Source organism: Miscanthus floridulus, chromosome 3, assembly GCF_019320115.1.
Source record: "Miscanthus floridulus cultivar M001 chromosome 3, ASM1932011v1, whole genome shotgun sequence".
Classification (NCBI taxonomy): Eukaryota; Viridiplantae; Streptophyta; class Magnoliopsida; order Poales; family Poaceae; genus Miscanthus; species Miscanthus floridulus.
Genome location: NC_089582.1, coordinates 21939208 through 22011048, shown reverse-complemented (window position 1 = coordinate 22011048; position 71841 = coordinate 21939208). Strand labels below are relative to the sequence as shown.

The following is a 71841-nucleotide window of genomic DNA, read 5'->3' as shown; positions in this document are numbered from 1 at the left end:
TAAATCCAGGATCTATCAGAAATTGGGAGGACTTGCAAAGAGCTTTTTGTGAAAATTTTGCAGGAATCATTACACACCCAATCACTCATGCAGAACTGAAAGGACTCAAGCAAAAGGGAGGCAAAAGTCTCAGAAATTATTATCGACGATTCAGCGAACTACGGGCTCAAGTGCATGACATCACCGAACGAGAAGTAATTGAAGCTTTCTCTCATGGAATCATGGCTAGGTGGCAATTTCAAGATTTCTGCAAAGAAAATCCGAGAAATAATGAAGAATTCAGGCGAACAGTAGAAAAGATGATTACTGCAGAAGAAAAAACACGAGAGAGGTTTCCGGATAGAAGCAACCAGGACAGCCCGGACAAGCAAAATCATCGAAATAGCAGACATCAAGAAAGGAAACGTAGACCAGACAATACCGTGGTGATGGCCGACAAATCAAAGAAGTTTTCCAAACCCAGAAGATATGATGACATTGAAAACATACGTTGCCCATTGCACCCTAATGGGAGGCACACCATCGGAAATTGTTACACTTTCAATGATCGATACGCAAGAAAAGATAGTTAGGAGAACACCAAAGAGGACAATCAGAAAAAAGACGAAGACAACCACGAGGACAAAGGATTCCAAAAATCCAGGGGAACGGTAGCAGTGATCTTCTCAGGGGCTCCAGATTGCAGAAGCAAACATCAAGAAAAACTAGCACTACGGACTATCATGACAGCAGAACCAGCTACACCAAGATATCTCAATTGGTCACAGTATCCTATCCAATTTACCAGAGAAGACCAATGGACTAGCGTGGGAAACGCAGGCCATTATCCACTGGTTCTAGATCCAACTATTGCTGGTATGACTGTCACCAAAGTATTAATCGATGGGGGAGCCGGACTCAACATCATCTTTTCGGAAACACTAAGGAAGATGGGACTACAACTCGACGGGATGATCACACCAACAAGCACACCTTTTTACGGAATAGTACCCGGCAAAGCAGCCATGCCGCTCGAACAAATTACTCTACCAGTCACTTTTGGAACACCCTCAAACTACCGTACGGAATTCATCAAATTTGAGGTAGCGGACTTTGAGTCATCATACCACGCGATTCTTGGACGACCAGCACTAGCGAAATTCATGGCGATACCGCATTACCCGTATTTGCTGCTCAAGATGCCAGGGCCTAATGGAGTACTTTCCCTTCAAAGTGACCTGAAACGCGCCTTTGACTGCGATGTTCAAGCAATCCAGATTGTAGCCAGAGCACAAGATGACCAAAGTAGAAAAGAAATAGCCACAATTGCTGCAGAGATAAACCAAGAAGAATTAGAAATACCGGCTAAAAAGCCCAGCATCATCACGCCACCAAAAGAAGCCGACGTCAAGCAGATCGACCTGGGTACTGGCGATACCTCCAAAACAGCCACTATCAGTGCTCACCTCTCGGCAAAATAGGAACACGCGCTCACCAACTTTCTTCGGGACAACAAAGATATCTTCACTTGGAAGCCGGCCGACATGCCAGGTGTCCCAAGAGAGTTGGCTGAGCACAGAATTGATGTTAATGAAAGCTCCAAGCCTATAAAGCAACGACTACGACGATTCTCACCCGACAAAAAAAGCAGCGATTAAAAAGGAAATCACAAAACTGATGGCAGCCGGATTCATCAGAGAAATCCTTCATCCAGACTGGCTAGCAAACCCGGTCCTTGTGCAGAAGAAGAACACAAACGAGTGGCATATGTGCATCGACTACACAGATCTCAACAAACATTGCCCAAAAGATCCGTTCGGGCTGCCACGCATTGACCAGATAGTCGACTCAACAGCAGGGTCTGCACTATTATCCTTTCTCGATTGCTATTCAGGGTATCACCAGATCGCATTAAAAGAACAAGACCAGAGCAAGACATCTTTTATTACTCTGTTCGGTGCTTACTGTTACAAGACCATGTCGTTTGGACTAAAGAACGCCGGTGCCACATACCAAAGAGCTATCCAAACTTGCCTTGGGGATCAAATCGGTGAAAATGTGGAGGCATACATGGATGATGTAGTGGTGAAAACAAAGAACCCAGACACTATGATTGAAGATTTAGAGCAAACATTCGAAAACTTGAAGAGATGGAGATGGAAGTTGAACCTAAATAAATGTGTATTTGGAGTTCCTTCAGGACAACTACTCGGATTTTTGGTCAGTCAGCGCGGGATTGAAGCCAGCACCAAGCAAATTCAAGCTATAACAGAAATGGGTCCACCTAGAAGTATCAAAGATGTACAGAAACTAACAGGATACATGGCGGCCCTCAACCATTTCATATCAAGACTCAGCGAAAAGGGGTTATCTTTCTTTAAACTACTAAAGAAGACAGACAAGTTTGAATGGACAAAGGAGGCCGACGAAGCCTTCAAGAAACTTAAGGCATACCTCACATCCTCACCAATTCTCACACCCCCAAGGAAAGATGAAGACATGATGTTATACATTGCGGCGACTACTGCTGTGGTCAGCACGGCAGTAGTCGTAGAAAGAAAAGAAGAAGAAGAACGCGTGTATAAAGTACAATGACCTGTATATTACATCAGCGAAGTATTATCTGAATCAAAGATACGGTACCCGCATGTACAAAAACTACTCTACGCCCTATTGATCACTTCGCGCAAGCTTCACCACTATTTTGAAAGCCACCAGATCACAGTAGTGACAGACTTCCCGCTCGGAGACATCTTACACAACAGAGATGCAACGGGACGCATATCAAAGTGGGCAGTCGAACTCGGAGCTCTTAACATCAATTTCACCCCACGGAAGGCAATCAAATCTCAAGCCCTTGCCGATTTTGTGGCTGAGTGGACAGAGATTCAACAGCCTTTATCAGATACAATCCTTGACCACTGGAAGATGTACTTTGATGGGTCACTCAAACTAGGCGGAGCCGGCGCAGGCGTCCTCCTCATTTCCCTAGAAGGAAAACAACTCAAGTACGTCCTTTAGATATTATGGCAAGCTACAAATAACGAAGCAGAATATGAAGCCCTCATCCACGGGCTACGAGTGGCAATTACCCTCGGAATAAAAAGATTACTCGTATACGGTGATTCAGCAGTAGTCATCAACCAAGTCAACAAAGATTGGGATTGCACCAAAGAAAACATGGGTGCTTACTGTGCTGAAATACGGAAACTTGAAAAACATTTCCAAGGATTAGAAATTTTACACGTCCTACGCGATTTCAACATTGCAGCAGATGTCCTTGCCAAGCTCGGATCAGATAGAGCGAAGGTTCCACCCGGCGTATTCATAGAAGAGCTATCAGTTCCCTCTATCAAACAACCCGGTGAAACAACACATGAAATTCAGGCTAAAAGCATTCAGATCTTGGTAATCAACACTTCATGGAGCCAAGTTTTCATCGACTATATCAAAGAAAACAAATTGCCAGCAGATAAGGCAGAAGCCACCCAAGTTGTTCGCAGAAGCAAAAACTACGTTCTAGTAGGAGATAGACTTTACAGAAGAGCAGCATCATCAGGAGTACTCCTAAAATGTGTCTCATTTGAAGAAGGTAAAGAGATCCTAGACGAAATACACTCAGGTTGTTGTGGAAATCATGCCGCCTCTAGAACACTAGTTGGCAAAGCATTTCGCACCAGATTCTACTGGCCAACCGCTTTGAAAGACGCAGAAGAGCTTGTCAGAAAATGCAAAGGTTGCCAAATGTTTGCAAGACAAGCCCATGTACTAGCTCACAATCTTGTCTACATCCCACCCGCTTGGCCTTTTTCCTGCTGGGGGCTGGATCAAGTAGGACCCCTGAAGAAAGCAAAAGGCGGCTTCGAGTACATCTTTGTAGCAATCGACAAGTTCACCAAGTGGATTGAATACAAACCACTCGCGAAATACAGCGCAACCAAAGCAGTCGAGTTCATCCAAGACATTATGCACTGCTTCGGCATGCCCAATCGAATCATCACAGATCTAGGCTCCCCTTCACAGCTATAGAATTCAAGAGCTGGGCACAAGACTGTGGTTTCAGTATAGACTATGCGTCTGTTGCACATCCAGAAGCCAACGGACAAGTAGAAAGGGCTAATGGACTCATACTAGCCGGATTAAAACCAAGGTTATACGAAGAACTAGTGGACTATGGGTCCAAATGGATTGAAGAATTACCGAAAGTAGTATGGGGGCTACGAACTCAAATAAGCAGAGCAACAGGCTACTTACCCTTCTTCCTAGTTTACGGGTCAGAGGCCGTACTACCCGCCGACTTGATCTAGACATCACCAAAGATAGAACAATACAATGAAGGAGAAGCAGAACACACAAGAAGATTAGAACTCGACAGCTCAGAAGAAGTCAGAGTAAACACTACCCTCCAATCAGCTAGATACCTACAAGGTTTAAGACGGCACTACAACAAGAGTACCCATCCTCGATCACTACAAGTCGGAGACTTAGTGCTAAGAAGGATACAAAAGACTGACGGACGACATAAGCTACTCAGTCCATGGGAAGGTCCGTTCATTGTCACAAAAGTCACCGGACCAGGCACATACAAGTTAATAACCGAAGATAGAAAAGAAGTCAGCAATACATGGCACATCAGCCAGCTAAGAAGATTCTACGCGTAAAAACAACTCAAGAAAAAACAGACATGCAAGCCACAAGGGACCAACGTTCACAATCAACGAAGGACAATATTCTTCAACAACATATGTATTAGTTTATATTCATGATCAATAAAGATGATATTCATCCACAGCATGTCTTGTCATGACTTCCAACGAGTTGTTTTCCTGAAACAAAAAGCAAAATGGCTGAAAACATGCCTGAGCATCCCGGCCGAGAGCAAAATAGCTGAAAACACGCTTGAGCCCGCCGATGAGGGTAGCTAAAAGCTAACACCCGAAACAAAAAGCAAAATGGCTGAAAACATGCCTGAGCATCCCGGCCGAGAGCAAAATAGCTGAAAAGACGCTTGAGCCCGCCGATGAGGGTAGCTAAAAGCTAACACCCGAAACAAAAAGCAAAATGGCTGAAAACATGCCTGAGCATCCCGGCCGAGAGCAAAATAGCTAAAAAGACGCTTGAGCCTGCCGATGAGGGTAGCTAAAAGCTAACACCCGAAACAAAAAGCAAAATGGCTGAAAACATGCCTGAGCATCCCAGCCGAGAGCAAAATAGCTGAAAACACGCTTGAGCCCGCCGATGAGGGTAGCTAAAAGCTAACACCCGAAACAAAAAGCAAAATGGCTGAAAACATGCCTGAGCATCCCGGCCGACAGCAAAATAGCTGAAAAGACGCTTGAGCACACCGATGAGGGTAGCTAAAAGCTAACACCTAAAACTAGTCGACCAAAATTGAACTTCAAAAGACCCTCCAGCTCTTCGTTCCGAAAAGCAAGAGGCTCGGGGGCTACATCTAGATAGGAATACTTTTTTTCTCAAAAAAGCATTCGGATGTCGAAGTTCGTCAAGGTAACATTCTATGCCGAGTCGTTTTTACATAGCGTGGACGAAAGGTTATCAACACAAAGATTTACATCCAACAAGTCATAGCGCGGACAAAGCACTCGACGGATCACAAAAAAAGGAAGAAAAGAAAAGTACTCGACAAATCGAGGGGTCTCGTCAGGATAACGCACAGAGTTGTTTTGCGGAGCAGAGACGAAAACGGAACAAAGTACTCAGCAAGTCAAGTAACTTCGACCACGCCCAGGCAAAGAATACATCAACAAAAATAAAGAATCTTCATTTAAAGAGGAGTGTAATATTACAAGGGGATGGTCAATCGGATCAGGCATTGTCATCAGAAAGGGAAATGTCAATATTTAGACTGTCTACAACCCTACTGGCTAAACCTTCGACCTCAGGCTCCATCCTCTCAATGGCGTCAAGGTATTCTTGGCTTTCAGCTTCCTCTGCTATCTTGGACAGAGGCGCCTCTGGAGCAAGGACCCGGACCTAGGCCAGTACATTCTTGGTACATACTTGAGCACACTTCTTCGCGAACTCTTGGAAACGAGTCGGAATCCGGGGAATGAACTGCGCCCAAGATTGCCCATCATCCGCTGGAGTCCGGAGAACATCGGCTACTGAACGAAAAGATTTCCACAAAACGTTCCAATTTTCAGTAGCCGTCGCCAGCTTCCCGGACAAGCCTTCAATAGTTTTTTGGGCCTGCACAAGATCTCTGTCAGCTCCGCGCCTAATCAGCCTAGCAAGGGCGAGTTCTTCCTCAGCATGAGTAATTACCTCCTCAGCCTTATTATGACTAGAGCGGACAAGAGCCTTCATTTCATCGATACTCTCCGAGAGCTTCTGCTTCTCAACTCGGAGAACTAGACAAGACACCCAAGAACAAGTCAGCAAAAAAAGAAGTCAAAATACAAGAAGAAACAGGCAGAACCCGCAGCACCTTTGCATTCATTCTTCGCAGACTCCACCACAGCATCTCTCTGCTTCTCCATCTCCACAACCCGGGCACGAAGGGTCTTCTCCTCCTTTTGGTGCATTTGACGCTCTGTCTCCAACTTAGCCCAGAGAAGGTCGAGATCGGCTTTCAGAGCGTCCACCTCAGAAGACAACTTTCTCTCATTCTCGGATGAGAAAAAGAAGCCAGAATGATCACGAGAGAAAGACTGAGCAAAAAGAGGCAAAGAGAAACAAGACGTAAGGACAGAAGAAAAACAAGCACGCACAAAAGGAGTGGCAGTAAAACCTACCTGGAGCTTTTCACCAAAAGAAGTCGCGAGGGTCAACAAGCTCCCCCAAGCTGTGGTCAGCTCCGATAACCGATGGGTGGCATCGAACTGTTGCACCACATCACCGAAAAAAGAGGGACCGCCGGAAGCAAGAGAAGGGGAAGGAGAGGCCGGCTGGGGCGAAGAAGGAGCGACCAAAGCAACCTCCAGGGAAGCCGGAGCCAAACCCTCAGAAGGACCCGGCACGACGGCCACAGTCACCTCCGGAGCAGCCAAGTCCGCAACTTCGCCAGATAGCTCCAAAGCCCCCGCAGCAACTTCATCAACAGAATGTTGTGAGTCCTGAGGCTCAGAACTCGTTGGCACGGCGGGAGGCAGAGAAGAAGTCGATGAAGAAATGAGAGAAGACGAAACACTGAAAAGTGATAAAAGGAAGCACCGATAAGAACCAGAAGAAGGGAGATAGAAGCCAAAAAGATAAAGCTAGAATCTACTCACCCAACCACTTTCTTCTTCGTGAAGCCAAAAGAAGGCCTCGCAGGGGGAACCACGACGGCGAAAACGTCCCCGCCACCCGGCGACGGGAGCGGGATAGCCGACAACGGAGCCGCGGAAGAAGCCGGGGCTGGAGCCGTGGAAGAACTCCGCACTAAAGGAACGGTAGAGCTCGGTACCGAGGCTACCAAAGAACTCGACACCGGAGCTTCAGAAGAAGTCGGCACGGGAGCCTCGGAAGAACTCACACCCGACCTCCGATTACTTCAAAAAGTTCAAGACTAAAAGTCAAGACAAAGAGGAGAAATTCAATGCAACAGGAATATGAAAAACAACTCACCGCTGCATGATGAGGGGTACTTCATCATCCTCTTCTTCCTCAGCCAAGGAAACCAGAGCACCTGCTGAAAAGAGGATAAAAAGTACTCGGTTCAAGAGAGAAACAGGAAAATAAAGGAACAAAGAGTATTAAATGTGCTCACCTAAGAGCATGCTAGCAACAACTGGAGTACCTGAGGGAGTACTTGGTTTGCGAGGCTTCTTGGAGACAGGTAGGCCAGATGAAGACCCATCCGTTCGCCCCCTCTTCGGGACACTGCGAGGACCGCGAGGGACTAGACGAGGAAAATATTCTTCATATACGTCAACAAATCCGGAAGAAACCCTAGGAAGGGCGGTAGAGGTTTGGGACTTACTAATTGCAGAAGTTCCAGCAAGTTTATCCCCAGTCTCCGCCACGGCGGGGAGAACATCAAGAGGGATCGGGTTGACAAAGTTCCGCCCAAGCTCCTGCAAAAAAGGATAAAACACCGAGACAAAGAAAAGCTAAGCAAGAACGGATGCAGCAAGAGTACATAAAGTACTCAAACAAAAAGATAGACAACTCACAGCTGGGGGCGGGTTGTTGGCTGAGAACTCGGAGACAGCAGGAGGAATGATGCTCACTCCTTTCAGCATCTTCTGGAGACGCTCGAGTACCTCCTCACCGGTCAGCTCAAGAGCTGGGACCATGCGTGAAGGATCCTCGGCCCCAAAATACTCGAAGCCAAGGTGCTCCTGCTCTTTCAAAGGTTGAACCCGGCGATGAAGAAAGCTCGAAACAATACCGAAGCCGGTCAAACTCTGCTGTTTCAGCATACTAATCCTATCAAGGAGTGGCTGGATCACTTGAATCTCAGCAGGTGACTCAAGTTTCTTGTCCCATCGGTCATTTACCACAGGACCAGATCCAGAGTGGACGACAAGGGAAGGGATCAAATTAGCAGCGTAAAACCACTCGGCACGCCAATCTTTTACAGAATCGACCAGGTCATAGTCAAAAAACTTAATCTTGAGACCCTGACGAAACTGAATCCCGCAACCGCCAAGAACGCTGGTTTCTTCACGGCGGGGTTGAGGTTTTAGACGAAAGAAAAAGCGAAAAAGAGATAGAGAAGGAGGGATTCCAAGGAAAGCTTCACAAAGATGAATGAAAATAGAAAGATGGAGAATGGCATTAGGGGTTAGATGGTTCAGACTAACCCCAAAATAACCAAGAAACTGATGAAGGAAGGCGGAAGCAGGAAGGCAAAGTCCAGCGCGGACAAAGGAAACGAAGAGGACAATCTCACCAGGACCCAGAGCTAGAACCCGATGCTCACCCGGAACTCTCCATTCAGCGATGACTTTACTTTAGATCAAGCCGTCGCTAACGAGCTCACGTAGCTGGTCTTCGCTTGTTGTTGGAGCCGGCCAAACCTTCTAAGCAGCCCTCATGGCCACGAACTCCTGGTTTTCGATCAAAGAAAGGGATGACTCCTCGTCCACGAAGGTCGCCTGAGACTTGCTTGCGGTTTTCTTCTTTCCCATGAACTAGCGGAAGCAAAGAAGGCACTAAGGAAGATGAAGCTAGGATGATGGTGCTCGGGTAACAGCGACGATGACGGCGGCGGATTTCTGAAAGCTAGGGTTTAAAGGCAAGAGCTAGGCAGCAAGGGAAAGGAAGATAAAAGGTCTTTAAATAGATTTTTCAGTAATAAAAACGGCCCACAAGGCCCGTTAAAACATAGTGTGAGAACGCAATGGTCCATTTACCGACGCAGCTAAAACAACAGAGGGCACAAATCCACACAACGGTACAAACCAACGGGCAGATTTTAGACTTATCCGTCCGACACCACGGCAGGGCTATCAGATCGCTACAAGAACAACTCGTCGAACCAAGAAGAAAGAAAGGGCTACCTCACAAGGAACGAAGGAACCCGGTTATTTAAGAAAGAACTCGGTAATCCTATGAACAAACAGGGATCACAGCAGAAAAGTAAAAGACAACTCAGAAGACAAGATTCGTTCCATTACAAGTGGCTTCACAAATAGAAGATTACAAATCTTACAAGACCCAACAAACTCGGTACCACGAAAAGCAAAGTAGCAAAGAGGAACGCGGACACGGCTAGGCTCTGGAACGACTACGTGTCCCAAATTGCTACTCGGAAGGACAAACCGCCATCAGCTACACTGTTTTCTTCAAAGGATGGACGCAGTGCATCCAAGGCGGAAATCGGTAGCACGGCAGGGCAACATGGAGCAGAGAAGGCCGGCGGGCATCTGTCTACCCAAGACCGATGTGATGCTGGATATGGTGTTGATCTGCACCGGACAGTCTCAAGACAGGCGACGAGGATCAACCCAGAACTGCCAGATGAAGGAACGAAGCCCACATCACAAGACTTCCTCCAACTACCGCCACGAACATCCTAGCACAATGCTATCGCGGGATTAGCCTACCTCTAATCCCTATCACAAGACTTCCTCCAACTACGACAAGACGCAAAGGAACTACAAAATATGCCCGGGGGCTGCTCTACTTCACAAACTACCATATTCATGATCACGAAGGTTCAAACAGAATGTCCGATGGATGAAAACAAGCACTCCGGGACGGTATTTATAGATCAAAGGAGCGGCGCACATGGACTAGGAGTACCAACGAAATAAGCCTAACAAAGGGCACAGTAAAAAAAAGGGGGGGACTCAATAATGGATGACTCAGGCGAGAGGGAACAGTACTCGAAGACAGGCATATTCGGAAAAATATACCAGCACAGTACAACCCGTGAACAAAAGGCATTTACACTCAACCACCACCATACAACTACCTCTGACAATAGCAGACTATCAAAGAATACGCCAAGACCTCGCATCCGAGTTCTTCTGGAACAAAACAGCAAGGAAATAAGCTCGGAGGCTGCATGCTGCGAAACTACTCGGATGATGTTTTAATCCAAGACTAAAGGGTAGCTTCGAAAAGATGCCGCAAAACTACTCAAATGATGACATAACTCAACTCTCAGGAACTACTTCAGAACATAAATTTTCAAACAACATAAAGATTCAAGAACCTCCAACTTTTTGTTCCAAATAGCAAGAGGCTCGGGGGCTACACTCAGTGAGTGCACTTTTTCTTCGAAAAAGCGCACGTCACCAAAAGACTTCTTCAACGCGGACCACTTCAAGATATTACGACAAAAAGAACCCGGAACGAGCCATATTCGAGTTCAAACAGAGCAACTTCAAGACAAGATCCTCCAGCTACTTGTTCCAAATAGCAAGAGGCTCGGGGGCTACAACCAGACGGACATACTTTTTCTTTAAAAAAGCACTCACCACTCGAAGGTCCCAAGAAGCGCTACAAGGTTTCACTCCAGAAAGCACTCGGATGACGTTTGTTACTACTCATCAAGACCTGAAAAAGCAAAACGAGACTTTCAGAGCTCAACCATGAAGTGCTCGGGGGCTTGTCGATACGGGACCCACAGGATACCCCACAAAGGAAAAAGAAGATCTAGTCTAACTAGGATTCTTCCCTTGTAATCCTAGTAGTAGTACTATTCAGTAATCCTACTAGTAACTCTCATTATAAACCGACTAGGACTCTGACCTCCTGACTATATAAAGGAGGGCAGGGCTCCTGGACGAAAGGACGACAATTGTACAACACAACATATCACGATCAATCCAACGCAAAGGCTAACGCCGACTGGACATAAGGTTATTACTCGATCTACGATCGAGGGCCTGAACCAGGATAAATCGACTATCTCTTACGTTAACCATCGAGTTCAGCATACGCCGAAGCCCGAACATACTGCCCCGGGTACCCCCGTGGCAGGCTATCAGGTAAAGAATAAAGGCGAAGGCGTCAGACCTAGGACACACATCGACATCAATGAGTCACACCTTTTTAGGTGTGCACAAGGGTTTGCTGAGTTGGTTATCAAAACTAGGCACGTATGGATTGGGCCTCAAAACCACAGGCGATGGGTTTGAAAACAAAAATTGTTAGGTTCGGACCCTACCATCAAGAGGTCCTGTAGGCAGTGCACATGTAGGAGCGCATCCTCGGAGGGCAAGTGTATGGAGGGATGGAAAACAAAAAAGACAAAACTCATGGGGGCTAAGTGCATATATATACTTGATCTATATGATAGCACAACATATCTGTTTATAAAAAAATATATACATTACTACTCATGTATCCATACGTAGAAAGTTATGGACACATATTTATTGTTCTTTAAATTTTTCCATAATAGCATATGCCCCGGTAATTTGATGTAAATTTGAGAGAATAATTTACTTTAACTTTTTTTCACCCGTGCCGAGTCAAGGACTTGAACCTAGGTGGCAGGTTCTACCACAAGGAACCTATTCGCAATTTACTTTAACTTTAATAATGGGAGAACCGAGTAATATAGACTATTGTTATGTATCATAATGACCGTGTGAATAATTTAGATGCTAATTCAAGGGTATTTCAAATTATGTTTCATGATAGCAGATATGATGGCCGGTAAGGGTAACTTATATGCAAATTTGGGGTTACTTTATGTTATTTTACATAATGCCATAGATGGGTAATTCTCAATGTCTATTATTATCAATGGTTTCTAGGTAGGGTGCATTAAATTAATGACCATATCTTTCTGATTTTATTGATTAATCTGTAAAAAAAAAATTTGACGCGTCTGTTGACAATCATGTGGAGGCTCGTTGGAGCCTCCAAATAGTAATACTAACAAAATAAATTGCTAAAATCTAGCCATGGGCATGGTAACGTGAGGTATATCACTTCCCATTTCAAATTATAGTTCATTTTGATTTTATTTTTTCAGAAGTTAAATCTTGTTAAGTTTAATTTAGTTTATAGAAACATATACCAACACTTTTTTTTAATAATGGTTCTGAGGCATTGGCATCTCAGTTGACACCTTATATTTTAAATAATGGTTGCAAAATAATAGCACCCAGTTTGGCAAGATGTCAACTGGACAAGGTGGATCTTTTAATGTACTGCCTCTATCCAAATTCCAAAATATAAGCTACATTTAGAGTTCAAAATATGGATAGCTTATATTTTTCAAAATATGGACAAGGTGTCAACTGAGATGCCAACACCAACACTTATTTTTTAATAATGGTTGCAAAATTGGGTTTTATTATGCCTAAACGCTAATGGTTGTGTGCATGACGGAATAATAAAATTACTTCTTCCAAAGAAGTCAGTTTTACTTGCTATATACTCCCTTTGTCCCAAAATAAATGTCGTTCGCTTCTCGAGGAGTTAAACATTTTTAACTTTGAGCATATATATATACAAGAAAATGTTAATATTTATAGTGCATAATTATTATCATTAGATATGTCGTTGAATCTATTTTCATAACAAATTTATTTGAAGAGGCAAAAATTACTAATATTTATTATAAACCTAGTGAAATTAAAAAAATTTGATCGACACGGTACCATAAGGGATAAGAATCAGGATATAGAGATAACTATACACGTACGTAACGCTATTAACCGGCAAAAACAGCTATGGGTCCAAATCTTTTTTTTTTCAAACATAAAGCCAGCGAGAGCCAAACCATATATAGCAGCCCATGCCCCTTCGTGAGATCCCGAAACATCCCATTGAGCCATACAGGGTCGAGTGGAACCAGACAGGATGGCTGCCGCTGGTGCACGGGCGCTCCGCGCGCTGCTCGCAAGGTGCTCGACGGAATGCCGCCGCGGCACTTCCCCTTGCCCCTCCTCCTCTACCGCCGCCGCCTCGTTCTCCAGCCTCAGCCGTGCGGTCACATCTCCCTCCCCACACGCCGCTCGCTCCCGGCGCCTCCTACCCGCGCCGCGCGCGGCGGCGGCGCACGTGCGGGCGCAGACGCGCTTCCTGGCGAGCGAGGCCGCGCGGGGCGGCGTTGGCGGGCGCGAGGCAACAACGGACGAGGAGGAGGAGGAGGCGCAGGAGTGGACGGTGGAGTGGGAAGACAGCGAGGACGACGACTACGAGCCCGAGGTAGCTCCGTTTGGTTCGGCGACCCTGGCCAGGTCCCCCTTGCGGCTTGCGAAGTGGGGCTCTGACCATCAGCACTTTTCTCCAGATCGGCGACGGCGGGGACGGCGGCGGGGTCGCGCTTCGGGGCGTCGAGTGGGGCGAGCGTGCCCTCGTAGCGGCCAAGGAGGCTCTCGCCGACCATTTTGGGGATGACGTCGCCTTGTTCGCCTTCAAGGTGTCGCCCAAGGGATACGTCTACGTGCGCCTCGACAAGCTGACCAACATGTGAGTAACGTTTTTCTTTCTTTCTATTTTGGTTGTTGTGCAGGCATTTCTTGGTCTCGTTTGTTCATTAGTGTTGTGCTTGCCCTTGGATGATTCAGAAACTGTGTGAATGGGTTCCGTGTGAAACTGTGAACCAATGTAGTTGGCTAAAACTGAAGCCATGTCCTTAGTGACAACTCGCTGCTAGTTATCTCAAAATTCAGTGCCCAAATTTGATGCCTTAAAACACTCTGGGAATGACATATTTGATGATATTTTGGCTTGTTATGGTGATATCATGATTGTATCCAATTATCCATTGTTCTAGTATACTATTCTCTGCATATCTCAGTCTGTTTATTATTATTGGTTGGCGGTGTGCTTGTATCTTCTATTCATTTATGACTTCATGTGCCATGCATTCTGCATTATTGATCTTAAATGATGCAGAACTGCAGATCTCACCAGAATGTCTGTATCATTTAACCTGATCAAGGTAACATGGTATTGAAGTGTCAATCTTATTCTTTGCCCTTTTTTTAATGGGTATTGACAGGTATGGGTGCCCGGATATTGAGGAAATAGAGAATTTCAATAGGCTCTACAAGCAGAAGTTGGATGAGATCATTGAAAGAGGTGAAATATCCCTGGACCTGGCACTTGAGGCAAGCTACCTAACCGAATTGTAAACCAATGGATGCATCTGCCGCTCAGACCTACTTACAGAAAAGTTTTGGTCATTGCAGGTATCATCACCAGGTGCAGAGAGGCTTCTGAAGGTGCCCGAGGATTTGGACCGCTTCAAGGACATGGCTATGAGGGTGCAATACCTTGCTGAAGGTGATAATGACCTTATGTCGAAGCAGAACCAGGTGAAGGATGGCATCTTCTTGCTCGAGTCCGTTGACACTCAGGCTGAGCACTGTGTCTGGAAGCTGGCAGATGTCAAGGAAAACCGAGCAGAAGCTGGGAAAGGAAGGCCGCTGAACAGGAAGCAGAAAGACTGGAGGCTGCAGACTTCCTTCACAGCAGTGAAGAAGGTGACCTTGTACTTGGACTCAAACTAGTAAACCCGTGCCAGAAAGAATATGACTTATGAAAACTATCCTAACCCTAGTCAGACTCGTGTTTAAATCTTTTTGGTCTAAGACTAAAGTTGCCCACTGGCTGTGTCAGAATAGTGTGGTATATTTTTTGTGGACTCAAGTTACCTTGTAGTCTTGTACGGGATCACAATCTTATCTACTGAGGTTAACGAAGGTTGATCCAGCATCTGCACTGCTTGCAGCTCCAATATTTTGTGCATACTGTTTCACTTCTCATGCTTGATTATGCCTCAAGAATAAGGTTATGGTTGACATTTTTGGGAAAGGCTTGAAATCATGTTTTCCGGTGTCTGAATCATACAGATTATGTAGAATAGGAATGTTGGTTTTCTTTATAAAGCTAAGTTGATAGATATCAGAGATTGGATATTCATGAAATTACTTTGCTACACTGAAGCTTTCTTTTTGAAAGATTTACACTGAAGATTTCACATTTGTAGTATAGTGTCACTTTTTTGCCCCTTTTTTTCTCCCCCTTTTGTTAAGGTAGTAGAGTGTCACTTGACTTGACCACAAGGAAACATGAGGAGCTGCAGATGCAACAACTTGTTGAGCTCAACCTCAGCCAAATGAACATCTGATCATGGTGTTGGCATGTTGGGACCGTTTGTGGTGTATGTACAACAAGTACAGAACATCAAGTACTATATCTCCATGATTTATTAACTCAATACATGTTTTGCAACTCTCGTCACCAAGGAGTACGGCAAAAGGGAGAGTCAGAGTGTTTTTATTCAGTAGCAAGCTTGAATCTGAACATTCACACGAGGCACACCACAGAGTCAGGCTCCACGCCTGCTCCTCTTGAGAAACCTTGCCGGGCTGAAAGGATCAAGGTCAACGATCTTGGACTTGCCATCGAGGATGAGCTCTGCGAGGGCCGCGCCAGTGGCCGGACCATTGAGGATGCCCCAGCAGCTGTGCCCGGTGGCCACATAGCACCCCTTCACGCCCGGTATCTCCCCGATGACCGGCAGCCCGTCGGTGGTGCACGGCAGGTAGCACGCCTGCTCCGCCACCACCTCAGCGCCCTCTTCCTTCTTCAGCTGGCTGGACACTTTCCCTGCGATCTTATGCAGCATTGCAATCGAGTCTGGCTCGCCTGTTATCGTTGCTGGGTCATCCGGCGGGTTCTCGTCCTTGCTCATCCCGCATATGTACACCTCCCCTGAATGCGCAGAGACACGAGCAGGGAGAACAAGATGAGCGGATTGGGCAATTGAAGCTTAGTAGTTGTGCAAGACTTTCAGCAGGTACGTGGCAGGCAGCAATGGCGTACCGGTGGGCCGCGGGTACACCTCGGGGTCAAGCATCTTGGCGCCGGGCGCCGGCTGGTAGCTGAGGAAGAGGCAGTGCGGCGTGATCTTCTCGGGCTCGCGCGGCCGGAGCACGATGCTGTGCGCCTTGAGCCCGGACACGTCGAACACCTCGCGGACGACCTCGAGGCGGCCGGACCAGGGGCCAAGCGCGAGCACGACGGCGTCGGCGTCCACCACGGCGTCGCGCCCCTTCACGACGACGCCGGCGACGCGGCCGTCCCGGGCCACGACGCGCTCCACCTCGCCGATGACGACCTCGGCGCCCGACGCGGCGAGGACGGCCTTGGTGAAGAGGCCCGGGTGGACCTGCGCGGTGGTGTCGGGGGTCCCGAGCTCCCTCGGCGGGGCGGCGGACGCGGAGGGGTCGACCCAGGGCGGGAGCCGCGGGTGCGGCGAGGCGGGGGCGGGCCCGGGGTGCGTGGGCAGCAGGACGGAGAGCGTGTGGACGGGGCGGAAGCCGTACGCGTCGGCGCCGCCGAGGGCGTCGGCGAGGCGGCGGTGGAGCGCGAAGGAGGCCCGCGCGAGCCTGGAGAGCGCCGGGGTGGAGTCGCACCAGTCGAGCGCCAGGAAGCCGCCGGCTTTCCCCGAGGCGGCGCACGCCGGGGCGCACTTCTCGACGAGCGTCGGGACGGTGGGGGACGCGGCGTGGGTGGAGAGGAAGTAGGCCGTGCACGCGCCCACCACGCCGCCGCCGCAGATGACCACGCGGCGGGGCGGGGACGCGGCTGCCGGCGCGGCGGACATGGGCGGCGACGCGGCGTCAGGCTAGGTGTGCGGTGCGGCGGCGCGGGTGGGGCTCAGACGCTCTCACTGGAAGCGGAAGTGTTTGGAAGCAGGGGAAGAGTTGTGATTGTGCACGATAATGTGTGGTTGGTTCTGGGCCCAAGAAGGCGGCGCTGCCCGCTACACTCATGGCAGGCTGCGATCTGTGAACTGTAATCACTGGATCAGTCAGCTCGGATGATCCAATTTGCTACTCCTACTATTAAAGCCCATCCGTGCTTGACACAAATGCTGGTATATCCAGACATCCAGTAAACAATAATCCAATTTGCTGCTTGATTGTGTCAGTAATATACCCCTTTGAGTTTCAGACACCGACACTAAGCCAAAATGATATGCTAGTACTTATTCTTCCGTCCCCAAAAAATGACAATTTAGGATTTAAGATTGTTCCAGAGAACATGTTATTATTTGGATCCCGGAGAACATGTTGTTTTAGCATTTGGATAGACTGAGGTCAACAGAATTGATTGCCTTCCATATTTGCCAAAGTTGCATGCTGATATTTCTATCTCTGATTTTAAATCGATCTCATATGTGTGTGCGAGGAAAGAAAAAACTTCTTGTAATTTGCAAAACAAAAAAAGAGAAAACATTACAAGTTTTTTTTCCCTTTACGACGGAGACGCTTGAGGCCAGCGGTACTATCCTGAGACTGAAACTTCCAACCGTCTTAGGCCTTGTTCGGTTCCCACAAATCCTGGCCAGAACGATTCCTGGCATGCGGTTTTTTTCAATATTTTCTATAGAGCGGGAACTATTCCTAGCCAAGAACGGCCAGGAATGGCGTAACCGAACGCCGCCTTAAGGAGGACATATTTCTCTAAGATGTCATCCCCAGAGGACCAGACGCCTAAAAAACAAAGGTACACGTTCGTCCCCTACTTGTAGTGTTGTTCTCCGTTGGTCGCTTTCTTCATCTTTCCTCCTATTTGGTTAGAAGTGGGGCACGACACCGTGGTCGAGAGCAGGCAGAGGAGCAGGGTGCGGAACGTGGGCAAGGGCAGTCGGATTCGTTTGGTCAGGGTGCAGCACTATAGGCGAGGATGGCCGGAGCAACAAAGCCGACCAACGACCTCATATTACAAGCTCTACCTCTTGATGAACCTAGATGACGTCGAGCTCAAGTAATGTGACTGCATCATACCCTCACGTCCTGTCGCACACGGTTTTCAGAATAAAACAAGATGAACACCATATATAAGTCTAAAAAGTCAAATCTCACATAAAGCTACAAATAAGAATAATATCAATAGACAATGCTCAATATATAACGTACTTAGTATAAAAAATATAACCTTAGATAGCAAACAGCACAAAGACAACTCCGATCTTCGGATGAAGACTCCAATTCCATAGGGACAACTGACTGGTTGATCACAAGCCTAACTCCTTCAGACTAGCAATCTGGTACCCATCCAAAATTTTTATCTAAATATGTGAAAAATAAAGCAAGCGTAAGTACATGTCGTCCTCAACAAATATAACATAGGGTTCATGAGGCTCAAAAGGCTGACACTGGTTAACTGCGATTAGCTTTTAATGAGTTATGATTTTAGCAATTGAGTAGCAACAAGTTTATCACAAAACCCATATAAACACATGATTAGGTAAACATGAATAATGAATAGCATAAACAGTAATCATTAATGAGCATCTTCATCATCTATATCATTAGTGTTCATCATCTATTCCGTAAGGGTTTCAAGGCCGCTCATGACCGTGAGCATGGCTGATATACCAGTTTTACACTCTGCAGAGGTTGTACACTTTCACTATGAGTCGTGATTTACCCTTTCGCCTGAGGTAATCAGCCTCTTGACCCACTACCAAGGAAGGTCGGCATGGTTCACTATGAAACATTTCAAAGGTTCGTCTAAAGCTAAGTCGTGCTTTAATATTTTTCTAAATATTCTGCAATCTTCGTATATCGCCATAATGTTTCTCCGAGCTGTTTTGTTCAAGTTTGCTCTTCAAATGATTTTTCGAACCCCCGAACAGTCATGTTGACGCTCGGATGTCCCAAAGACGGCCATGTCTTCGGCTCCTCTCTACACGTGCATGAGCGTCTGCCCTCTGCGTTATGGGTGATCGGCAGCAACTCCTTAGTGACGCTTTGTTCTTCCTACACACACACGGGATCCACGCTTCGCGTTATGGTTAATGGGCTAGGTAGGGCTAGAGACTTAGCTACACACTAACTAGTCGGGCGGTTTATATTAAATATAAATACATATTCAAGTGTTCACACCAACTGATCACTGAGTTGCATACGCTATTTCATCACAATTGTTGATTCTTCTCCGGAGTTTATATATTTTACATCATGTACTACCCGTTCTACATATTTGTATTGCAGGATCATTGTCTAGGTTATCGAACCACCTGGTGCTCCGACTTCTCCACCGATCAACTAGTCGGACCACTAGGTTCATGGACTTCGTCGTCGACCAATTGATCGGACTATTCGCCGGTCGCTCCTATTCAATGCTTACTTCGCCGCCGACTAGCTACGCCGGGGACTCCTCGGTGCTCGAACATCGCTAGCTACGCCTGGGACTCCTCGGTGCTCGGACATCGTCAGCAACATCGAGGACTCCTCGGTGGTCGGACATCGCTAGCGACGTTGGGCACTTCTCGGTGCTCGGACATCGCTAGCTACGCTGGGGACTCCTCAATGCTCGGATTCTTCGTGCAAGCACTGCTAGCTAAGCTAAGGACTCCCTTAGTGGTCGGATCTGGCTACATCTCATTTATGTGCTATCAAGCTGCTCCATGTTGTTCGGATCAGGGTGCTGATATTGGGCAACACGTCTGGGATCTTGATATGCACATGTCAGATGATATCGGCAAGCTTTCAGACTTCTTTTCTCTGACCCTACTAGAAGATTCATTCTTCATCTTTCAGCAGGCTCAGGGACTAAGTGGCTACACTTTACCTGGCGGTGAATGTAGTGCTTATTTCTTGATTTACCCTCCTTATTAACGGAGTCTAAGTGGCTACACTTCTCCTAAGTGGAAGAATTTTCAGAATTTTCATATTTTGAACTTGAGCTCCTTACATCCTTATGGCAAGCCTTACTTGGGATATACTGCTCAGCGACGGTTCACAACTGCTCAGCGATGGTTCACACTGCTCGGCGATGATTCACAACTGGTCGACGATGGTTCACAACTGGTCGGCGACAGTGAAAGGTCCTAATATGGCTAGAGGGGGGTGAATAGCCTATTTAAAAATCTACAAACCGACTAGAGCAATTTGATTAGTATAACAAATAGCGAAATGCAAACTTACTCTAGCTCTAAAAGGGTTGCAAGCCACCTATCCAACAATTCTAGTTGTTATGATCACTAGGCACACAATTTACAAGGTCACTACTCACTAAGAGCTCTCACAATTGCTACACTAAAAAGCTCCACTAGATGAACTTAATCCACAAAGCAAGCTCTCAATTCTAGCTACACTAAAGAGCTTGTTATAGCTAGTTTGCAGAAATGTAAATGAGTAAGTGAGGTGATTATACCACCGTGTAGAGGAGTGAACCAATCACAAGATGAATACTTTATCAATCACTGGGAGAATACCAAAGGGCAAGAGACAACCAATTTTCTCCCGAGGTTCACGTGCTTGTCAACATGCTATATCCCCGTTGTGTCGACCAACCCTTGGTGGTTCAGCGGCTAAGAGGTGTTGCATGAACCTTGTCCACACAATTGGACACCGCAAGAACCCACCCACAAGTGAGGTAACTCAATGACACGAGCAATCCACTAGAGTTACCTTTCGGCACTCCATCGAGGAAGGTACAAATCCCCTCACAATCGTCGGAGATGGCCACGAACAATCACCAACTCGTGCCAATCCTCCTCCGCTGTTCCAAGCCGTCTAGGTGGTGGAAACCACCAAGAGAAACAAGTGAATCCCATAGCAGAACACAAATACCAAGTGCCTCTAGATGTAATCACTCAAGCAATGCACTTGGATTCTCTCTCAATCTCACAATGATGATGGATCAATGATGGAGATGAGTGGGAGGGCTTTTGCTAAGCTCACAAGGTTGCTATGTCAATACAAATGGCCAAGAGTGTGAGCTTGAGCCGGCCATGGGGCTTAAATAAAAGCCCCCACGAAATAGAGCCGTTGTACCCCTTCACTGGGCACAACACGGGGTGACCGGATGCTCCGATCAAAACAACTGGACGCTGGACCTCAGCGTCCGGTCATGCGATGTGTGCCACGTGTCCCATCTCTTCAAATGTTGATCGCCCAATCTCAACGGTCAAGTGATGACCGGACGCAACAGCTCAAAGTGACCAGACATTGAACCCCAGCGTCCGGTCGTTTCCAGTAAGCATCCAGAGATGACTTTTCACGACTAGACGTGTCCGGTCATGCTCGACCAGACACACCCAACGTCTGGTCACATGGCAACTCCCCTGTGCGCTGCCATGTCAGTAGGACCGGACGCAACCTTCCAGCGTCCGGCCACTAAGTGACCCAGCATCCGGTCAGAGACCGACGCCAGCGTCTTCATGCTTCACCTGACCAGACGCGCCGGTCCAACTGAGACCAGCGTCCGGTCACTTACAGTGACCTCTGTCTTTTCTGTTTAGGGCGCTGGTGGCACCTTCGGACTGTCCGCACTCTACGGGCGGACACTCCGCTGGTGAAGTTCCTAACCCTTGCACCAATGTGCCAACCACCAAGTGTGTCACCTTGTGCACATGTGTTAGCATATTTTCACAAACATTTTCAAGGGTGTTAGCACTCCACTAGATCCTAAATACATATGCAATAATTTAGAGCATCTAGTGGCACTTTGATAACCGCATTTCGATACGAGTTTCACCCCTCTTAATAGTACGGCTATCGATCCTAAATGTGATCACACTCGCTAAGTGTCTCGATCACTTAAAACAAAATAGCTCCTACTATTTATACCTTTGCCTTGAGTATTTTGTTTTTCTCTTTCTTCTTTTCCAAGTTCAAGCATTTGATCATCACCATGCCATCACCATCATCATGATCTTCATCATTGCTTCATTACTTGGAGTAGTGCTACCTATCTCATAATCACTTTGATATACTAGGTTAGCACTTAGGGTTTCATCAATTAACCAAAACCAAACTAGAGCTTTCAATCTCTCCCTTTTTGGTAATTGATGACAACCCTTTCACAAAGTTATGAATTGAAATTCAATTGAATCCATGTTGCTTGTCCAAACATATTTACCATGTGTAAAAGAATGTGGACAAGTTTCATGAATCCCATATGGTAGCGATTGCTCCCCCTACATATGTGCTAAGAGTTTTGATTGAAGCTTGCACATATGCTTAGATAGGAAATATAGGAGACAATGTCTACCTAATGGTGCTAAGGTATAAGAGATGGACCTTTGAAGCGTGATACCAATCGGAGATGCACCTTTAAGTTCATCCTTAGCACCATTGGTAACTAGACATACATAAAAACTAGAATACCCTATGAGATCAACATAACAAGCAAGGGTCTAGTTTTCATAGAATGACCATAAGTCTAGTTACTTTAGCCTATGCATGCTAGTTTCTCATTTCATCATTCAAGCCTATAACTAGCATACACCACACAAGCATGGATATTGAAATTTAAGACTCGTGCCATGCAAGCAAATATGCACATTCAAATACAACATTCAAGTTTATGAGCTTGCTCCCCCTACTTGTGTGCATTTTTGATTGATCCCCTGTCATTTCATTTGCTTGCTCCTCTTGCTCCTCCTATCTTACTATCTTTGTGAAATTTTCTCCTCCTTTGTCAACAATTAGCACAAAAGGTGAGCTCAAAGTATAGATAGGTTGAGGTGAAACCATGTGAAATGAGGATCATTTTCCCAATTTGGTTCAATCTATATCACTTGTAAAAGATATTTAACTCGGTTTGATCCAAGGACAAGCTTCTTCACACCTCTAAATAAGGGTTATCTTGTACCATGTTGAGTTAAACACTTATAGTTTATTTTCTAGATCAAACACTAGGTTTACAAGCCCACAAACATGTCATATGCTACCACTAGATCATTTCAAGTATACAAGCAATAGTGGTACCATACAAGCATCAAATTCATTTGATTTTCATGAATGAACCTAGGACATGATAGGAATAACTAGATGCACTAAACAAGTCCTTAGCAATGGATGGATGACATGTCAATCAACTTTACCTTGCTTTGCTCGAAGGAGAGGCATGTCATATAATGGGGGTGCATCAACACATATTTGAGAAGTCAAGTATGTTCAATTCATTCCTTATCTTACAAAACCTCTTTTCATCAAGTGGCTTGGTGAAGATATCGGCAAGTTGATCTTTGGTGTCCACACTCTCGATGCAAATATCCCTTTTTTGTTGATGATCTCTTATAAAATGATGGCGGACATCAATATGCTTTGTTCTTGAATGTTGAACCGGGTTGTTGGTGAGCTTTACGACACTTTCATTGTCACATAGCAATGGCACTTGCTTGAATTTGATTCCAAAATCACTCAAAGTAGCATTCATCCAAAGTAATTGAGCACAACAACTACCGGCTGAAATATACTCCGCTTCGGCGGTTGAAAGCGCTACACTATTTTACTTCTTTGATAACCAAGACACAAGTGATCTTCCCAATAGTTGACATGTTCCCGATGTGCTCTTTCTTTCAACTTTGCATCCTACGTAATCGGAGTCCGAATATCTAATCAACTCAAATCTTGCTCCTTTAGGATACCACAATCCAACATTTTGTGTATGCTTCAAGTACCTCAATATTCTCTTTGTTGCCTTCAAATAACTTTCTTTTGGTGAGGCTTGAAATCTAGCACACATACATACACTAAACATCACATCTGGCCTTGATGCGGTCACATAGAGTAGGCTTCCAATCATAGACCGATACATCTTTTGATCCACCATGTTGCCACTAGCATCACTATCCAAGCTTTCACTTGTTCCCATTGGTGTACTAATAGCTTTAGCATCATCCATTCCAAACTTCTTGAGCATGTCCTTAATGTACTTGCCTTAACTCACAAATATGCCATTCTTCATTTGCTTGATTTGAATACCAATGAAGTAACTAAGCTCTCCAATCATGGACATCTCAAACTCACTTGCCATCATCTTGCCAAACTCTTCACAAAAATCTTGATTTGTTGACCCAAATATGATATCATCAACATAGATTTGCATTACAAACAAGTCATTTTCAAGCTTCTTGGTGAAGAGAGTGGTGTCAACCTTTCCCATTTTGAATCCCTTAGAGAGTAGAAAATCCCTTAATCTCTTATACCATGGTCTTGGTGCTTGTTTCAATCCATACAAAGCATTTCTCAACTTGTAAACATAGTTGGGTTTCTTTTCATCTTTAAAACTGGAAGGTTGCTCAACATACACAAGCTCATTGATGTACCCATTGAGAAATGCACTCTTCACATCCATTTGATACAACTTGATGTTGTGGGCACAAGCATAGGCTAACAAGATCCTAATTGCTTTCAATCTTGCAACAGGGGCATATGTTTCTCCAAAGTCAAGACCTTCAACTTGAGTGTAACCTTGAGCCACTAATCTTGCTTTGTTCCTTATTACTATCCCATCTTGATCTTGCTTATTCCGAAAGACCCACTTGGTTCCAATCACATTATGATCCTTAGGCCTCTCAACTAACTTCCATACTTGGTTTCTTGTGAAGTTATTTAGTTCTTCATGCATAGCATTGACCCAATCAACATCCTTCAAAGCTTCATCTATCTTCTTAGGTTCAATGGATGACACAAATGAGAAATACTCACAAAATGAAGCCAACCTTGATCTAGTTTGCACACCTCTTGAAATATCACCAATGATAGTGTCCAATGGATGATCTCTTGCAACATTGGTTGGTTGAAGTACTTGCACTTGATTGCTTGCATTTGATTGATCACTTGGTTGAGATGATGAACTAGCCACTTGTTGTTGATCTTGCACTTTGTCATGACTAGCACTTGCTTGAACTTGATCATGAGAACCACTAGCTTGCACATTTGAGTTAGAGAGCACTTGATTCTTGTCATCTTCAACATCAATCACCTCTCTAGGCCTTATATCACCAATGTCCATATTCTTCATTGCATTGACCAATTGAGTGCCTCTTACATCATCTAAATTCTCATCTTCCTCTTAGGAACCATTTGTTTCATCAAATTCCACATCATGAACCTCCTCAAGAGTATCACTAGTCAAATTCCAAACTCTATATGCCTTGCTAGTAGTGGAGTAACCAAGAAAGAAGCCTTCATCACATTTCTTTTCAAACTTGGTCAATCTAGTGCCTTTCTTCAATATGTAGCATTTACAACCAAAAACGCGAAAGTATGCTATGTTGGGCTTTCTTCCTTTCAATAGCTCATATGGTGTCTTCTCCATCATGGGGTGACAATAGAGTCGGTTGCTATAACAGCAAGCCGTGTTTATTGCTTCGGCCCAAAATGAATGACTCACATTGTACTCACTCAACATTGATCTTGCCATGTCAATCAAAGTTCTATTCTTTCTTTCAACTAGGCCATTTGATTGCGGAGTGTACTTGGCCGAGAATTGATGTCTAATTCCAAATTCATCACACAACTCATCAATTCTAGTGTTCTTAAATGCACTACCATTATCACTTCTAACTTTCTTGATAGTTGTTTTAAACTCATTATGAATGCTCTTAACAAATGATTTGAATGTTGCAAATACATCACTCTTTTCAACAAGAAAGAACACCCATGTGTATCTAGTGAAAGCATCCACAATCACAAATCCATATTTGTTTCCACCAATGCTAGTGTATGTGGTTGGTCCAAACAAGTCCATGTACATCAACTCAAATGCCTTAGATGTGCTTATTATGCTCTTCTTAGGATGTGTGTTACCAACTTGCTTTCCGGCTTGACATGCACTACATAGCTTATCCTTTTTAAATGTGACATCTTTCAAGCCTCTAACTAAGTCATGCTTGATCAACTTGTTCAATTGTTTCATTCCAACATGACCAAGCCTTCTATGCCATAACCAACCCATGCTAGACTTAGTGATCAAACATGTTCTCAATTGAGCTTCTCTAGCATTGAAATCAACCAAGTACAGATTTTCATATCTAAATCCTTTGAAAATCAAGTTAGAGCCATCTACACTTATGATCTCTACATCATCCACACTAAATATGCACTTGAAACCAAGATCACACAATTGAGCTATCAATAATAGATTGAAGTTCAAGCTCTCTACTAGTAGCACATTGGAAATGCGTAAGTCATTGGATATTGCAATCTTACCAAGCCCTTTGACCTTGCCTTTGCCATTGTCACCAAATGTGATACTATCAATCACATTGCTCTTGTTTTCATTGATTGAATTGAACATTCTTGGATCACCGGTCATGTGTTGTGTGCACCCACTATCAAGCACCCAATGCCTTCCTCCAGCTTTATAATTGACCTGCAAAAGAAGATCAATTCTTTTTAGGTACCCAAACTTGCTTGGGTCCTTGAAGGTTAGTTACCAAAGTCTTTGGTACCCAAATGGCCTTCTTCTTTGGGCCCACAATTGGTGTACCAATGAATTTAGCCTTCACACCATTGGCACCCTTAACAAGCATGTAACAAGAATCAAATTTAATTGAGGATATATTAGGTAGTTTGTTCTTGCTAATCTTGTAATTTTGCTCTATATACCCAACTTGCTTGTATCTATTGCAAAATCGACCATTGCCCTTCACAAAGCTAGCTTTGGGAGTGACAAAGGCTGCCTTACCTTTCTTGAGGGTATAGCCTAATCCCTCTTTGTTGAGAGAAAACCTTTATCTACCCAAGCACTTTAGCAAGCGGACATCTCCACCATAGGCATTGCCTAAGGCACGAGTGAGCTCATTCACCTCCTTCTTGAGAGTCTCATTTTCCACCATTAGTGAGGCATCACAAGTGAGACCATCACTCAAAGGTGAAGTAGAAGTAGTAGTGCTACAAGAAGTGTTAGTGGGAGCAACTACAATGGGCTTATAAAAAGTTTCATCAATATGATCACATGTTAGTCCCACATCACAAGACATGATCACTTGCTCTTTCTTAGCCTCTTCCTTCTTGACTTGCTTGATGAGAGAGGAGTGAGCTTTTTCAATCTTAGAGTGAGCTTTGCCAAGCTTCTTATGGGCTTCCATTAGCCTCTCATGAGTGGCATTGAGCTCATCAAGAGATTGCTCAAGAAATTTGACTTTCTTGTTCAATTCTTTGTGCTCCTTTCTCTTCATCTCAAAGCAAGTGTGCACTTGCTCACACATGTCCTTGAGCTCCTCCTTAGAGTACTCTTCTTCATCATCATCACTCCTATAAGCATCACTTTCACATTCATCATCATTACTCATATCATATTTTACCTTGGTAGGCTTTGCCATGAGGCATGTTGATGAAGTGTCGAAGATGGAGGGCTTGTTGTTGATGGCGATGCTTGCTAGTGCTTTCTTGATAGATTTTTTGCCATCATCACTAGAGTCATCACTATCCAAAGAGCCATCACTATCCCAAGTGACCACATAGCCTCCACCCTTCTTCTTTTGGAAGGTCATATTTCTCTCCTTCTTCTCCTTCTTTTCTTTCTTGTCCTTCTTGTGCTTCTTCTTCTCGTCCTCATCATTGTCACTATTATAGGGACAATCTGCTACAACATGATCGGGGCTCTTGCAATTATAGCATCTTCTCACATATTCTTTGCTTTTGGTGTGATCTCTTCTCTTTCTTGCACCATACCCCTTCTTCTTCATGAATTTGCCCATCTTACGCACAAATAGAGCCATGGCCTCATCATTAATGTCACTAAGATCCTCATCATCACTTGATACTTTCTTGGACTTGCCCTTGTTCTTGGATGATGAGCTAGCCTTGAATGCTACACTCTTCTTCTTTTTGTCTTCTTCTTCCTTCTTGTCATCCTTGTTAACCCCTTCCCTTTCCACAAGGTATGTCTCTTGTGTCATGACATCACCAAGTACTTGGTTAGGGGTAATCTCCTTCAATCCTCCTCTTATGATAAGCAATCTCAATATCTCAAATCTTGGAGGTAGGCACATTAAGAAACGATGAGAGACATCATCATCCTTGATCTTTTTCCCAAAGCCTTCAAGTCATTGACAATTACTTGCAACCGATGGAACATCTCCGGAATGCTCTCATCATCCTTCATCTTAAAGCTTGTCAACTTATCCTTGAGGATGTACAACTTAGCACTCTTCACCGCCGGTGTGCTCTCATATGTTTCCTCCAATCTCTTCCACACCTCATTAGCTCTTTCACAATCCTTGATTTGCTCAAACACCTTGGAATCAATGGCATTGTATATGGTGTTGAGAACCATTGTATTGCATTGCTTGTTGGTCTTGTCTTGGTTGGTGGGATTGTCGGGATCAATGATAGCATAGTCATTCTCAATCACTTCCCATACATGATCATTGATTGAACCAAGATACATCCTCATCTTTCTCTTCCAATAATCATAGCATGTGCCATCAAAGAATAGTGGTTTGCCCCCCACATGGTTGAACACAACTTGAGCCATAATTTAACACCGAGGTTGTTAAGCCTTCAATCAAACGGTGACCATGGCTCTGATACCACTTGAAAGGTCCTAATATGGCTAGAGGGGAGTGAATAGCCTATTTAAAAATCTACAAATCGACTAGAGCAATTTGATTAGTATAACAAATAGCAAAATGCAAACTTGCTCTAGATCTAAAAGGATTGCAAGCCACCTATCCAACAATTCAAGTTGTTATGATCACTAGGCACACAATTTACAAGGTCACTATTTACACTAGAATTTAGAAGGAGGATCTCAAGAGCTCAAGAACTCCCAAAATCATGTCAGCAAGGAATCGATTATGTGCGGATCGGAACCAGCTGATTCGGATGCAGCGCTAGAATCGGTTTTCTTCAGGTAGCACCAGCAGATAAGGACAAAGTCTATGATCAGCGCCAGGACGGAATGTGATGGGCTCTCAAAAAGGGAAAGATTAGAGTCTAAGTTATCTTAAATTAGGAATGTTTCCTTTATACCTAGGATTGTAGCGAATTGTGATCGAGTAGGTTTCGTGTTTAGACTCCGGGTATAAATACCAAACCCTGGTTCTTGTAAAAGGACATCAATCAATCAAATACAAAGTTAATTACTTTTTTCAGCTCCGGCCACCCCTTAGGAGTAGGAGTAGAGTAGATCTCGGCGAGTTCTTCAGCGAGTACGGCTGCATTGATCTGGTCAACCTCCACTACTTATCTGTAAGTACCATCATGGTTTATACCTCTGTTCGTATGGCTTCATCGATCCGGTCGACCCCCACTACGACTCTGGTATAGGCTAGTTATCGATTCTTGTCTAATTCAAGTATGGCCTGTGTGATTCTGCCTCACACCCCACTGCTTGAATTAGATCAAGGTCAAGTTATCGGCTCTACCTTGGTATGGCAGTCTTTGGTAGATTCATTAAGTTACCGATATTGCTTATTACTTTCATTGTTTATCTAATTACATCAATATCACTCTGCCCGATTGAGATTGATCTGAATCGGCCTTATATCTTGTTTAACTCATCGTTTGCTAATCTAAAACTAATACAATCTACATCTTAAGCGATGAGTTATGTTTTTCATCAACTGTTTTGCATCAATCTTAATCGTGCATAGTGTGCGGTTAAGGCATGTCCGATCTTGAGTAGATCTATTAGTTAATGAAAACCGTTCTATGGCCCATCATCACGGCCTGTGGGATTCTGCCTCTCACCCCGCTGTTGACACCATGGAGTGGGGATCGTTAGTTAGTAGACCCGCTCCTAAGAAGGCATGACCTTAACTATGCGCTATACATGAATCGACTGTTTAGTCGATATCGAATGCTTTCACGAACAGTTCACATTATGAGATCATTGAAGTAGAGATAAGTTAAAAGATGTGTTAGCCCCATGATCTTGTTATGGTATTGTAAGGAAAATGGACCCCTGGCCCATTTACTTTGGATTTTGGTGTTTGATGACCAACACAACCAAATTGGACTAATGAATTTGCAAGTGTTTGTTTTGTAGTCCAATAGGGTGCAAGACGTGACTTGGACGAAGGCGACGTGATGATCCAATGGTCAACACCTCAAGCAAGACCTTAGAAGCACAAGTAAAGACCCAAGATATCAAGCAAAGTCCAAGCATGAAGATTGGAACCAAGCCGTACGCAAGATCGCGAAGAAACGAGCTCGCAGAGGTGACTGGACGCTGGACCGGACGCTGGAAGCGTGACCGGACGCTGGACCGGTGGCTCAGCAGATAGGCAACCGGACGCTAGACCGGACGCTCGTGGCAACCGACCGGACGCAGAAACACAGCGTCCGATCGAGTACAGAGAGGTTCCAGGCGCGCAAAACTACGACCGGACGCGTCTGGTGGCAGGCGACCGGACGCTGGCTGCGTCCGATCGGTAGTTCGTGGCTGCAACGGTCGGGATGACTGGACGCGTCCGGTCAGGATGATTCAGCGTCCGGTCAGTAGCAGAATTGCGGGAGTTCGACCCCAACGGCTACTTTCTCAGTGGGGCTTATAAATACAACCCCCAACCGGCCATTTGAGAAGTGTGGAGCTGAGGAAACATACCAAGGGTGTTGATACACCATTTTAGTGATCTCCACTTGCATAGTGCTTAGTGTTTCATCAGGTGATCAGCGTAGGTGCTTTGCAAAGTGCTTAGGTTGATTAGACCACCGCTTATGCGCTTGCTCTAGGTGTATGCCTAGTGTTTAGTGAGGTTTGCATACCTCTTACCACCCCGTGCTTGCGAGCACAAGAGTTGTACATCGGAGGGGCTTGAAGTCTTGCGAGATCGCACCAACCGCGTTTGTGGTGCGGCCGCCACCGTGTACCGAAGGGAACAAGGCCCGCGGCGTTTTGGCCGAAAGCTTGATAGTGAAGACAGCGGGGAGCATCCGGGAGAGGCTTGCCGGGAAGGCACATTGGAGACCCACTTGCGCGTGGGGAAGGCCCGAGGCTATCCACGGAGTTACCCGACCGGGAGCTTGGCCCTTGCGAGGGATTCCTTGCGAGGGGCTCCAATGAGGACTAGGAGGAAGCTTGCACGCTTCTCGATACCTTGGTAAAAATACCAGAGTCATCGACGGGAGTTTGCATATCTCTACCTTGCTCTTTAAGCTTCCGTATTTACATTGATCATATTATTATCATTTACGGTAGAGATAGCAACACACTAGCAAAACCGTAGTTGCACATCTAGATAGATTATCTTTTGCATAGGTTTTGCTAGAGGTAGAAAAAGAGGCCATAGCTTAGAGTTGGATTTTTAAGTTGCCTAATTCACCCCCCCTCTTAGGCGTCCACGTGTCCTACAAGTGGTATCAGAGCCAGTTGGCTCATATTTGGACCTTTGGCTTAACCGCCGTTGAGCCGACGCTAATTACAGTGGTTGGGATGGATACCACTAGACCTCCACAATTTGACGGCACTAACTTCCTCTAATAAGGCTAGAATGGCTTGCCATCTTGAGGCGGTTGATTTAGGTGTATGGAGAGTCACTCGCGATGGGATGAAATCCATTAAGAATCTCGAAAAACCCACGAAGAGTGATGAAAAAGAATTGCATTTTAATGCTAGAGCTAAAAATTGCTTGTTTGAATCTTTTAGCATGGATGTTTTTAACCAAGTATTTACTTTAAATACGGCACATGAAATTTGGTTAAAACTCCAAGAGCTCCATGACAGCACAAGTAATGTCCGTGAGCAAAAACATTGTCTAGCTAAGCAAAATTATGATTCCTTTACAGTGAATAAGATGAGCTTGTTCGTGATATGTATTCTTGATTGAATCTAATTATCAATGAGCTCCACTCTATAGGATTATTAAAGCTAGATGATGCGGACATCATGAGGAAGATCATCTCCGTGCTACCACAAAAGAAATATTCAAGCATCATCACCATCCTTCATAATATGGAGGACTTGAGCACCATGACCCCGGGCATTGTCATTGGCAAGATAGTGGCATTTGAAATGTCATGCAAGATGGGTCAAGAAGAAGCCTCTTCATCGAGCAAAGGCAAAGCTCTCGCATGTAGCGAGAAAAAGAAGATGAAGGGCAAGAAAGTTGAGACAAGCTCAAGCTCAAGTTCCTCAAGTGAAGATGAAGATGAGGATGATGATGATGAAGAAGAAGAATCAAGTGATGATCAATCTTCCTCCTCCACCTCCGACCTTGATGAAGAATCAATCAAACTTATCAATAAGGTGGAGAAGATGATCCAAAAGCTCAATGTCAAGGGTGTGCCCATCCAAATTCAAGACCTCATTTTCACCAATCAAAGAAACGAGCAAAGAAAGAGAGGATGCTATGGATGTGGCGAGGTGGGGCACTTTGTAGAAGTTTGTCCAAACAAGCCCACACCCAAGACAAAGAAGAAGGCGTGCAAGAACAAAGCCCTCACATCAGTAAAATCATGGGATGATTCTTCAAGTGAAGAAGACCATCACAAGAGGCCAGGGCGCAAACACTCATCATCAAGCTCTTCTCGTGTGTGCCTTATGGCACAAGGTAACGAAAGCTCATCCTCTAGTGAGAGTGATAGTGATGATGATTTGCCTTCTTACAATACAATTGTGCAACAAAATCTTAAATATGCTAAAGTTTGCACTAGTCAACAAAAGAAGCTCAAAACTTTAAAAGAAGAGCTAGGTAGTTCACAAGAAGCATACAAGAATTTGTTTGAACAATATGAAAACTTTGCAAATCTCAATGTTGAACTATCTACTAAAATTGAGCAACTTGAGGCTAGTGCAACAACAAGTGCATGCACAATTAATGATAAGCAACTTGAAAAGAAAAAAGAAAAATTAAAAGAAAAGTTAGCTAGCTCACAAAATGATTATCAAAGTTTGCTTGCTAAAATGGAAATCATGTGCAAACATTGTGATGAGCTAACAAATAAAGTTGCTAATCTTGAGGCCGTCAAAAATACCCCCACCAAGGCATCTAAAAGAAATGACATAATTAAAAAGGATGCATCTACCTCTTGCAATGATTTATGTTTAGACTCACCTTTGTGCAACCAAGCTTGTGTTGAGAAAGTGATTGTAGATACATGCACACAAGAGGTTGCAAAAGAGAATGAGCAACTCAAGCAAGAAGTAGCTCGCCTCACCAAGGACTTGACTCAAGTGAAAGGCAAGGCGAAGCAAACCCAACTTCATCAAGATAACACCGTCAAGGGAGTGAAGAAGCTTGATGAAGGACAAACCGTGGTTTGCTACGTGTGCCACAAAGAAGGCCACAAGTCCTATGAGTGCAAGGTGAAGAATGGGGGAGGAGCAAAGAAGAAGGAGAAAAAGCAAACAAGCAAGCTCTCCAACACCTACACCAACAAGGTGGACAAGAAGGCCTCCACACCTTATCTCTTGAAGAAGAAGAAAAATGACAAGGTGGTGGCCATCAAGGTGAACAAGCAAGCAAACAATGGGGTCAAAGCTTTTGGGTGCCAAAGGAAATCATTTCCAATATGAAGAGCACCAAGAAGGTTTGGATCCCAAAAGGGAAGTGAGAAGTCCGTCGGACCTCGGGGAATTTGGAGACTTGGCAAAGTATGGGTGCATTTCATGGGGTGCATCATGATGGACAAAATCATTGCCAAGTGGGTTAGTGAATACTATGGACCCAAATTCCCCTTCCCATGTTAGGTAACTAGATGTTATTACTTTTTAATTGGTACATCTTGCAATTAGATTTTCCTACAATTGGTATCTTTAAGCATCTAGTTACTCTTCATGCCTATGTTTGCATTTACATGTTTAAATCATTTGCCATGCATACAATAGGTATATCTTATGGTAGGATTGCTCGGTTTCTTTTTTAACTCTTGGAGCAAAACTACATGGTTTAAAATTGTTTAGAAGCAAGGCACATAGCTTGTCTTACAATTGTTCATTTAATATGTGCCAAAGTCCAAATTATAGATAATTTTCTCCCAAATATCATGTTCAAATGGTATTTTGATTCTAAAATCAATGTGCATGAGTACTACAAGTATTCCGCGCTTGCATGCACAAATTTAGGGGGAGGATCATCTACAAGATGGACGCTTTGAGACTAACACCTTTTTCAAGTTTATCATGTGTGTAGTAGTCTCATTGCAAGGAAAATGGAGTCCCCAGAGATAAGCATCATTCTTCATTTGGTATCATCATGTTGACTTCATTTTGATATTTATATGCTTTCTCCAGGCATTATATAGATTAAACTCCTTTGTGCAATAATTTGCCAATTATGCACATGCTTTGCCTTCTATCATATGTATGCATATATTTAGGGGGAGCTTAGTCTATATAATGTGAGAGTCAAATTTTTGTGTTCTATCCAATTCTACATACAAAGGATCATAAAGTTTGACCCTCCCTTGTGCTACTAATGTCTTCCTTTTCGGTGTTTGATGCCAAAGGGGGAGAATTTGGAGGACCAAAGACAAGCATTAAGTTAATGTTTACAAATAGTAATGGTCCGAGAAAGGGAGGTTAGTGGGTTATGGATTAGTCTAAGTAATGGGGAGAATTAATAAGAAACAAGGCTTAAATCCATAATACCACATGGGGACTTTTGCAAGGGCAAGATAAGGTTTAAATAGTTTTTCAATTGGCAATAGATTTCAATTGGTATCTGTTAGTCCTACCAGTTGTATCTTCAATTGGTATCAATTGATATCTTTTTAGTATCATATAACCTTGTCCTTTGTATTGCATCTTAGCAAGTAGATAATTTTTAAATTTCAAATTTCAAATTATTATTATTTGCTTGCTTTGGTCGTGTTGTCATCAATCACCAAAAAGGGGGACATTGTAAGGAAAATGGACCCCTAGCCCATTTACTTTGGATTTTGGTGTTTGATGACCAACACAACCAAATTGGACTAATGAATTTGCAAGTGTTTGTTTTGTAGTCCAATAGGGTGCAAGACGTGACTTGGACGAAGGCGACGTGATGATCCGATGATCAACACCTCAAGCAAGACCTTAGAAGCACAAGTAAAGACCCAAGATATCAAGCAAAGTCCAAGCATGAAGATTGGAACCAAGCCGTATGCAAGATCGCGAAGAAACGAGCTCACAGAGGCGACCGGACGCTGGACCGGATGCTGGAAGCTCGACTGGACGCTGGACCGGTGGCTCAGCAGATAGGCAACCGGACGCTAGCGGCAACCGACCGGACGCAGAAACACAGCGTCCGATCGAGTATAGAGAGGTTCCAGGCGCGCGAAACTGCGACCGAACACGTCCGGTGGCAGGCGACCGGACGCTGGCTGCGTCCGATCGGTAGTTCGCGGCTGCAACGGTCGGGACGACCGGACGTGTCCGGTCAGGACGATTCAGCGTTCGGTCAGTAGCAGAATTGCGGGAGTTCGACCCCAACGGCTACTTTCTCAGTGGGGCTTATAAATACAACCCCCAACCGGCCATTTGAGAAGTGTAGAGCTGAGGAAACATACCAAGGGTGTTGATACACCATTTTAGTGATCTCCACTTGCATAGTGCTTAGTGTTTCATCAGGTGATTAGCGTAGGTGCTTTGCGAAGTGCTTAGGTTGATTAGACCACCGCTTATGCGCTTGCTCTAGGTGTATGCCTAGTGTTTAGTGAGGTTTGCATACCTCTTGCCACCTCGTGCTTGCGAGCATAAGAGTTGTACATCGGAGGGGCTTGAAGTCTTGCGAGATCGCACCAACCGTGTTTGTGGTGCGGCCGCCACCGTGTACCAAAGGGAACAAGGCCCGCGGCGTTTTGGCCGAAAGCTTGATAGTGAAGACGGCGGGGAGCATCCGGGAGAGGCTTGTCGGGAAGGCACATCGGAGACCCACTTGCGCGTGGGGAAGGCCCGAGGCTATCCACAGAGTTACCCGACCGGGAGCTTGGCCCTTGCGAGGGATTCCTTGCGAGGGGCTCCAACGAGGACTAGGGAGAAGCTTGCGTGCTTCTCGATACCTCGGTAAAAATACCGGAGTCATCGACGGGAGTTTGCATATCTCTACCTTGCTCTTTAAGCTTCCGCATTTATATTGATCATATTATTATCATTTACGGTAGAGATAGCAACACACTAGCAAAACCGTAGTTGCACATCTAGATAGATTATCTTTTGCATAGGTTTTGCTAGAGGTAGAAAAAGAAGCCATAGCTTAGAGTTGGATTTTTAAGTTGCCTAATTCACCCCCCCTCTTAGGCGTCCACGTGTCCTACAGGTATTACAGCCTGCATGATTTTGCCTCATGCCGCACTGATATTAGTAATGAGTTAGGGTCGTCGAGTCTATTATTGTTTCTACGGCCTACATGATTTTGCCTCATGCCCCACTGGTCATGGCAATAGATGAGATCTAACATGTTCATTAGATTTACCTTTATTAAATGATTAAGAGGTGTTGAGTTGTTTCTTTAAATAAAAGGAGTTCGGTTACTTGTAATCATTGGCTCAGTATAAACCAATCATCATTGATATCTTATTGACATTGATTAATATTTGCTTAAATAACATTTATTCTGAATGATAACTGATCCTTCTTATACAACCCCATGAGCTTTAATCGATTCATTTTTGTGAATATGCTAGGATCGGCTATTTAGTCGATTTCCTCTCATATCGGCTCTCAGAGCCACACATTCGGGACTGTCTGGCAACATCGGCATGTTCCGCCCTTAATTACTGATAAGCTTTTCTCTCCTTGTCAATTGTAGGGTCAAATTGACTGGCACATCTCGGGAGGATTGCGCAGGATCGACCACCCTTGCGCTGAAGCCAGGCGGATCTGCTCCATCGAGCGGACCCTTCCAACTTGCTGCGTGTGTCCTCGGCATGGAGGCAAAAATTCTATGTTGACACACATTTCTGGCACGCCCGATGGGACCCCACAATCGTCATGGCGGCTCACAATAACGACAACATCCTTGTGGTACACTATGAAGACCTACCTGATGAGGATAGGGATACCATTGGCAAGGCTACAGAAGAATTTCAGAAGAAGTGTTTGTTGTCCTACACCAAAACACGTGACAGCAAAATTATTTAGAAATTTCCACTACCAAGAGTTCTACTACACGGGCAGATAGATACAGTTGAAGCTAAAGACAGACGTTTCTTTACAGAAGCCATAGACAAATCTGTTCGTGATGCCATATCAAGCCATAATGAAGCTTTCGTTGACGCATTTCACAACGCCATGAAAGAGGCGATTCATGGGATTCCAGTTGGTCAGGTTGGATCGACTTGTTACAACATTTCAGATCCATCGACTCAAGGGACTAATCAAGTCAATACCAACCATCAAGAAGCAGTACTAGCTGGTAATGGTGATGTCCAGACACTTCAAGGTTCATATGAACAAACTCCAGGCACTGCTACGAATCAGGTATAGTACAATCCTGGATCGTCAATACAACATGTACAATAGCCGATGGGGCAAAGTCAGAACCAGATGATCAATTTTGACACATCAGGCCATATACCGTTGTCGGCTCAAAAAATAGCACCATTAATTCAAAAGATCCGTAGAGATATAGATCCTTATGTCTATAATCAGAGACTTCAAGCAGCAAGCCAGCAAAGGACCCAATAGATTGAGATTCCACAAGGCTATCACTATGGCACGGATTATAACACCCTCCATATGATGACAAATCCAGGATATCAAGGCACGCGAGATTTCAATCCACAGATGGGTCAGCAAGTACTGAGAAATCCAAATCCATAAGCTGATGAGTTGCTGCTGAAGGTGACCGAGATGATGAAGAATCAGTTCGGTTTGAAGCCGAAGGGTCTGATCTTTTTATACAAACGTCCATATCCAGAATGGTATGATTTGGTCACTCTTCCTACAAATTACAAGCTCCCAGAGTTCGTCAAGTTCACTGGTCAAGACAGTACAAGCACAATAGAACATATCAGTCGGTATCTTATACAATTGGGTGAAGCATCAGTTGAGGATGCCCATCGGGTTCGTTTCTTCTCCTTATCCCTGTCAGGGCCAGCCTTCACTTGGTTCTCGTCACTACCAGTCAACTCCATTGCTAATTGGGCTGACCTAGAGAAGAAGTTTCATACATATTTTTACACTGGGACTGGAGAAAAGAAGATCACCGATCTGACGACCATGAGATAGAGGACTAATGATTCGGGCACTGAGTTTCTTTAGAGATTCCGAGAGACTAGGAATTTGTGCTTCTCATTGAGTTTGGCCGATGATTAGCTAGCTACTTTAGCTATCCAAGGAATGCTACCAATATGGAAGGAAAAGCTGCTAGGACAAGAATTTGACAACTTGGGTCAATTGGCTCAACAAGTAGCAGCGCTCAATAGCCAATTCCAGAGTATACGCAGAGACACTCGATTCCAGAAGAATATCACCATAGCCAAAGCTTATGATCCATACTCAGTAGATGATGGCTATGAAAATGAAGAAGAGGAGGTTGCTACAGCTGAATGGAATTGGAGCAAGAAGATAGTAATGGTGCCAAATCCTTAGGGAAGAGGAGTCGAGGAGAGCTATGACTTTGATATCACGAAATCGGACAAGCTCTTTGACTTTTTACTTGAGAAGGGCCAGATCAAATTGCCGGACAATCATGTTATGCTGCCCCCTGAACAGTTAAAGAGTAAGAAGTTCTGTAAGTTCTATAATGCTACTTCTCATTCCACTAATGAGTGTAGAATTTTCCGGTAGCATATACAGAGGGCTATTTAGCAAGGGAGGCTCAAGTTCGATACGCCTCGGAAGATGAAAGTTGATGATAATCCTTTCCTAGGAGATCAAATATATGGTTGATGTTGGGATATTCAAAGGAAAAACTAAGGTCCTAACATCGGCCAAATCAAGAAAAGATGGAACAGTCGATCCCAAGATGCAGATATCGGCTGATGAATACAGAGAGGTTAAAAAACATCATGATTAGCAGAAGAGCCGATATGAGTAGGGGGAACATCAAAGGATGGAGCGACGAGGCCGCGAGTCACATCATGGATCCTGTTGAATAAGTGGCGGCGGCAGAAGAAAAAAGATCATCAGCAATGGTTAGAGGATCAAGAATACCAACGTCAACTGGAAGAAGAAATGTATGAAAGGAAGCAAGCTGAATTGCACTGGAATTGTCCTTTCTTCCGATACTGCTAGAACGAAGGTTTGAAATTGCCTACCAGACATGACTGTCTAGAATGCAGTAATCAATATTAGGAGTTTAGGCAATCTCAAATCAACCACCGGTCTATCCATGCCCAGAATGCATATCATCATAATAACATGGATCAGCGCTTGAAAAATAAAAGTATTCATGATCGGCTGGGAAAGAGAGTTGTTGACCAAGACTGGGCTGATCATGAAGAAGGAAATAATCAGAGGGAACATGTTTGGCAGGAAGGCCAATGGTGCCTCGAAGGTTTAACAAGAAGCTAGAAGAGAAGAGTGCAATGCCTAAGGAATAAGGAGATGGAACAGGCTCAGCCATCCGGTAAAACTCAAGTGTGGCGTACCAAGCAAATAGCTGGTAAGAAGCAGCCATCGGCTAATATCCAAATGGCTTTTCTGTTGCCATCAGAATTCAGAGCTCCGGCGGATCAGGAAGTTTACTCAGACTTTGATGAATCAGAGTATGAAGAGATGGTTGCCAAGTTGACAGTTACGCACCAAGCGATATTTGATAAGCTAGTCAAACATCGGCACTTGAAGGCTTTATACATGAAAGGTTTTGTTGATGGGAAGCCGATGAACAAAATATTAGTGGATAGAGGTGCTTCTATCAATCTTATGCCTTACACTACTTTTCGTAAGCTTGGCAAGGGACCAGGAGATTTGCTTGAGACCGACATGATGCTTAGAGACTTCGAAGGGAATACGTCTAAGATCCGAGGGGCAATAAACGTTGAGTTAACAATCGGGAATAAAACTCTGCTCACCACGTTCTTTGTCATCGATGGAAAAGGCTCATACAGTTTACTCCTCGGTCGTGACTGGATTCACGCAAACTATTGCATGCCATCGACCATACATCAATGTTTGATTCAATGGCATGGGGATGATGTCGAGGTGGTTCGCGCTGATGAGTCTGTGAGCATCACAATAGCCGATCCAGTGTTTTGAGAATTAGGAGACTTCGAATGCCTTTCTAGCAAAACATGGGAAGGAGGCTTCATCAAGATTAATAATGAAGGCCAACAGCCGGATCAAGCAATCGGCTCTAAAAGTTTGTTTTAATCAGTAATCGTGGCGTCACGTCGGCCATTGAGTTAAGGGAAAATAAACATTGAGTCTTGGAAATGGGTTTAGGCCGACGCATGTGAATGCTGAATTAAAGTGTAAGTGCGATTCAGAGTTAATGGATTTCTTAAGAGAAGTTCTATTTCGCTTAATAGGATGCTTGACTCAGATTGATCGATCGTTTGATCTTTGGAATGAAAAATGCATGAAGAGATGTTATTCTGATATCTGAATTTGATAGCCGATTCGTTCTCGGCTCCAATAGCCGGTACTAGGAAGGTATCACCTCTAGTTCAAAAATAAAAGATCTTCAAAGATAGTAAGAGCCGATACGATATGTATCACCTATAGAGCAAAACAAAAGCAAAAAATGATCATACACAAGGACACTACATTGAAACATGTTCATGGAGGAATATGAGTCTTTGTTCATCAGGATTACCTAAGTACAAACTAATCAAAGACTTTGTTCACCACATCCTAAGTGGGGGTGATGTCCATAATGGCCTCTGCTGCTGCGGTGAAGTCTTCTATCAAATCTTCATGCCCCTCAGGGCCATCACCAGTCGGGAAGCCAATCTCCATGGCATGAAGATCGTGCCCGATTTGGACCTGCGCCGCGGTTAGTGCCATAGACGCGTCGTAGCGAATGCCATGAAGAGTAACCTCCTGGACATGGGCCGGAATGTCTTGAAGATGAGCATCAATAAGGGAACCCCGTGCATTAATGGCGTCCGTAGCCGCGTTCGTCGCCAGTTGGAGAGACTCCAACTGCACCGTATGAGCTGGTGATTACAGAAAACTATCAAGACGAAGATAATGAGAACCAAAATAGAAGCATTCCAAGAATTCATCTTACCTGCTACCGCGGCGTTAGACTCTGCCAGCCGTGCTCGGACGGCGCTGGTCTCCTCCTCAGCCACATTGAGGGCCGCTTGGAAAACCCCTAGACGAATCTCGAGCTGGCAGTTATTTCGGATCACCTCGAAATAGCGATCCTCGACTGACCTCCATTCCTGAAAGAAGCGCCGGGCATCATCGCCATCATACGAGTTAGACGAGCCCGACGATGAAGCCAGCGTGGAAGATGCATCATCAGCGGGTTTGCCGGTCCTAAAGAAAAGATGAAAGCTGTCATTCGCGACGAGCCTATAGGAGAGTCAGAACAGGTCATCATCAGGGACAGAAAAGTTAGCAGTTTTACCTTGTGCGTCGGAGACGCCTATTCGTCGGCATGTCCCCTTCGAGAATCTCCTCTGCCGTGCGCTTGCCTCGATTACCCTCACCAGCCATAAGAGATAGTTGGATCTATGGAAGGGAGGAAGAAAAACTGCTACAGGGTTTTTGGCAGGCGGAAGAGAGCAAAAGAACAGTTGTGAATGGATATGTGTTTGAGGCCGAAGCCCTCGCCTGGTATTTGAAGGCGCGAAGCGAAGAGGCGGACGCCTCGGGACACGCAAAAGGCAACTGTAGTTAATAGAAGGCGGAACGCTGCTTCGCCAATGCCAAAGAGAATACGACGTCAGGTGACTAAGGATAGGAGATCGAAGGTCTCTCTTAATGAAAGCCATGTTTTTCGGACCTAAGTGGGATTAAGATCGGGAGTCTGGAATTGGCTATTATCATAATCGGCCCTTTAGCCGAAGCAGAAGTGATCGATTGGATGTAATGGTTCTTTAGCCTCTTGCCTATTCGAGTCCCCCTAGCCAGAAGGGTTTCATGATCGAACAAACTCCTCTGATCCTATTTCATCTTGGAAAAAGGAGACAAGACTCTAGGGAAGACTAGGAATAGATTGCCCTTAATGACCAGGGGTAGAGGAGCTGATGTGATCGCCTTATGAACTTGTGCATAAAACATGATGCAGTCTGTCCTTGGGAAGTTCAAAATGGATCAAGGCGTGTTATGATGCAGAGTAATTTATCAGCCGAAGTCTACCAGGGTCTCATGATGGATGACTTAGAAGACTTGAGTTTCCTTCGGCTGTGTGCTCTTGAAAAGGCATTGAAACCAATAAACCGAAGGTCGCAAAATATTACGATTAAAAGGTTGAGAATGAGTAATCATCTGAGAAAGATTTGGACTGGAGAGTAAAATTGACGATCGAATCAAAGGGCAGCAAATCCGGCAAAAATGGTTGTCTGATTAAGAATGACCTTATTGAATCAAGCGCTATGTGCTAGGTAATACTTATATTTTGGAAATACTAAAAGAAGAAGAAGGATTCGGCAGAGCAATCAGATAGAGAATATTTGAAGGAATATTACCCTAACGTTTGGATTAATACTAGGCAACCAATTTGCTTGATTGACAGCCCTAATGGCCAGTACCACGAGGGTATCGCTTCCGGTGCAAAAATAAACCCAGAAAGGTAAAAGCTGGTACAACATGTGTTGCCCACAAGAGCAAAGCAAACATGAACAAAGTAATACACGTAGAATGGAGTATGGAACAAAAGAAGAAATCATCCAAGACAGAGGAATTGTTTGCTAATATCACATATTACAGACTACGGGCCGGGGAACACTTTGGCTATTATATATCATCGGCTTCGAGAAGTGATCGACGTCGAACCATGGCCTTAGCCAATTATGCAAGGGAGAGACATTCAACGAGATTCTGACCATGCCGATCAATTGAAGTGAGTCGTTTTTCAATCCCTAGCCGTGGCCTTACATATATAGCCCGCGGGGGTAGATCTCGCCAGCGGTATGAATTTGAAATCAGATACGGAAAAGGGTCGACGCTCTGAGGATTCAGGTAACAAAAAACAAAGAGATAACAGATTCAAACTCATTACTCTCCCAAGTTACAGAATGCCATGGGATAGATACAAAAGATTTATATTTACCAGCGATCAACATACCAAGGCCTCTTTGGATTGAAGGGAGTTTGAATCCCCACAAGACCAAAAGTCATCATGAACCAAGTCACATTGGCCCGTTGGTAAAATTGCAACAAGAAAAGGAAAAGGCCGCCTGACTAGCAGATACCCACAGGTTTCTGGGTGACTGGGGAAGCCGCTGGAAAGAAGCCTCCCGATAGGCATTTGATGGAACGAACAAGGGAAAAGTGTCCGCACATTCTAACCCTTGCAAACACTAGAACAGCTCTACGAGCATGGTGAGAAGACGCAGGTGTGTCACAAGACTTCTTCTAGCCGCAGCAGCTGATCCTCTTGGTCGACAAGGTGCTAGAATGGGCGACACAATCACCCTATGCACAAGAATTCTTCTAACCGCTCAAGATCTTTATCGCAAAGAGATAGGCCATGGAGGGTCTAGTGAGGTTGGGAGCACTCGAAAAGACAGATGGAAGAAAAACATAGCTGAAGTGTCGAGTTGCTCTCGCTAGGGTCAGACGAGCGTTTTATAGCCGATCCAGGAAGGTGAATCCAAATGCCCGTGAAACAGTGGTGCTCTTGCAAAGGTTTTGAGGCATGGGCTCGTGAATGGATGTAAGTGGCGACAAACGATGGAACCCAGATCAAGGTTCTCTACCCATGACTATGGACCAATCAAGGATGCAGACAGGATAATTTTGGAATAAAATTACTTTTATCCAAAAATTGGGGGGCATGTGTTTACACCAGAATTTGGAAGGAGGATCTCAAGAGCTTGAGAACTCCTAAAATCATGTCAGCAAGGAATCGATTGCGTGCGGATTGGAACCAGCTGATTCGGATGCAGCGCTAGAATCGGCTTTCTTCAGGTAGTGCCAGCAGAAAAGGACAAAGTCTACGATCAGCGCTAGGACGAAATGTGATGGGCTCTTAAAAAGGGAAAGATTAGAGTCTAAGTTATCTTAAATTAGGAATGTTTCCTTTATACCTAGGATTGTAGTGAATCGTGATCGAGTAGGTTTTGTGTTTAGACTCCGGGTATAAATACCAAACCCTGGTTATTGTAAAAGGACATCAATCAATCAAATACAAAGTCAATTACTTTTTTCGGCTCCGGCCACCCCTTAGGAGTAGGAGTAGAGTAGATCTCGGCGAGTTCTTCAGCGAGTACAGCTGCATCAATCCGGTCGACCTCCACTGCTTGTCTGTAAGTACCATCATGGTTTATACCTCTGTTCGTATGGCTGTATCGATCCGGTCGACCCCCACTGTGACTCTGGTATAGGCTAGTTATCGATTCTTGTCTAATTCAAGTATGGCCTGTGTGATTCTGCCTCACACCCCACTGCTTGAATTAGATCAAGGTCAAGTTATCAGCTCTACCTTGGTATGGCAGTCTTTGGTAGATTCATTAAGTTACCGATATTGCTTATTACTTTCATTGTTTATCTAATTACAACAATATCACTCTACCCGATTGAGATTGATCTGAATCGGCCTTATATCTTATTTAACTCATCGTTTGCTAATCTAAAACTAATTCAATCTACATCTTAAGCGATGAGTTATGTTTTTCATCGACTATTTTGCGTCAATCTTAATCATGCATAGCGTGCGGTTAAGGCATATCCGATCTTGAGTAGATCTATTAGTTAATGAAAACCATTCCATGGCCTATCATCATGGCCTAAGGGATTCTGCCTCTCACCCCACTATTGACACCGTGGAGTGGGGATCATTAGTTAGTAGACCTACTCCTAAGAAGGCATGACCTTAACTGTGCGCTATGCCTGAATCGGCTGTTTAGTCGATATCAAATGCTTTCACGAACAGTTCACATTACGAGATCATTAAAGTAGAGATAAGTTGAAAGATGTGTTAGCCCCATGATCTTGTTATGGTATTACGGCCTACATGATTCTGCCTCATGCCCCACTGATATTAGTAATGAGTTAGGGTCATCTAGTCTATTATTGTTTCTACGGCCTGCATGATTCTGCCTCATGCCCCACTGGTCATGGCGATAGATGAGATCTAACATGTTCATTAGATTTACCTTTATTAAATGATTAAGAGGTGTTGAGTTGTTTCTTTAAATAAAAGGAGTTCAGTTACTTGTAATCATTGGCTCAGTATAAACCAATCATCATTGATATATTATTGTTATTGATTAATATTTGCTTAAATAACATTTATTCTGAATGATAACCGATCCTTCTTATACAACCCCATGAGCTTTAATCGATTCATTTTTGTGAATATGCTGTGATCGGCTATTTAGTCGATTTCCTCTCATATCGGCTCTCACAGACGCACATTCGGGGCTGTCTGGCAACACTGGCATGTTCCACCCTTAATTACTGATAAGCTTTTCTCTCCTTATCAATTACAGGGTCAAATTGACTGGCACGTCTTGGAAGGATTGCGTAGGATCGACCACCCTTGCGCTGAAGCCAGGCGGATCTGCTTCATCGAGCGGACCCTTTCGGCTTGCTGCGTGTGCCCTCGGCACGGAGGCAAAAATTCTATGTCGACAGTCACTACTCACTAAGAGCTCTCATAATTGCTACACTAAAGAGCTCCACTAGATGAACTTAATCCACAAAGCAAGCTCTCAATTCTAGCTACACAAAAGAGCTTGTTATAGCTAGTTTGTGGAAATGTAAATGAGTAAGTGAGGTGATTATACCGCCGCGTAGAGGAGTGAACCAATCATAAGATGAATACTTTATCAAATACTGGGAGAATACCAAAGGGCAAGAGACAACCAATTTTCTCCCGAGGTTCACGTGCTTGCCAACACGCTACGTCCCCGTTGTGTCGACCAACCCTTGGTGGTTTGGTGGCTAAGAGGTGTTGCACGAACCTCGTCCACACAATTGGACACCACAAGAACCTACCCACAAGTGAGGTAACTCAATGACACAAGCAATCCACTAGAGTTACCTTTCGGCACTCCGCCGGGAAAGGTACAAATCCCCTCACAATCGTCGGAGATGGCCACGAACAATCACCAACTCGTGCCAATCCTCCTCCGTTGCTCCAAGCCGTCTAGGTGGTGGCAACCACCAAGGGAAACAAGTGAATCCCATAGTAGAACACAAATACCAAGTGCCTCTAGATGTAATCACTCAAGCAATGCACTTGGATTCTCTCCCAATCTCACAATGATGATGGATCAATGATGGAGATAAGTGGGAGAGCTTTTGCTAAGCTCACAAGGTTGCTATGTCAATACAATGGCCAAGAGTGTGAGCTTGAGCCGGCCATGGGGCTTAAATAGAAGCCCCCATGAAATAGAGCCGTTGTACCCCTTCACTAGGCACAACACGGGGTGACCGGACGCTCCGGTCAAAATGACCGGACGCTAGACCTCAGCGTCCGGTCACGCGATGCATGCCACGTGTCCCCTCTCTTCAAATGTTGATCGCCCAATCTCAACGATCAAGTGATGACCGGATACAGCAGCTCAAAGTGACCGGACGCTGAACCCTAGTGTCCGGTCGTTTCTAGTAACATCTAGAGACGACTTTTCACGACCGGACGCGTCCGGTCATGCTCAATCGGACACACCCAACGTCTAGTCACACAGCAACTCCCCTGTGCACTACCATGTTAGCAGGACCGGACACAACCTTCCAGCGTCTAGTCACTAAGTGACCCAACATCCGGTCAGAGACCGATGCCAGCGTCTTCATTCTTCACCTGACCAGACGTGCCGGTTCAACTGAGACCAGCGTCTGGTCACTTTCAGTGACCTCCGTCTTTTCTGTCTAGGGCGCTAGTGGCACCTTTGGACTGTCCGCACTCTACGAGCAGACACTCCACCAGAGAAGTTCCTAACCCTTGCACCAATGTGCTAACCACCAAGTTTGTCACCTTGTGCACATGTGTTAGCATATTTTCACAAACATTTTCAAGGGTGTTAGCACTCCACTAGATTCTAAATGCATATGCAATGAGTTAGAGCATCTAGTGGCACTTTGATAACCGCATTTCGATACAAGTTTCACCCCTCTTAATAGTACGACTATCGATCCTAAATGTGATCACACTCGCTAAGTGTCTCGATCACTTAAAACAAAATGGCTCCTACTATTCATACCTTTGCCTTGAGTCTTTTGTTTTTCTCTTTCTTCTTTTCCAAGTTTAAGCATTTGATCATCACCATGCCATCACCATCATCATGATCTTCATCATTGCTTCATTACTTGGAGTAGTGCTACCTATCTCATAATCACTTTGATATACTAGGTTAGCACTTAGGGTTTCATCAATTAACCAAAACCAAACTAGAGCTTTCAGACGGTTCACAACTGCTCGGCAACTCATTATGGTGGTTGGACAATGAGTCTAACTGCTCGGCTTTGTTCGCACCTGCTCGGACAAGCTAGAGACGGCGTTGCACAATGGATACAAGGTGCTCGGGGACTAGATGTGGGGGATATGACCCCCGATATCCATAAGACAAGACATGGACCGCACCATCAGAGGTGGCCCAGCCCATAAGATCAAGGCGTGCACAGCACTGGTCGACGTGCACCACAAGATATTATATAGTACCAAATAGTATACTTTTCTTGTAACCCTACCCCTCTAGAGTATATAAGGAGAGGCAGGGGTCCCTTAGTCGACATCTACATCATATCATACAATACACCAACAACATAGGACGTAGGGTATTACATTGATCAGACGGCCTGAATCTGTCTAAATCGCTGTCTCTGTGCCTTGAGTCATCATCAGGTTCCTATCATGCGCACCTCCACCGATCAATCTACCTTCGTGGGATACTCCTCGGACGACTGCTGAGCATCTTCTGTCGACAGGTTGCCTTGCTTTGCACTTCTGCATTGCATGGCGAGTTGTGTTCTCTAGACAATGAATGTGCAAAAAGTACAGGTGGGCAGAAGATATGTAGAGATGCATGCATATGCACTTGATGCATTTACTGCACAAACCTTGCACGTTGTACATAAGGTGTGTCTTGATTACCTCCCTAGCAGTGAAGAAACGTGCATGAGCTGCTTGCTATGGCGAGGATAGAGGCATGAGCCTAGCTTGCTTGGGAAGAGAGGCAGCAGCTGGCATGGACGCTGGTTCCCTGAGGTGGCTGGCCGGCGTGCAACATAGCAAGCAATGGTGACATGCAGAAGCTGATTTTTGGAGGCAGATGTACGTGCGGCAGATGAAACAATGGTGACTGTTCTGGTTGGAGGCCGGTCGGACTCCACGTCGGCAACAAACTCGATCGGGAGCCAAGGAGATGAGAACGATAGCTTGATGGTGCTTCTTCTCAACATGGTTTCCTTAGGCTTTGGTTTGGGCGTTGCTGCAGCAAGGTTCACGGTCAGCAACGAGAGAACATGGAGGCAAACATGAATACAGGCCCGAACAATAATATATGATCACTTTGAGCAGGACTAGCCTCACCTCGCCAGCAATGAACTACAGCGGCTTGGTCAGGGGCAGGGCTCGACTTGTTGCATGAAAGAGAGGATGGCCGGGCTTGGCAGCGCGGTGGCGACGGTGACGACGAGAGAAGAATGAGAAAAATCTATTTTTCTACGCGAGGGATTTCCCAAACTAGGGGCTCCCCTTATGATAGTTTTGGTGTGCTTTGCCCAAGGGGTTGGTACAAATATATAAGGAGAAAAACTTCCCACATCTATATCAACTAGCAATATGGTACTAATTGATGTTGCACCCTCCATATTTACTAATGGGCCAAAATAATCATTAAAGCCCATTAGTAAATAAATGCATGGGCCTTTAGGGTTTATTAGGATTATTGCACAAGGGCTTTGAGCGTTGGAAAAAAAATGAGAGATTTATTATTTTCAGAATTAATTAATTTCGTGGATAAAATAATTCTAGAAAAGTTTAGAATTATTATTTAAGCCACGAAAAATACTCCGAAAGCTCTAAAAATTCGGGAAAATTTTCTAGAGATATTGTGGAACATGAGAAACCCAAATAAAGTATTTAGAGACCATGATAATATAATTTGGAGCATCAAAAAATTAAATTATGCTCACAGACAAGTAGGAACAAGTTTCAGAAAAAACTGGAAAATTCCCGAGAAGTTTGTAGAGATTGATTGACGGATGGGGAACTAAAAGGAGTGATTTGTGTTATAAAGAAAAGATTTTAGGAAGCTCCCAATGAAAACTTGAGCCAAGAAACAAAGAATTTGATTATAGAAAAGATAAAGGCGTGCCAGAGAAGGAAAATCGACCTATTAACGCATTTTAAAGACTTTGCTCACTCTCAACACACAAAGAAGCAACAAGCAAACATCATACCATCCAAACACCCGTCAAAATTAGAAAACTTTGAAAAATCACATTTTTCCTATAACTAAATTTGCGCTAGCTCAAACTAAACTTGGTAAATGTTATCCAAATATTAAAATAATTCATTTTATTTAGTGTTTTCTATGCACAACCCAAAATCAGAAATTTTGGGGTGTGACACATCCCCCTTCTTTCCTCTCGATCTATCCTCCCATGGTTATCCCACACTGGCAAGTTCCTCCCCTATCGTAGTCTAGGGCTCTAGGCCCCCCACTTAGCAAGCCGCTAGACTCACCTATCTTATATATGGGCTCATGTGCCATGATATAATCTCATCTCTTCTACATTTGCTAATTGCCATGGACTTTCTTGGCTACCATGTTCTTTCTCTAGCATTGAATTGCTTCCTATGGTGTAGGGAGGCTCAATTTGGCCACATCGACGGGTATATTATCTGATCCTCTAAACGCCTATACCATCCTTACAAGGAAAGCAATAGTTTGTGACCTTTTTCATTCTAGAAATGCTCTTCTTAGGGTGTCTGGGCATCCAAACACTCCTCTTGTCATGGATCGTGATGGGTAGAATGGCCCACTGCGTCTGCCCTCAACAACTCCACTCTAGAAGTTTGTAAAAAAAGTCCACTCGGCTAGACGCAACCTCCACTCACCCGCATCGCCACAGATTCTGGCGTGGTCCACTATAACAGAACCGTCCAATTTATAAGAGCACAAGTACAATGGCAGCCCGCAAGTGGCCGCACTATCAGGCTTGAGCCCATATAAACCTGGTAGTCCATCGAGTACCACAAAGGGTCTCGATTCATCACCAACATACAACAAAGATCATACATAATTCACCATACATGCCACATGTTACATAGAGTTCATAAATACATTGCCATACATTAGAGTGCGATTAAAGTTATTACAAACCAAGTTCAAATAAAGTAGTAGCGGAAGCAAAGTAGTATTAAAACCAACATCTCACACCATTATTTAATATAAGCCAGTTTGTGATCACCACCCACTGATATATAAGTAGAAGCGCCTTGCCCAGGGCCTACTCCTCATCCATAGTAGGACAGAAGCAATTCTTACAATAGCCGTGAAAGACTGTGTTATCTGCAACAAGTGAGAAATAAACCTTGAGTACAAGAAGGTACTTAGCTAGACCTACCCATCATAAACCAAAAATAAAGTGACTCCAAGGATCATGCAAGGCTTTCTAAGTGGAGCTAGCTTGATAACATTTTGCATAACAAGCCACTAATTCAGCTATATATTTTATAATTCAGTCATCAAGTTAATTATAGCTATTCACCTCTAGATTAGCAACTAACCTATGTCAAACATGTGGTATATCAGTAGTGATAGAACAATAGTAACCATAGCAATTTATTATACCATTCTTAGAACCATTCCACTTGCCATTATCACTACGATAGAAGGAAGCTCAGTCAAGTTTCTTATTATCCGGGAGAGAAGGCGATTCGAATCGATTGTAACTAGTTGGGTAGTATTTCTAATACAAACCTAGGTAGACCAGATCAACGGTCACCTTAGATCACCTTTGGTACAACTCGGGTCCAATTCGCAGGTTCGATCAGCGCTGCACAATCGGGGGACACTACCGGATGCTAGGTCAATCAGGACTCTAACCTGCCCTTGGCCTCACATCAGCTCCCCGCACATCCTTACTACCTCCACTATGCACACTCTAACAGAAAGAGACCCGGTCTGAGTTGAGCTACTCGGCTTCACGGTCGGAATGAGTTATTCGGCCAGCTAAGTGAGAGGCGTGCATTCAAAATGACCGAGGACCAACAATAACGCGGTCCTTAATCGATGTAGATGGAATCACATGAGTCAACCCACAACATAGACTCCGTGTAGCCTCGATTTACAACATCCCATGATTCTTTTACACGATAGCAAATATAGCCAACCGTGGTTTAGTGTCCACCTATATCTCGCAAGTGACAGGAAATCACCCGACTTCTATCGAGCTAAGCATTGCTAAGCAATTATACGATCTTGGACCTACATTGGATTCAAGGTATATTTCTAGACAAGGTAGTTCTATGCATCAAGTGTTTTCAATCAACTCTTATAACCTAATGCATCAAACATAAAAAGGACTCAAGTGATATTTTATAAAACATAGGAGGCTTATACTGCTGGCTGTGGGTCGGTGGTCAGGGCACTCCGAAAGTTGCTCAGTAGCTGGCTCCTCATCTTCAGGAGCTACTGGCTGTGGTGTCTCCTAATTCTCATCCGTCTCTTCTTTGAATTCCAGTAGGGTTACTTCTTCGGACGATCCTATATGTATGAGCATGAAATAAGATATCATGTATGCATATATAATGACATGGATGATATGATATGATAAAATGCATACTCATAGTGTCCTTAACAGTAATGTATTAAAGTGATAACAAGATAAATTTTCTTTTACTGAGTAGGTGCATATCTCTTCTTTAGTAATTAAACAAACACCTATTTAAAACATTTTTTGGACTACAAGACAACAACTTGTTTTGACCCTAACTGGAGTTATACACATCCAAACAATATGGTTGTGGACTTTATGGAAAGCTTATAAAATTGCCTACAACTTTATTTTAATAATCTTAAGGTTATTCAGTAGATATCTAGGTCAAATAATTCAATCTTTTAGATCTGTCCAGAGACTAAGCAAATCTGAAAGCAAAACTTCTAGAAGCTATAAATCTTAAACCATTTATCCTATAATTATGAAATTTTAGTACAAGACATATGGGTATGTTATCTACAACTTTTTTATTAATAAGTTTCATAGAAAGGATCATTATCATCATGAAATTATCACTACAACAGAAACTACACATGCAACCATCTTGTTGAATTATAGAGCAATAATTAACTAGCTGCCTATAACCAATTTACTTTGAGCATAACTACCAATACCAACAGACCATGTGCATCATAGGCACCCTAGAAACACATCATGGTAAAACCCCAATAATTTACTTACATGCATTTATTAATTTCCTTATATAATAAGGTGATTTAGAGGATAATTATTTTCAATAGTCAATAAATTTGGAGACAATTAAAGTAGGTTACGTATGACCCCAATAGTCTACTTTACAAATTTCATGCCATTTGGATAAGTATAGTAACCTCTACAAAAATGACAAGTTGGATAGGCTTAATTTAGCAAAAATAGTTTAGCCTAGTGAAAAGTGTCAAACGATAGATTTCATATTTTTCTTACTTTCATCCTAGCATAAAACACTATGTAAAAATTTGCATGATCATGTGTTATGTATTTTTACCCCATTTATTTTCACTAGAAACTAGCAATTAATTAAGATTAAATAGAAAGACCATATTCCAAGTATGCCTACTGTAGGTTTAGTATTTTTTCTAGCTAGATCATGTCAACACAAGACTAATAAAATTAGAATCATAATTTTTGCACTTCCCTGGCTCAAGATATGCATTTTACAAGATGGAAACAAATTTAAAAGCACTTATTTAGCTCAATTTAATTCTCCCAGAAAAATATCTCCAACAGTAGGTTTCATATTTTTATCAAATAGTACACTTCATGATGAATCTAACAAAATTTAGTTCACATAATCTGGACACTTTTAACTCAAGGTATCAATTTTTGAAGTTTACATTCAAATCTGTGAAAATAAATAAAGAAAATCCAATTTCAAATCAGGCCCAGCAGCTAGGTGCACACGGTCCAGTGCATCCAGAGGCGCTGATAGTGGGAGCCCGTGGTCAACGTGACCCCACGCGACAGACACACAGAGTAGGGGCGTGGCTTGACCGGCGACAAACTCATCGACGACGAGGTCACTGGCCTTGTGTTCCTCACTCTTGCTCATCGACTGATACCATTGGTTAGCCCGGTAGATCACTAGAGCTACCTCGTCGGCGATAATGGGGCACAACGGAGGTGCTCTGTGGTGGGCTCGTCGTCTTCGGTGATGATACGATCAGGCGAGCGTGGCTATAGTGTTAGGAGGTCCTAGCAGAGCTCTAGGGTTAGGTCTAGGTTACGGTGAAGCGGCGGTGTGCTCCGTCCGCGTGCATGGCGGCGGGCGACGCACAGCGCACGACGGCGAGGTCACCGTTCTGACAAGACGGCGGCCGAAGGTAGGTCTCCAACTTCGGGAAAGATGCAGAAGTTCTAGACGACATGGTACGGGCACTAGAGGGAGCTAAAGGTGGCCGGTGAGGTCGGGGCGACGAGCTCGTGCGCGTGGCCATGACGGACGCGCACGGCGAGGTCACGCGTTCCGGTGTGGTGGCAGCGGTAATAGTTAAACTAGCTTCGGCCTTAGCATCTAGACCCTACAATGACGGCCAGATGAGGGAGAGAGAGGTCAAAGGTGGACGGGTTGTGGCTGGCCACGGGCGAGCTTGAGCTCGACGGTGCACCACGGCCATGGCGGCGATGGCGGCGGTGCAATGCGGCCTTACCCTTGCATGAACGATGGCGTTAGCGGCTCGGGGAAGTGGAGCAAGTCATGGCGGAGCTATGCGCGTGACGAATTGAATGACAGGGCTACGGTGGTGGCGTGCGAGCACGGCGGAGGCACGGCGGCGATGGCGATGGCGGTTCAGCTCGACTACACGAGAGTGAGAGCGAGAGCGAGTGAGTGAGAGTGGGAGAGAGTGAGCGTCCGAGGCGCCCCTTTTCTCCTCCTCGGCATGGCATCATAGGGCAGGCTACGGCGTACGACGCCATGCAGCAGCCAGCGCCTACACGTGGTCGGCCACCATGGCCGATTCAAATTGGCCATCAGGGCCTGATGCTGATGACTGACAGAGCTACTTCATCCACGTGTAACTTCTAATCTGTGGTGAATTAGTGAAAATGGTATTAGTGAAAGTTGTAGAGCTACATGCACTCTCCAACTTTGCTTTAGAAAGCTTCCTCTAATTCGCCATGGTTTTCAAGTTACAATGCCCCAAAGTTGGTCACTTGCAACTATAAACAACTTTAGACTTAGCAAAATTTTTAAGTCTCAAAACAACATTTTGTTGATTCTTGTGGGCCCTATTTGACCATGTTAGGCATTGAATTAGCTCATGACCCTTAAACAAAGTTTATTCCACATAAGATAATCTACAACTTTTATTAAGGGTGCACTGTCATGCAAATAATCTATGCTATAGTTCAACTTTGATCAAAGTAGGATAATGAAAAAGGCATTTCACAGTAAACCAACACTTAGAAGCAAAATTGGCCCATGTCATGAATACAAACATTGTTCCATTTACCATCCTAGATGTGTCTAAGGCGTTTTTTGACCTCACAACCATCTCTTGCATTGGTCACACATGACCACAAGCATACGCATGTATATAATCAACATCACATGTGATAATATGTAAAGAATAAGATAAAATTACATATGCTCATGCTCATGAATACTTAAATGATGCTTGTGCTCATGAAATGCAAGTGCCCAATACAATGCTTAACACTAGGGTGTTACATCCACGGCAGCCGCTGCGGCGTGCCCGGGCCCCTCCCTGGCGCCATTCCTCTCCACCGGACCTCCCTTCGTCGTTGCTCCTGCTCCGCCGCTCGCCTCGCCTGACGGCGCGGGCACCACCGCGCCACGCGTGGGGATTGCTTCCTTGGCCACGAGCTGGCCACCCGATGACGCTGATAGGCCCTCGACTCTTGCTACGGCTGTAGTGCCCCGATGTAGACGGCGGCGGAGGCCGCACTGGGAAACGATGCATGTTGCAAGCGTACATTCAAATGTTTCAGAGAGATATGTTGCAAGAGTTTTACGCGGATGTTATAAAAGTAGATTGAGATGTTGCATATGTTGCAATGGTTATACACGTATGTTGCAAACGTCTATCCCCAATGTTTCATCTGTTTTTTCGAGCGTATATTGCAAGTTTGTTTATCTAAATGTTGCATATGTTCTATACACATGTTTCAAGTGTTTTTATCTAGTTGTTGTGTACGTTTGTAATAATTTTTAAGTGTTTTATCTATCTTCACACATATATCGTAAATGTTACCTATAGATATTTTAAAAGTATACAGGAGTGTGTACATAGGATGCACGTGGGCATCGGGAGGGGCATGAACTTGGTTCCGTTTTCGTTCAGCAGCGAATATGAATAGGAGGCCTGTGGGTCAGTGGGTGGGTTGGATTAGTCTGACGACTTCCGCTGATATCATTGGCCCATGTGAGACCACACGGACCCACCTGCCATTGAGATTGTTCTGCGATCCTCCGTGCGGGTATCGGCGCAGCTCCCCGTGGCGCCAAAATTTCATTTCCCCCAAACCCATCCCAAAATTCCCCAAACCCCTCTGTCCCTGTGTCTTCTCGAAGAAGACATACAGTATCTCGTCTTCGCTGCGGCGATCGGCGGCGGCGATGGTGTTCCTGCAGCGCAGCCGCCCCATCAACCCCCGCAAGCGCCCGTCCCCGCCGCTCGAGCCCGAGCCCGAGCCCCCCAGGGCCGCCGACCCCGACGCTTCCTCCGACGTCGACGCGGCGGCGGCGCTGCTCGCCGACGCGGGCTGCACGCTCCTCGTCCCGCCGCACCAGCCCCCGTCCCTCTCCTCGCCGCACACGTTCGCGGCCCGCCTCTCGCGCAAGCTCTCCGCGGGCGGGGACGCTTCCTCCCCTTCGGCCCCCGCGCGGCGCCTCCTCGAGGGCCTCGCCGCCTTCGCGGCCTCCTCCCCTGCGCGGCTCCGCCAGCTGCTCCTCCCGACGGCGCCGCACGCGCAGAGCCTCGCGCGGGCTCTCCTCTCCGTCCCCGCGCTCCAGCCGGGCCTACTCGCGCTGCTCCTCGAGAAGCTGCCCGAGCACTTCGACGATGGCGGCGACGGATTGCCGCTGCAGGACGACGTGGGGAGGCTCATCGTGTCGCAGTTCCGCTGGCTGGATTTCCTCGTCGATGCCGACGCCTTCGTTGACAAGCTCGTGGAGGTGCTCTCCGTGGCCCCGCCCCGCCTGAAGAAGGAGATCATCGGCTCGCTCCCGGAGATTGTTGGCGACCAGAGCCACGCCGCCGTGGTTGCTGCGCTCGAGAAGCTCCTGCAGGAGGACTCCGAGATCGTGGTCGCTGTGCTTGATGTGCTGTCGGATCTTAACCTCAACGAGGAATTGCAGGAGCAGGTGATGTAGACACATTTTCTCCTCTGTTTTGTGTGTCTGTCAGTGAACTTTGTTTTGTATATGTCTGTATGATGAGGAGCAGGTGATGTGGATACATTTTCTTCTCTGTTTTGTGTCTGTCAGTGAACTTTGTTTTGTATGTCTGCATGATGAGGAGCAGGCTATGTATACACATTTTCTTCTCTGTTTTGTGTGTCTGTCAGTGAACTTTGTTTTGTATGTCTGTATGATGTTATGATCTGATGACGTGGCTCTCCTGCAGGCAGTGACTGTTGCGATATCATGCATCCGGACAATTGCTCCAGACCAGATGCCTCATTTGCTCAGGTTCTTGCTTTTGTCGGCTACGCCAGTCAATGCTGGGAGGATTATATTGCAGATACGTGAGCAGCTCAAGTTTGTTGGTGTGGTGGATCCACGGGCTGCACGAAATAAGAAGCTTAAAGGGAAGGCATCGGCTAAAAGCACTGATGGGGCAATACTTGATACACTGAGATCAGGCCTGCGGTTTAAGAATGTAAACTGTTTGAATCTTCAGTTTATTTTGCAGCAAAGTACTGTAGATTGGGGAAGCTCTCCCCTGGAACTTTCCGAAATCCTTTTTGTAGCTATGTTCAAGCTTCTTGGCTGTGCTTTGTTGTGAATGCAGATGCTTTGTGAGGCTTTCTTGAAGGAGCTGAAGTCAGTTGACCACCCGAGGGATCACAAAGTGATTGATGTTTGGCTCATCATGCTTATCTATGCCAATGGTGGTGCTCTACAGAAGAGTGCAGAGAAAATATTGAAGTCCAAGATCTTACAGGAGTGCATAAGAGAGACGCTGTTTGATCAATGCATTCATGGAAACACTGAACTGGTGAAGGTTAGTTCTTCATTATACTGCAACGATTGTATACATGCAGCATACATGTAAATGTCCATGCTAATTTTGAGTCTAAATGCGACATGATTTTACTTGAATCAGGAACATTTCATGTCATACCTCTCAGTTAGCAATTACTTGTTGGCTTGCAAGGAAGAGAAAGCTAGAGAGTTTGCGGCTTATTTGTTCATAGCACTATTTGAAGAGTTCATTGATACATATTCCAGGCAAGAGGTACTGCTTGGCTTCCGACACTTCTGGTTGTCATGATCCACAGGCTAAAAAGTTGAGGATGTCTTATATATGCTGATGGCACGATATAATCTTTGTGATTTCTGAAAAATTCAATTTTGTAACACTTTCATACACTTTGGTTGTTTAAGTGCGAATACATAATAAATGGATATGTACTCTGTGAATTAGTACTGAATTACCATTTATCTTCGATTACAAATTATCTGTTCTGTTTTGTGCATTTTATCTGTTCATCATTTCCTAATAGTTTGTCCCTTTTTTTGGCAGCTTGTGGGTTCATTGGTCGCTCATATAGGTTCTGGTGTTAGCTATGAAGTTTCATCTGCTCTGGATATCATGATTTCTCTAACATCCAACAATTCGGAGGAACTGATTCCTATATCTTCACATATAACTGGTAAGGTACTTTCCTATGCTGGTAGTTGGTCTTTAGTCCACCCTTTGTATTCTTCTTCTGATATATAATGCAATGATATGCAGAGCTCCTGCATATTTGAGAAAAAGAAACTTTCCTTTGTATTTAGTGCTTTTCATTTGCTGAACAGACTTATTGACCTTTTCAATACAGGAATATTGGATTACTTGGAGAGTTTTCATGAAGATAATCTTCGGAAGGTTTGTGATACATTGCTCATTTCTCTCCTAATTTGTGTCTCCATAAATAATACCTGATCAAGAACCATATAGGTTTACGATATCTTCTGTCGTTTGGCACTGGCTGCTGGCTTCAATACTGGTTCAGGTGGCTCTAAAGTAGCTAATGAGCTTCTAATGGTGGTGAGAAAGCAGGTATGACCACATTTCTTACATGGGTAGCACATTCTTCTCGGAAAGACATCTTTCACTTGCAAATTACAATTCGTTATTGCTCTCTGTGCCTGCTTCTTGCCTTGTAGGTTGGTAATCCAGACATGAAGTATAGACGGATGGGAATAATTGGGGTTTTAAGGATAGTTTCTACTATCGCTTCCACTGATGTCAATGCTGTTGTGAACTGTTCATCATCTCAGGTTTGTTTTAAGCACAATGCCACAATGTAAATTTAGGATAAGTGGCAATATTTTGTTGAAACAACACGCCAAGTTCATATGTTATGTCTGACCATGGCATTCCTTCAGATGCCCAAGTGAATGCCAGCTCTCATCTGAGCACAACTATCATAACAAATTTATTGCTGAATTATTTAAACACCTTGAATACCTCAGGTATAAACCATCTATCATGACAAATCTTGATAGATAAGATAATAACAAATTTGTATGAATAATTAAACTACTCATTGTTAGTTGGTGATTCTGTTTGTTGCAAAGCATCATGAATGACTGATAAAATAGTATACCACATATCTTATACACATGCTGAAATGAAGGATAACATGTTAGGAATGCATATACTGTACAGTAAAATTGCTAAAGTTCCTTTTCTAGGACACAACTGCACTTATTGCACAAACTGCACTTACTTTATCAACCTTTTTTTAGCATTCATGAAATCCTAATGCTAATTTTATTTGGCTGGTTTGGTAGCAACCAAATTGTGAGGAGGCCCTGGAATTGCTGAAGATGTCTGTTAACTCATGCAAATTTGTGACATTACCCTTGATTTTTCTATATGATGAATTAGCTGCTTTGCTGGATAGCAAAGTTATTCACTCTTCAATTCATGAGTGGTAGGTACAAAATGATGGTATATGTTCAGTATTTCGTCATATGTATTTTCTGCTGGTTGTGCTCATGCAAGATGGTTTATTTTACCAATTGGTCTATTCAGGGTAGGAGAGCATGCTGCAGAATTATTTGAGACACCTTTTCTTGCTGATCTAGAAAATGGCGAAGTACTGGAGAAATGTGTATGTGATGACATAGAAGGTTAGCTAAATGATGTCATAGTTATTTTTTGTATTATGGACTCCATTTCTTTTGAACATTAGGATGTCAATACTTACAATTAACAAGTGCAAATGTAATTGTTGACACCTTGGTTACAGGAGAATTATGGATGAAGTTGGATGGAAATATCTCTCCAGTATGTGTAAATATTATGCCTCTAGCCTCCACTGCTCCCCAAAAGTAAAATACCATAAGTTATTGATGGTGTCATTATTTGGTACTCCCTCCATTCCAAATTATAAGTCGTTTTGGCTTTTCTGGATGCATAACTTTATCTGTGCACCTAGATATATACTATGTCAAAACAGTGTATCTAAAAAAGCCAGATCGAATTATAGTTTGGAATGGAAGGAGTAGGTAATTAGTTTCAAAGAACCTGCACTAGCCAAATTTACTGATATTTTTCACTTTTTGCAGATCTCAATCCTGCTTGCAGATCCTTATGTCCCAATTTTCACTTTTAACAACAGTAAGTGCAATAACTACGCAGTTTTATATGTCTTAATTGCTGAGCTTACATTCTTCTTGCTTTATATCAAAGATTGAGCGTTTAGTAAATGAAGGCTCACTTGGTGGAATAAATGCACTACTTGGCTGTCCTTTGCACCTTCCCTCTACCAAGGTTATATACATTTCTCTGTTCAATTATATTGCTATCTACTTTCTTGGTGTAGTTCTAAATTGCTTCGGTGAGGAATACTTCTAACTCGCTATTACACTCAAATAGTTTCTAGTGGCGAATCACAAATTATTTACTTCCTCTGGTCAGAAACATGTCGTTTCAGACAAGATTTAGTCAAACCTTAAAAACTACGTAGTTTGAAAAATGCAAGCTACATGTATAGAATTGTATTGAAAAACACTTGCAAAATCTTATAAATTTGAAGGATTTTAAAAATATATTGTTAAAGGAATTAGTGGTCAAATATATGCATTGAAGACTGTGCAAACTCAAATGTGAAGTATTTTTGACTGAAGAGAGTAATTCTTAAGGTAGTTTGCAAAATATTTCCAAACAGAAGTGCCAATGGGGAAACTTGTCAGGAGTAGCTATTTTTTCTTAAGTGTTTACCTATAGGTTGTTTGCAGATCTCTTCACTCTTGTACAAAAGTACAAGGACTTCACTGCTTCCACTATATAGATGTCACTTCTGCAGTGTATAAATTGTCAAAATTTTGAGAGATGCTATTTAATGATCAAGCAAAATAATAACTTCTAATATGTACCACTGACAGCACTTGGATGGAGCTAAATGGGGAAACTTGTCAGGATTGCAGAAAAAAACAGTGTGCTATTCCCTGTACTATGCAATAAACTGGATCAGGGAGTTGGTGAGTGGTTTTGTATGTTATAGTTTTCAAACTGTGATTTTCATCTCTATTGTCTAAACTAGAGAATCAATGCAGCTCAATGCTTTCGGCACACAAGTTGAAAGTAGGGTTGATAATGTTTCACAGAAAGCAAGGGATGAGACAGCAGTAAAACTTATGAAGCGTGTAAGAAATCTGATGTGAGTATACACCCATCGTTATTGTGCTTTTATACTGATAATGATCACATTCATAGTTAGGCCCACTTCAGGAGACATCTATAAATGTAATAGAACCATTTAGATCCTAGTGTTCATTGGATATTGTTTGCTCTGCCATCATCATTCCTGGGCCCTGGGCACTGGAAATTTTGTGGTATTCTTATTTCTGATTCCAAGTGTGTGGGCAGTGAATTTCCATCAGTATTGTCCAGTTGATTAATCTAAATCTGAGAAGTTAGTAGATTCCAAACTTTTTATGTATTCATGTATGGCATATGCCTATGAGTAATGACAAATTTGTGCAATTCAGATTACTTGAAGGCTTGCTGAATGCATTTCTCAAAAATTATCCATTATCTCTGCCTGAGCTGCGATATCTTGGGGATTGTTCTGGATCAACAAGCACCAGCAAATTCAACATTCCAAAGAACATGAGAGAACAGAGCATAACTGGTGCTTCCAGCAAAAGACAGAAGGGTTGCAAGGGCAAAGCCTCAGAAAAAATGAATCCTGATGATAAACTCAAGCAACCTACAATATTGGATACTTTCAAAAGAGCAGGAGTAACAGTCAGTCAAGCGACAAACAAAGCTTCTTCACAACCATTGTCAAGTGGAATGATGTCAAAGGATATTGCACAAGATGCTAATGATCCTGGTGAACTTGGGCTTATAGATTTAATGGCAGCACCAATTAAACTGGATATGCAAAGATTCAAATTCAGAACTCTCCATACAACATGCTTGTCTTTGTTGAACTACTCAGAGGTATGGATTTCTTCAGTTTAAATTGACTAGTGGATCAGAAAATCTTTTCTTCCTATCTTAATTGTCATCTTATGTTCATTAAAACAATTGGTATGCTTTTTTTTTGCAGTGTCAAGATTCATCTTCTTACCTTGAAACTGAGGTACTTTATTCCTACTAGATAATTACTGCTAAAATGTGGTTAAATTATTAACATCTGGCTATTTTTTCACGCAGCTACCAACATATCTATATCTTCTCCGTGATCTGCATAACAAATTAGATAATCTAAATCCTTCAACCAAGACTTTTCTTAGTACTTCTCAAGCAAAATATACTCGTACTCACTGCCATAAGAGCACACAAGAATTTCTTGACAAAATCCAGCCTCTATTCTTAGTTTTAAGGAGGCATCTGGATGGAGCAGTTTCAATGATCAAAGATGGTAAACTTCTATTTCATAATTTCTGCTTCTTGTTACTTTTACATTGTTTGAATTACTAGATAATTAATGGGCCGAGTTGGTTTCTTTATGGTTGGGGCTGTATGTGCTGGTAGGATTAACCCCCACTCTCCTCCTTTATGTACCTTTTGATCTTAATGCATGGACACGCAGCTCTCCTGCATTGTTCGAGGGGGAAAATCAGTGTTTGAATTTTGTATAATCCTTCATTGGCTCTCCTTACTTTCGGTTGATAACACGATACGCTACTATTCTTCAGTATCAGAGAGCTGCCCAGATAACTGGAGTTCACATTCATCTTCTGCTGGCAACCCAGACATACCATATGTGGTGGTCTCCAAATCATCAATTGTGACTGCTGTATGCAAGGAGATTCTTGGCTGCTACAGGAAGGTTGTTCTATGGATGTATTTTCTTTCATCTGAAAATAGACGAGAGGTCTAGAAACTGAAGCTGCTTGCTAACAAGTCTGGTGCCTTTTGCAGTTACTTGCCATTCCTGATCTGTTGAATCAACCAAACATGTCAATTCTGAAGCAACTTTTGCAGACTTTGCAGCCAACTGAAAATTTTGATGATGTTCTTTCTGAGTTCCAACCATCTCTTGCTCCTTGCAATGTTGATTACCTATATTGTGGAGCATGTAAAATGTTGGAGGATATTATGGATCCAGGTAACTAGCTGTTAGTGCCCACAGTGCTTGGACATTATGTAATCTTTTTGCCAAATTTTAGTGTTCTAATCTTTTTGCAGTGTCCTTGTTCTCATACCTTTTGTCTTCTGATGTGTTAATTACTATACAATCAATTGTAAATTCTGTTGTTGTATTGTTGGAAAAATCTGGGGAACCAAATGGGAAAAATATACACATGGGATGCTCCAAAGCGATCATTCCCTTTCTGCGAAAGCGTCTTGGATACTCAGCTCATAAGCTGCTAAGCGCTGATTTCCCTAGCGAAGATGCTGAAAAAGGATGGCAGAGTAAAGTAAGCTTAAGTTCCATCCAACTACCTTTTTAATGTGCTAGCTGATATGTGATAAGCTTGTTGCTCCTACTATGTTCCCTGCTTTTTGTCTGTCAGGGTGATCTTATACAGAAGATATTGCAAATATACCTCAGGAATAGTGACTCTACTTCAGATCTACTTGCTGAGATATTGCCTAAGGTGGGCCATCTCTACTTCTTGAGTGTGCTCTGAGAGACACCTCACTTAGCGTATAGTTGTAGATATGAACTACATGATCCTTTTCTTTTTGCCCGAGAATACTCCTTATAGCTTCTTATTCCATGTTTTAAGGAACCTTCGCTCAAAACAAAAGATACCCAAGATGTATCGTATGGTTTTCCAACATTGTGTTCCTCCACTATTCCCTCTTGGTACCGTGTGCTTGTAAGTATGGCATTTGATGCATTTATGAACTATCCCATGCTTGTCTTGTCTTCTAACATTTCGGTCACTAATGCAGCATGAGGAGAACACTGGGAGTTTAAACAAGACGGTGAGCAATTTAAATCAGCATATATGCGCTTGAATTGCTCCTTTTTTCCCTATTGCTGTGTCCTTTAATCTAAAGCTGTAGCGATGCCTGATGTTTGAGTAATTTCCATCCTACTATAGATCAAACAAGCACTGAAGGCTAGAGCATCACCTGAAAGAGGATCAGTTGATACTATTCTGCAAGAAATTCAGAAATCAGTGGAGGCATTTGTCTCTCTAATAGGATTGTGCAAGGCTCACGAAAAGGTTAGTTGTACCATAGCGACTCAAGCTCAAATCCCTCAAACAGTACCTTGTGCGGTTGTTTAAGTATCGGGCTGCTGGATGAAAGAGACACTATTTACAAGATTCTTAAATTACAGGTTTCTATGCATGCAATGGCAGTTAAACATGGGGGGAAGTTTATCGACACATTTCTGAAAGGTGAGGAATTGTGGTTCTATAAGTTCACTATGTATACATGCCTTTAACCTTTTAACATCTTGTTGGTAACACCAATTTTGGTGTATCTTGGTCTTGACCTTGACAAAATAAAATGTTCAATTTACTATTACCCTTTTGCAGCCTTCAGCTTTCTAGAGACACATTTCGAGCAACATAATGGCACCATAGTCAAAATGGTAAGGGCTGTAGGTTACACTTATGTTCCTTTTGGTATCACTGATGAATTACAATGGCTGATCAGTGTCGCTGATGAATTGTGTTGATACAGCTAAGACTACTTCAGAAAGCGACAAGAATAATCCAATCCATATGTTCAGATGCTAAGGTACAGTACAGCTGATGATTCTGTGTATGTACGACGTTCATACCATAAGCCTTGTGCTCCGTGCTTACAGCAGTAATGTAGGGTAACAAGCGGACAATGATCACAAGCAAAGTACCTCCTGCAAAGAGATCCATGGAGCGGTTCTTGTTCCAAGTTAAGGCGCTGCTACACAACTGCTCCACCGAGAAGGAATTCCAGATGGGTAAATTTTGCAATCTCATTCACAGTTTCTCCAGCACCATGCCTAGTCATGCACAAACTGCAAGTTGGGAGACGCGGCATCTCAACCTAGACCTGTGGCTTTGTGAATTGTGATAGGCAATTTGAAGCTGTGCCTACCTCCTGCTCTAATGCCCTCCACTTTGTGAATTCTGAACTGTGACAGGCAATTTGAAGCACAAGGACTTGCAAGGCCATGTGGTGAGCTCTCAAGCCTATGGGAGCGTGGACGAGGAAGATGAGGAGCAGATGGAGACTGACTCTGAGGCTCCGGATGAGGAGAACGATAACGACAACGCAATGGACGAGGATGCAGTGGAAGGGAGTAACGAGACGCCAATGGAGGAGGAAGAGGAATAGTGGCATAGGTACTAATCTGTACATCTCTCTCTAACCTGACCAAAAATTGTCCCCAAAATTAACAGTTGCGTGTGTGTGCATTTGGTGTAGAAATATAGGATCCACATCAGAATCTGGGTTGTAAGGCTATCCGCACTCATCCACCTCTATTTTCATCTCTAAAAAGGAATATTCTATCCTAATCATCGAGATTCTCTACTCTATATCCATTTCTCTCGCACTCGTGTTATCTCTATCCCATACTCTATACCCACTATTCCATATTTTATTTCCCTCGCTCTCTTTCTCTCTCCCACCAACTCTCTCTCGCGCGGCTACAGTGTTGATACAGTGTTGCCACAGTGTTTAGCGTGGCCTCTCACGAGTGCTGAGTTTAGCGGTTTTTCTGTGCAGCCGGTACCGTACCGGGACTTTGCAGGTGAGCGGTGCAGGAGCGCGGCACGCTACGGCCGGCGTACCGGCCCCTTTGCAGGTCAGCGGTGCGGTCAGTCTAACGTCACTTGTAAATACGAAGTCTGAATCAGGAGCATCCACTAGTTGGATGCTCAGATCACCGTAAATACGAAGTCTGAATCAGGAGCATCCACTAGTTGGATGCTCAGATCACCAGGGTATCTATCCCGTTTGACAGCAGTTTATATATTTCTAGCAGTTGTCGTTTATAACAAACTCATAAGTCATAACCCATAAGCACAGACGGACATTCTAGAAAGAAACAAGATTACAATGCGAGGGGAGAAGGGGAAGCAAGCCTACTACTGCATCGCCTCTGGGAGACGAGATTCAGATGGCCTTGGCGGGTGGCGCGGTGGAGGCTGAGAGGTCGGCGAGGAGCGGCTCGGTGGAGGGGGCGCCGCCGCCGGTGGTGGCGTTGGCGGGGGAGTCGGGGTCGTAGTTGGGGTCGAGCGCGCGGTCCATGGCGCGGCGGCCGGTCTCGAGGCAGGGCTTGCAGGCCATCTCGATGGTGATCCAGCCGAGCACCACTGCCGCGATCGCGATCACCGCCGTCACCACCGCCCCCATCGCGATGAGATTCCTCTCGTCCTCTGCGCGGGCGGCGGATCTGGTGATGTGGTGGATGCCGCGGAGTGTCGAACGGGACGGGGGCTGGGGGCCGGCGAACCAGTTGCGGAGGGACGAAGGGGGCCGTTGCGGTGGTCCCGCCCTGGTAAGTGCGGATCGCAGCGGTTGGATTGGATAGGTCCGGCCGTCCGTGGTCGGGCGCTCGGCAGCTCCAAGGCAACTAGGTAAGGCGGATCCCCGAATTTTTTATTTTTTAACCTTTTTTTTTTGAAATTTTTTCATAAATATGTTTTTCAAAATCTGGACTCTTAACTCAGCGTCATGGTTGCTGGCACCGAGCTTACACTTCTCGGCGCCATTGTTGCTGGAGCCGAGGTCGGGGTCACGTTGGCGGCGTGGACGCTTACATGGCAGCCAGCTCGGCGCCGTGGATCTTAGCGCCAAGGCCCCTCTTACGTATGGGCCCTCCCTTTCTTTCTCTCTTCCTCTCTTTCTCTCTGCCGAGCTGTCGTCACCGCTGCTCTCGTCCCCGCGCCCTTGCCCGCGCTGGCTGTCCCCGCCGGCGCCCGCGCCGCCCATCCGCGCCCACGGCGGCCGTCCTCGCCCGCGGCGGCCCGACGCCCGCGCCCTCGGTGGCCGTCCGCGCCCGCGCCCGCGCCGGCCGTCCCCGCCCTAAAGGACATATGTTTCGTTATGTGTTTGAACTAGATGGACAACCTAGTGATAATATATCATGGAGGCACCGTTGAATGCGATCGCTATGGATATGTTGAGTTTGTTGACATGCAAAGCGTGCCTATGCTATTCAATGATAGGTCTTCATTTAGTGGGATGGTTGCAAGGGCTCGGAAGGAGCTGCATTGCCTTGGAGATGATGATGATGGCATTGCAGTTGAGGGTGTACCGCACCTAGGTTCTTCTTCCAACATCTTCAGGCGAATGATCCCAATTGAGTGTGCGGATCAGTGGGAGAACTATGCGAGATCGGCTATGAAGAGCCAGTTGTAATGTTTGAACGTGGTTGTGCGTCGGGTGTTAGTTGGTCCCATCCTTTATAGGTTTTCCCCACCAATGGGTCAGCAGGCACACTTCGACCCTCCCGTCCTAGAACCTGATATGGATGTGGAGGTTGCACCTACGGTTCCCGATGCTCAATCTGCCTATATATACGCAATGCTAGATGTATTGCTACTTACTTTCCAACTAATATTTTCTTTTGTTGCAGTACCAATGTCTGGAGGGTCGTCTAGGGGGAGAGAAAAGGGGAAGGGAACTACCATTGTGTGGGAGGGTTCTCTTGGTCCCGATTTCTTTGAGGAAGCTCTTCATGAGAGGTTTCCAGTTGAGAGCAAAAGTGATTTCACCAAAGAGACACCACTGAGAGGATACGATGAACGAAAAGAAGAGTGGCCAAAATACATGTATGGTGAGGACTGCTTAGTGCAGATGTTCACCGAGGGAATAGATGGAGGTCGTCGTTTCTTTAAATGCCCGCGAGGATGGGTAATTGCTATTACTGTTTGTTTCTTCAATATGTTCCTCTTCTATACAACTTATATGACATACTTATTGCAGTCTTCTTTGGCCGAATAAAACTGTGGGTTCACTAGGTGGGTCGATCCTTGACCTATTTATCCGCATGCAGAGTATATCTACTACCTGCAGGACCGTATCTTCGATCTAGAAAGGAAAATTAGCAGCGGTTACACGGACGACGAACAGGACGACAACAATAATTGTGTTGATTCACAGGAGGCACTCTGCAATGATTCATATTGCACATGTCCTAACCACAAGAACAAGGGCCTCCGCCATCACCCCCGCCACCACCACCACCAACAATGGAGGCTACTCTAGAGAAGGTGCAACACAATTTGCTTTGTGGCCACACTACTAGGACGACCCTATCTTATTCATATGGCACATCTATGTGTTTGTTGTTTGGTTTAATTACCTAAGACATGTTAGGTTTAGTAGAAGGAACTCTGTACCCTAGTTCGGTACATGTTCTCACATGCCATTTCATGTGTGTTGTGTGTTGAATTATATAATGTCCTACTTCGTTAGGTTTTGTTTGCAGCACATGATCATATTTCACTACGTCCGTAATATTATACTGAATATTATGACCACAAATAATGAAAACAACTACATAATGAAAAATCCAATACTATGCCACGTTAAACAACACAATAATACTAGAAGTACATGTCAACAGTAGATAACATTCTTCTTGAATAAACCATAGAACTAGCAAGTCATGGAGACCACAAATAATGAAAACAACTACATAATGAAAAATCCAATACTATGCCACATTAAACAACACAATAATACTAGAAGTACGTGTCAACAGTAGATAACATTCTTCTTGAATAAACCATAGAACTAGCAAGTCATGGAGACTACTGAGTGCAACGAGGCCACTTTCCCTTCCTCAAGGCATCGGGATTCTCCTCCATCGCTGCTTTCGCTCGGCGTGCACACTTAAGCTTCTTCTCCCTCTCCTCCCTGTATGCAGCAACATGCCTCCTTTCCTCCTCTTCCTTGTGCTTTTTTTTGCAGCCTCCTCTCCGCGTCTCTTCTTCATCATCTCCTTATCCTCTGCCTCCCACCGCAATAGTTCTGTATCCATTCCTTGTCTTCAGGCTTGATCTCAGTGTTGATCCACTGCTCAAAATCACAGAGCGGTGGAGAGGTTTGCAAAAAATGCATTTGTTACAAAACAAAAAAATCATGCAAGATGTCATATGACACAAACATCAATTCCTCACCATCTTGTTAATGCGGCGCTGACGAAGTGTAGGCTCAAACGCAAAATTGGAACACATCCAATACCTCTGCCTATACGTGTCCTCTTCATCGGACTTGGCTACCTTGCAAGGATCGCCGTAAAAGCACATGAGCACTGAAACACCACTAGGCAGAGGCAATGGGTCGAAAGCATTTTCGGTCATCCGGCCATAACTACAATTCAACCAATTTCGTTCTAAGAACCGAAAGCAATTAATATTAAACCCTAAACCTAGGGTTTACCATTTGATGCACAACAATGAACCCATAACATAACAACATGCGCTGAGGTTACCTTGGTCTGCTAGCTTTTCCACGCCTTGGCATCATACGGTTGTATAATATAAATATTAAAAATTGCATGAAACCCTAAGTAATGACGATTCTCAGGTTGAAAAATCTGACTAATATATACTGAATCAATGCGGAAAAAACTAGGAGGGGAACGAGGATATCTTGCTTTCGAAGATCTACGGATCAAATCAAAGTTTCCAAGGTCCAATATGCCGATTCGTGAGGTAGGACGAAGTGGGGAGAGAAAAAACCCGAGAGGGAGGAGAAAGAAGAGAAAGAAGGCTCGGGCATGAATGTTGGGGGTCGGGTTAAAACACCACTTCGGCGCTATTGATATTGGCGCCAAGCTCGGTGCCAAGATCTACGGCGCCAAGCTCGGCTCCAGGATCTACGGCGTCGAGTTGTCTGTCAAGTCACCGCCACGTTCGAAACGTGTAAGCTCGGCGCCAGCAATGATGGCGCCGAACTAAGGGTCCAGATTTTGAAATCATACCTCCAAAGACATATTTGTGAATTTTTTTTAAAAAAAAACTAAAAAATAAAAAATTCGGGACGGATCCCCCGTTGTCTTGTCATTTTCTCCACCAGCAGTCCAGCACCAACACGAAAGGGTCCTCGACTCCTCGTCAATCGTCATGCAAATCAAAGTTCCCCAAACTAGAGGAACTCGTGACTTTTCGTCTTCATCTTCAACTATGTACAACACCTACACTTGCAAACTCAAAATAAACCACCAGTGTTTGTGTTTACATGCTAGACAGAAATTTATCAAAGCCGAATACGAGGATACTCCTAGATACTCTCTTCGTCCAAGATAAATGCACATATCGTATTTTGAGGAGTCAAATATTAGTTTAACTAAAATTTTTAAAAATAATATTAATATTTGTATATTTTTAAATAAATTTATTGATATCATAAACATTAACACTTTTTGGATATACTTATCAAACTTAGAATTTGTAAACTTCTTGAAATGCGAGATGTATGTTTATTTTGGGACACCCAAGCGCACATGTGAAATTCCGCTTGATTGACACGTGCTCTTAGTCACCCTTTCGGAGGTTGGATTCTAATTCTGCTTTTTTTTTTTGGCAGCAGCCTTACTTTCTGCTTTTGGGCTGTTAGCTACTTCGCCCGTGGGCTCGTTCTGGGCTTGTCTGGCCGTGGACGCAGTTGTAAATTCCTAATGCGGCCGTGGCCCACAAGTCCCAACCATCCTCTTATTAGCCTTTCCCCATTTGTTTTGAGAGAACCTTGCGTGTTAGCCCATTGACCCAGCCCAGTGGCCCAACTAAATTCACTTCGTTTTCTTTCTTCCTCCATACTATGCTGCAAAGATCATATCAGGGATTCTGAAGGCCACCCGACAAGAGTCACCCACCAGTGGTTGCATTTTTTGTTTCTCAAAAAAACACACACACACACACACACACACACACACACACTAGTGGTTGCATTTTGTTTACTGCACGCTGCCTGCCTGATTGAATCGATCGACAAGCTGCGTCTGAACCGCATGCATGCAGTTTCTTGAGACGTTGTGCAAATTGTTCTCTTCGCAACTTGCAAAGGTTCAGGTGAGTGCACGTAGTAACGTAGAGAACCCACCCATGTCTGATGCATCATCATCTTCTCCAATTGATCTCTGAATGACGCGCTCCAACACGATGCATTAGCATTATATATTGACTTTCCAATTTACCTTACCTTACACGTAGATCAACACATAAAAAGCGCATATATACTACGCGTACGAATGAACACAACTGGCTTTCTTTCTTCCGGTCATTATATATTCATTCGTTATCCTTTTGACTTCCATTTGCTGATAGACGTTGCTTGTTCAACCGGCTAGTGGAATATAATGCATGGATCATGTGGCAAAACTCAATTGCTGGATCGCTGGACAATTGCAAGCAAGTTGTGTCTGGACTTGCAATGTTCGAGTGGTAGTAGTAGTTGTGCAAACAATGCAATTTGACCTGACGACCTCCTCCGTCCCCTGCATCGTGCGTGCTGATGCCCGCAGTGACGCACGTGTTTCCAGCTTTGACTGGTGAGCTGACCTTATTGTTTTTACGTACTTGCTGATGTCATTAACCACACTGTGGCTTTGACCATATATATATGCATGATATATGTGTGCTCTGCCCTTTCTTTCTTCTTGTTGATGCTAGCGTCCAAAACAGGTGAGCTAGCTCTATCAAGCCCCCTTTTCTCATCGTGTTAATTACATTCTTTTTGTGTGTCATGCATGCAGGCATGAGCGATCGACCACACGCGTGGATACATGCATTTTAGCGTAGACATCATGGAGACTGGAGAGTACGTGATAACTATCTCTGCTGGCCGCTGCTGCACTGATCTTATCTTCCAAAGCGCTGGTGAGATACACGCGCGGGTTTAATTCTTGGCTTTCAGAGTCCCCACAATATAATGGCCCATTTGTTTGAAAAGCATGTGTAGATATTTTGGTCACTACTTACTCGCCGTATAGTAGTACGTCCGATTGAAAAGCATATATATAGATATTTTGGTCACTATTCTCAGC

General features: G+C 44.3%; 4 protein-coding genes across 7 annotated transcripts; 2 read left to right on the top strand and 2 right to left on the bottom strand.

Annotated features, from left to right (window-relative positions):
- Positions 1–13155: 13155 nt before the first annotated feature.
- LOC136545196 (uncharacterized) lies at positions 13156–15092 on the top strand. The gene is made up of 4 exons (XM_066537244.1): positions 13156–13542; positions 13628–13806; positions 14342–14450; positions 14532–15092. Exons 1-4 carry the CDS (start codon positions 13195–13197, stop codon positions 14850–14852), a joined length of 957 nt encoding a protein of 318 aa, XP_066393341.1. The 5' UTR covers positions 13156–13194; the 3' UTR covers positions 14853–15092.
- A 312-nt stretch (positions 15093–15404) lies between these two features.
- Positions 15405–17179, bottom strand: LOC136545195 (D-amino-acid oxidase-like). Its single transcript, XM_066537243.1, has 2 exons — positions 16171–17179; positions 15405–16059 (listed from the first exon to the last, which is right to left on the bottom strand). The coding sequence occupies exons 1-2, from the start codon at positions 16952–16954 to the stop codon at positions 15674–15676; spliced, it is 1170 nt and encodes a 389-aa protein (XP_066393340.1). The 5' UTR covers positions 16955–17179; the 3' UTR covers positions 15405–15673.
- A 38550-nt stretch (positions 17180–55729) lies between these two features.
- Positions 55730–67914, top strand: LOC136545193 (uncharacterized). 4 transcript variants are annotated; one of them, XR_010780951.1, is made up of 32 exons: positions 55730–56584; positions 56847–57101; positions 57234–57446; positions 57549–57680; positions 57969–58098; positions 58270–58316; positions 58389–58490; positions 58598–58711; positions 59228–59370; positions 59472–59569; positions 59689–59770; positions 60008–60059; positions 60132–60212; positions 60827–60922; positions 60998–61101; positions 61433–61889; positions 61999–62031; positions 62106–62313; positions 62591–62724; positions 62817–63003; positions 63084–63316; positions 63413–63496; positions 63629–63721; positions 63798–63830; positions 63950–64075; positions 64192–64252; positions 64394–64449; positions 64542–64598; positions 64680–64800; positions 64984–65185; positions 67426–67703; positions 67776–67914. XR_010780951.1 is itself a non-coding variant. In XM_066537241.1 (31 exons), the coding sequence occupies exons 1-30, from the start codon at positions 55838–55840 to the stop codon at positions 65175–65177; spliced, it is 4473 nt and encodes a 1490-aa protein (XP_066393338.1). In that variant the 5' UTR covers positions 55730–55837; the 3' UTR covers positions 65178–65185; positions 67426–67789. The 4 variants fall into 4 exon arrangements, 3 of the variants coding, with proteins under 3 accessions (XP_066393338.1, XP_066393337.1, XP_066393336.1); XM_066537241.1 differs by having other exon boundaries at positions 67426–67789; XM_066537240.1 differs by lacking the exons at positions 67426–67703; positions 67776–67914 and adding an exon at positions 65571–65703.
- On the bottom strand, positions 65794–66372 carry LOC136545194 (outer envelope membrane protein 7-like). The gene has a single exon (XM_066537242.1). The coding sequence runs from the start codon at positions 66198–66200 to the stop codon at positions 65961–65963; it is 240 nt and encodes a 79-aa protein (XP_066393339.1). The 5' UTR covers positions 66201–66372; the 3' UTR covers positions 65794–65960.
- Positions 67915–71841: the final 3927 nt, after the last annotated feature.

Bases quoted from the DNA above. Each gene is read 5' to 3' on its own strand.
- LOC136545196 (XM_066537244.1), top strand. From the start codon at position 13,195: ATGGCTGCCGCTGGTGCACGGGCGCTCCGCGCGCTGCTCGCAAGGTGC. The intron at 13,807-14,341 runs GTGAGTAACGTT...GGGTATTGACAG, and splicing joins CTCGACAAGCTGACCAACAT to GTATGGGTGCCCGGATATTG. The intron at 14,451-14,531 runs GCAAGCTACCTA...TGGTCATTGCAG, and splicing joins CCCTGGACCTGGCACTTGAG to GTATCATCACCAGGTGCAGA.
- LOC136545195 (XM_066537243.1), bottom strand. From the start codon at position 16,954: ATGTCCGCCGCGCCGGCAGCCGCGTCCCCGCCCCGCCGCGTGGTCATC. The intron at 16,060-16,170 runs GTACGCCATTGC...CTGCGCATTCAG, and splicing joins GGTGTACCCGCGGCCCACCG to GGGAGGTGTACATATGCGGG.
- LOC136545193 (XM_066537241.1), top strand. From the start codon at position 55,838: ATGGTGTTCCTGCAGCGCAGCCGCCCCATCAACCCCCGCAAGCGCCCG. The intron at 56,585-56,846 runs GTGATGTAGACA...GCTCTCCTGCAG, and splicing joins ACGAGGAATTGCAGGAGCAG to GCAGTGACTGTTGCGATATC. The intron at 58,491-58,597 runs GTATGACCACAT...CTTGCCTTGTAG, and splicing joins TAATGGTGGTGAGAAAGCAG to GTTGGTAATCCAGACATGAA.
- LOC136545194 (XM_066537242.1), bottom strand. From the start codon at position 66,200: ATGGGGGCGGTGGTGACGGCGGTGATCGCGATCGCGGCAGTGGTGCTC.